This window comes from Mytilus edulis, chromosome 2, assembly GCF_963676685.1.
Source record: "Mytilus edulis chromosome 2, xbMytEdul2.2, whole genome shotgun sequence".
NCBI lineage: Eukaryota > Metazoa > Mollusca > Bivalvia > Mytilida > Mytilidae > Mytilus > Mytilus edulis.
In genome coordinates this window covers 99092388-99164476 of record NC_092345.1, presented here as the reverse complement: position 1 = coordinate 99164476, position 72089 = coordinate 99092388, and the positions used below count along the sequence as shown (strand labels likewise).

General features: G+C 31.2%; 1 protein-coding gene and 1 long non-coding RNA gene across 4 annotated transcripts; one reads left to right on the top strand and one right to left on the bottom strand.

Annotated features, from left to right (window-relative positions):
* Positions 1–6172: 6172 nt before the first annotated feature.
* LOC139513614 (uncharacterized) lies at positions 6173–10156 on the top strand. Of its 2 annotated transcripts, none has more exons than XM_071302274.1 (3): positions 6173–6345; positions 6806–7137; positions 7799–10156. In XM_071302274.1, the coding sequence occupies exon 3, from the start codon at positions 8495–8497 to the stop codon at positions 10139–10141; it is 1647 nt and encodes a 548-aa protein (XP_071158375.1). In that variant the 5' UTR covers positions 6173–6345; positions 6806–7137; positions 7799–8494; the 3' UTR covers positions 10142–10156. The 2 variants fall into 2 exon arrangements, with proteins under 2 accessions (XP_071158375.1, XP_071158376.1); XM_071302275.1 differs by having other exon boundaries at positions 6184–6345.
* Positions 10157–19011: 8855 nt separating this feature from the next.
* Positions 19012–52869, bottom strand: LOC139513613 (uncharacterized). Of its 2 annotated transcripts, none has more exons than XR_011662482.1 (4): positions 52734–52869; positions 29422–29463; positions 27442–27561; positions 19012–19144 (listed from the first exon to the last, which is right to left on the bottom strand). It is a non-coding gene; the product is annotated as an uncharacterized lncRNA (long non-coding RNA). The 2 variants fall into 2 exon arrangements; XR_011662483.1 differs by lacking the exon at positions 52734–52869 and adding an exon at positions 29546–29642.
* Positions 52870–72089: the final 19220 nt, after the last annotated feature.

Genomic DNA, 72089 nt, shown 5'->3' with positions numbered 1-72089 from the left:
TGACTGTTATAGTCTGTACATGTACATTATCTGAAAAGCTTAGTTCTTGTCAACTTCATATTCAAACATTTTAATAGATGCAGGCGCGGATCCAGAGGGGGGGGTTCCGGGGGTTGGAACCCCCTCTTTTTTTTGGACAATCAATGCATATGAATGGGGACATGTAGTTGGAACCCCCCCCCCCCCCCCCCCCCCCCTTTTGTCCTGGGTTAGGACCCCCCCCCCCCTTTTAAAATGGCTGGATCCGTCCCTGAGATGTCTCCCCAATTGATTTGGTGTATTTCTTTTATCTAAAAATTTTAGCATTTTTCAAAGTCATGTTCATTTATTTTTCAACCCAGCCAAGAAATATGCTGTTACCTTTAATATGGCTGATTAAGGGAAAGGTGACCAGCTGGCTCACCTCTAACAAAGGCTATATTTATTGTAAATGCAGACATTTAACCTGTTCAACACCAAATGCTGTCAAGTTTGGGCCCCTGGCCATGGCTCTTTTTTTTTCATTATTCATCTTACATTTACATTTCCTTTGAATTTGTTTGCTTATTTGTTCTATGGTCTATGAATATCTATCTATATGTGTACTACATTTCATGCTCCCACAAAAATATTTAAATATATACATTTTACTTTTTCCTAGCTTCTCTCATGTGATAGCGGTACCTTTTTGGTCACTATTTATGTGTTGCGTTTAAATATGAATTGTAACACTTTATAGTGACTGAACAGGTAAACCAAATACTTCTCAAGAAACAGAAAAAAAAGAAGACTACTTGCATTGGAACAGCACCAGACTATGTATGAACAAAAACTCAGATCGGAATAGCACGGAGGATACCGTATGTCACATCCTTGTGAATAAGCAAGGAAAGCTTTTAATAATAGTGCATTTTTTTTTAAAAATTATTAGGGTTTTCATTCATTTTTTGTTCAAATTTCAACATAATATGTCAAAAAGCTAATCTAACTTTACTGAAACTTTCAGTGGTGGATCCAGAAATTTCATAAGCAGGGGCCCACTGACTGCCTAAGAAGGGACACACTCCAGTCATGCTCCAGTGATTCCCTATATAAACAACCAAATTTCTCTAATAAAAGGGGCAGCCCAGGCCCCCCCTGAAAAACCCTCTAACTCAGCCTCTGACTTTAAAACAATATGACAAGTGTTTCATTCACCAAATTACTGGTGCATTTTTGTGATAAATTTCATGCGCAATTTTATGAATGAAAGGGGAAAGAAGATCCACAATTGCAAACTGACCCATTTTTTTTATCACAACCAATCAAATTATACTGACATTATCAGAGAGTAAACATCAAATGAAAAAAGCACAAATAACTGATAAATATTATCAGCTGTATTACAGAATTAAATATATGTTTTAAATTTATTACAAAAAAATGTTCTCAATCTTGTAGATAGATATAAATGGATCTCATATTAAAGTACCAAAGACAACTGTCTATCCAAGTCACAATTTATAAAAGTAAACCATTATAGGTTGTAGTATGGTCTTCGACGCAAAGCCTGGTTCACACCAAACAGCAATTCTATTTAGTCCATATCAATCACCAGAACTAGATATAGGGGGCCCCCTTTTTCAAGGAATCACTGAAGCGTGACGGGAGCAGGCTCCTCTTAGGCAGTCAACCGGCCCCCACTTATGAAATTTCTGGATCCGCCACTGATCATGACAATAAACATTAACAAGTAAAACTAACTAATATTATTGTATAGCAATATAACATTTCCCACAGAAAGTAACCAAAAGTTAGCGTGCAATAAATTCCACTATTGCACTAGTGCAATAAATCTTTAAAAATCCATGACGTCATCAACGTCAAAATCTAGTTTAAACCAATTTTTACTTTTAAATATTATATTGCTATACAATAAAAGGATTATTGCATGAATATTGGGGAATATTGTCCCTCATAGAAAGATATATTGCACTCGCAAGCTCGTGCAATATAAGATTCTACTCGGGACAATATTCCCCAATATTCATGCAATAACCCTATAATCCTGACTATATGTATAACATGAAATGGTTGCCATCAGAAATGAAAATATAAATATTCAAAGTAACAAAAGCTTGATTACATGTGCAACCAAATATAAAGCACTATAAAAGGCTAATACTAATATGAAGCTCTATCTACAGAAATCAGGGGCGGATCTAGCCATTTTAAAAAGGGGAGGTTCCAACCCAGGACAAAAGGGGGGGGGGGGGTTCCAACTATATGTCCTTATTCAAATGCATTGATCGGCCAAACCCCTCCCCCCCCCTTGAATCTGCCACTGGAACCTTAAAAAAAAATTTCAAGATCACAAACCACAACGTGATATATTAAAAAATATAAGACAGGTGACATCATGTTGAAGAAAATTATTTGCAATTAATATTTCATTTCAAATACCATTACCATAGAACCATCTTTTTCAAGTATTACTACATCTGGAAATTAGTAATAACAACACTTAACTTGTACCGTCAAAACTAATTGCATCTTCAAAGACAAAAGTCAGATATTAAAGATATCAATCACTTCTATACATGTAAGTATAAGATGTATCATTCTCAAATTTGAAAGGCCTTCTGTAGTAGTCCATTTTGTCAAGTAGTAATCCTCAAAAGTACATGTAGGTTATATGCTCTTTTATCAAGTTGATTATAGACACAGTATGCATTTTATTATAAATATCGATCATTCCCCATTTTATAAAGTCTCCTTCCATTAATATAACCCTGGTCCACCAATAATACAACTAAAATAACAAATTAGTAGAAAAAAAGCGCTATGCATTCATATTGCTTGGAGTGCAATATTCCAATAAAAATAACATACTCACAAACCACTGATCTCAATATAATCAGCTAAAATACGGCAAGCTTTTTAGAAAAGCTATTACTTGTTTGTTTACCTTCAAACTTGTTTATGCTTTTCATACATGACTATTGATTAATTAGAACGTGCATGAATGTGTACGGTAACTAAAATGACCTTCAAACTGGACACTGGACGAGTCAATATTATGTTTTATCAATGAAAGTTAAGATATGAAAGGTAAAAATTGCCACTTATTCGATTTTCACAAAATTTTCGTAATATACAGTTGAAAGGTTATTTTTTAAAAGCCTATTGTGAAGAGTAAAGAGAAAGTTTACAAATAATACGTTTTGTTCCATTAAACAGGTCATTTTCGTAAGAGAAATACCGAAATATATTTTACGCACGACTACGGCAGGTAAAATTATTATTTATCATAATAAAAAAAAGCATTTTTCAGTCTCATTGGAATATGTTGATTACAATTAATCCCAAACTTAAGAAGTAAGTAACTAAAGTCAAAATATATCCGATCTGCCTATTTCTGCACATCAAAAGTCAATACGATCGTTTTAAAGTCAATTTCGTCTACCTCACAAAATCTTGTTAGGCACTATAAACGAGAACAAAAACAAATTCACTCTTATGATAGAGCCGAGACAATCAATAATAAAACAAGACACCATCTTGCTATACAGTGTTAAATACCTTTTCAAAATCTACAATTGAAGGCACAATAAAATTTCTGTTTCTAAGATTTCGATATTCATTTTTTAAGGTAAATTAAGGCATGCAACAGCAGTATACCACTGTTCGAAATTCATAAATCGATTGAGAAAAAAAACCCAACAAATCCTGGTTACAAACTAAAACTGAGGGAAACACATCAAATGTAAGAAAGGAACGACACAACAGAAACACAATATTAAAATGTACACACACAGAAACGAACTATGATATAACACTGGCCATTTTCCTGACTTGGTACAGGACATTTTAATGTGTTTTGTCATTTGAATTTTGCCATGATAAGGGACTTTCCGATTTGATTTTCCTCTGTGTTCAGTATTTTTGTGATTTTACTTTAAGAAAAAAATGATGGATTAAACCTGGTTTTGTGGTTAGCCAAACCTCGCACTTTTATGTCAATGTTAGATATAACACTAAAATGACACCATTTCATGACAGGAATATAGTACATTTCGACAACAAAACAACAGAAACACCGAAGTAAACCAAAAAAATAAATAAACGACAACAATATAATCTGTAATAGAATATTATTACCGAAAATCACATTTTCTTGTATGATGTTGAATTATATAACGAAGTTCTACAGTTTATTAGATTGACCAGCAACGATTCTGCAATGAGGAATAACCAAATTGCATCCATGCTTAAATTCTTAATGAAATATAAAAGACATGCAGGAAAAAGTTAAATTATCCAATAAAAACATTCATTTGCAAAGCAAATGCATATGATTAAAAGAATCTGACCAAATTGGAAAGTGAGAAAATATCGTGTTATTGAACACAGGGGTCATTCCCCCCCCCCCCCGGAATTTAATATTCAAATATCTTCAAATAAACTCATCATAGATACCAGGATTAAATTTAGTATATACGCCAGACGCGCGTTTCGTCTATACAAAAGACTCATCAATCACGCTCGAATCCAAAAAAGTTAAAAAGGCCAAATAAAGTACAAAATTGACGAGCATTGAGAACAAAAATTCCTAAACATGTTGCCAAATACAGCTAAGGTAATGTATGCCTGAGGTAGAAAAGCCTTAGTATTTCAAAAAATTTCAAAGGCATTTTAAATTTTAAGCAGTTTAAGTTTTAATTTTTAAGTTCTGATATCGATTTTTTATATTTTGGGTGAATAAAAAACAAAACGACTTTTGAAATAAAAAGAAAATTGCAAAAAAAAATGTGCGCCTCAAATCAACGATTGTGATAGGAAAATATACTCTGCAAATATTAGATCAATTGGTCAATTTTTTACTTTGGTACTGTGTATCGAATTTCAGTATACAGTGTATATGGAAAATACATTGCCTTGTATTGTTTCGTTTTTTGATTAGTATAATTGGGAATCTGAATACATAAGACTGTGAAAACCTGTCGCTTGTGAGTTGAGACACAGCCATATCGTAATGGTCTACACATTCGTTATGGTTAGTATACATAACACTTATGCAGTGACGATTTTTAGTCGTTCTTCCTCATAACTCTACTGAAATAGTTTGTTTTGTATGTAGCATTACCTTATTAATGAAATCCGTATAGTGCTCACATGTATAGGCATAGGATATGTTAATGCTGAGAAATATGAAGTTGACAAACATGTCAGGTGAAATCATTACATTTGCCATATATTCGAGAATGAAGTCGTCCATCTGTGTCAATATAGAGGAAAAGGGTTTTAGGGTAGTATACTCTCTTTGGCAATCAAATCACTACGTAATTTTCATAATTGAAGACGTGCGTCAACGATTGACATTTACACGGATTTATCACAAATTTATGGATTAAGTAGGATTTAAAAAATAAAACTATAATCATATTTGAGTGTGAAGTATTAATTACACGTTAGAATCCAGTAAATATATATTGTAAAATAAGCGTGTTTATTTATCGAATCAAAATGATCTACATGTATATATATTTATTTAGTTGAAACTCACACGATTTTATAATTTGAGAGTCACGAAGAGACTGAAAGTGTGATATTTCTATTACGTCAATAATTCGGAAGCACATTTTGTTTTAATTTTGTATTATTTTAATTTTAATACATATATATAAACATAAATGAAATGTTTTAATTAAAATTAAAGTTGCAATGACCAATTATAACGTTCCGGGCTGCATATGCTGTTCAATCAATCAATCTGATATTCTTCAAAACTTATTCTCATCCCTAGTGGGATACAACTAATTTTTTCCAGATTTCTCATTTGAAAGAGTTACCAAAAGGAATATGCAAACTAGTCGAAAATAAACGGACGAAGTCAAGGCTAAAAACGTAAATAAACGGACGATGTCAAGGCAAAACACGTTTAAGACGTTACGCACAGTATTGGTGAACCCTACTAGTTCCGCGTTTTTTCTTCCTAATTTGAGCATGTCTTTTAGAATAAATGAAAACTGGTATGATATGTAATGTCTAAAAGACTATAGTTTTATAGTAATATCTTTGAAATAGTAAAATTATAACATAAAATTAAATCAAATAACCCTAAAGGGAAAAAAAACGTCAAAAAATATGAGCATAACTTGTAACATGGAAATCGAGTTTTTTTAGTAATTTGTATCAGAAAATCTTAATTTTGCACGCAAATTAGCGGGAAATGCTATGCGAAATTTTAGCACAATTCGCTATGACGTCATCCGACGTTTTGGGCATTTTTTTCAAATATGCGAGTTAGAAGATGCATTGAAATGTTCAAAAGATGATGTAACAAGACATATGAAATAGGGGGAAAAAATTACAATGGATTCTACGGTAGGAAATTTTATAGAATGCAATAATATATAAACGAAAAAAAAAACATATATGCTTAATGTGCTTTTAATACCGTTTACAAATAGTACAAAAATATGGTTTGGAAGTGGAATTTTCTAATCGAATTTTAACTTTTTGCTTGTCTAGTCCATTTTGTTACCGTGTGCTAAATGCACAAATTATGTACGTTTTCGTAAAGATGTTGTACATTCGAATGTAAATATAAATCAATTGTGTATCTTATTCTTTAATTTATGTATTGTTTTCGTAATGTGTTTTTAAAAGTCTTTCTCATATAAAAGGAATTTTGAATAAATAATGAAAGACAAAAAAATAATAAGAAAATCGAAATGTCTAGTCTGATTTGTTACCGTGCAATCTTGTAACGTTTTCCCGTGATTTTCAACGTAACGTTTATTTTGTCATTTTAATTTTTTATGCATAAACTACGTTCTTGTAGGCCAAAACAAATTTAACCACCACTGAAAGAATAAGATTAAATAAAGAAAGAAAGGAAAAAAGAAGAAGAGAACAAAAAGCGAGATGCTACATAAAAAACCGTTACAAAAAAAATAAATTATCAAAGACTAAAGCACTAAGTGAAACAAAGAGCGCAATTAAACAAAGACTTTATAATGAAAGAAGAAAACAGCAAAACCTGCAAAAAGATAACAAGAAGGAGAACAGAAGGAATTACATGAATAATTACAGAAAAAGAATACGTGCTGATTTAACAAGTACACCAAAGAGTGACGAGGGAATCCCATTTTCTAACAGAATGGATAAAGCGAGGTAAAAAAATTGAAAATAAAATAGAATGACATAAAACAAATTGTTAACAATTAAACAATTGAATCTTCAAAATCTTAAGACTCATTCTTTTACCCGTGTACTGTGGGACTTAGACATCTATTACCGCATTTATTTGAATTGGGATTTATGAAATAAAAATAACTACATGTATCAAATAAATGGATGAAATCTATCTTAAACCAAACCCGAACATTAAAGGGGATCTGACAGTATGCCATTTCTTGAAATAAAAAAAAAACAATAAAAATAAAGTAACTTTAAATAGTTTTTTGCATAAAAAATTAGTATATCGAAGATAGAAGCATTAACTAGTCCAAATACACATGAATGTGGATTAAGACAAGGGAAGAAATAGCTCCCCTTTTCATGGGAAGAGTTTTGTTATCAATAGACACAAGGATTCCTTTTTGCAGGTTATATATAAGGATAATCCTGATCACATACAAACCGAGCATTCCTTTTTTGTAACATATTTAAGCGGAAGTAAACTTACGACAGCGGTACAGGCTACATTAATTTAAATCAGAACCCCCCCCCCCTTTATTCTATAATTATAAATACAAAAAAAGCTTCGTAAATGTCTCGTAAAAATCATCATGGGTTTATTCAAATGAAATGACCTGTCTTCTTTTTTTTCCAGGTCAATCAAAAAATTGAAACAAGCACTTCCAATAACTCCAAATAAACGAGCGGCTGTACTTTCTGCATACGTTGACTGTAATCGAATTTTAAAATCACCAGGAGTTAAAAAATTTCATGATTCGTTTGAAGAAAGCGTAGAAAAAATGGCGATTCGTAATATACAAGATGTAATTACGTCGGTAAAACACAAGAGAAATGGAGAAGCTAAAGCTGCATTAAATATTCTAACTTCGTCTGTTAGCGGTGAAAATATATCCGATAGAAAGAGAGCAACGAAAAGTTTGGCAAATATATTAGGCGTAAATAGTAGAACTTTACAGAAAGGGAAAAAAATAGAACCAAAATCTTGCATTCAGAACACTCGTCATTTCTTTACACGACTCGGAAAACCAGATCCGATGCCCTGACAGAACGAACCAAAAGAATTGTTCATGATTTCTGGCTTCAATCAAATCTCAGCAGACCAACAAATAACAAAAATGACATCAAACGAGTAAGAATTAGCCCCAATGTATATTCCTCTCATTCGTGTTATATTTTAGAAAAAACACAGACCGAAGTATTTCTTCAGTTCAAGAATGAATATCCTGATGAAAAGATTGGACAAAGGGCGTTTGAAAAATGCAAGCCGTTTTTTGTAAGAACAGCACAGTTTAAGGACAAAGTTACATGCTGTTGTCGACAGCATGTTGAGATGAGGTCGCTTTTTAAATCATGTATGCAATTTCGTAAAAGATTACTGTCCAGGGAAGGAAGCAGTGAGGTAAAATTGTATGAATCTTTGAGTGAGCTTGTAGATGATACTTTATGTACTCGTTCAGCAAATACACATCAACATAAGATATCGTGCTTAGATAGGCTGTGCTCTGAATGTGGCGTCTGTAAATTTTCAATGTTGCCAGGAGAATTAGATGAAAGTGATGTCCAAATTTCTTGGGAACGATACGAATACAAAAATGTTAAAGTTAAAGGTGATAAAATGATAAGGAAATTGGTTCTTGTGAGAAAAAGTTCTTCCCCTGCTGAAATGTTTCAATACTTAAGAAAACTTTTAGAGACATTTCCTGCACATCAATTCCGTGCATACTGGCAATCTAAGCAAATGAAATCATTGATTGAAAATCTTCCGATAGGTCATTGTGTGACAGTTCACGATTTTTCTGAGAATTATAAGTGTACTGAACAGAATGAAATTCAATCCTCTTATTTTCAGAAATTAGAGGTTTCACTACATGTTACAATATTACATAGACATTCAGTTCTCGAATATGACGGAAAAGATAGCACCGCGGAAGAACCAAATATTGTCACTGAACAGTTTTTTGTGATAAGCCCAGACCAAAAACATGATCATCATTATACACATTGTGTGCAAAACTTGGTCTCGGAATATTTGAAATCTATTAACTGTGAAATATCGGTAATGCATGAGTTTACTGACGGGTGTAGCTCACAATATAAAAGTCGACATTGTATGGGAGATGTAAGTTATTCCTGCTCCGATTTTGGATATGCAACGATTCTTCGAAACTATTTCGAAACATCTCATGCGCGTGGTCCACAAGATGCAGCAGGCGGGTTTATAAAGAAACAAGCTGATCTAGCAGTTATTCGTGGTACACATGTGATACAAAGTTCAAGCGACCTATTTGATTACGCGCAGATTTATTTGTCCACTACGGCAGACTCTTCTAAATGTTCTCGACGAATTTTTCGATATGTAGACTCCGTTAATCGAGATCGGGATCGGAACTTTCTTCCCGTTAAAGAAAACCGAAAAATTCACCAAGTTCGATCATTCGATGATGGAGAGATTTTTGTAAGAAAATTATCTTGTTATTCTTGTCAAAGTTGTATTGTTGGAAATTATAGCACCTGTATGAACGATGCACAATTGGGAACATATAATAAAATAAAAATGGTGAAAGAATCGACACATAATGACTCTGATGCCGATTCCAATAACGACGAAGGGGTTGATGACGAGACTAATATTTGTGACTTTGTTTCAAATGGAACAATTTTTGCAGTTAAGGCTGATGACACTGATTGTCCATATTATATTTTAAGAGCAAGCAAAGACCCAATAATTTTAAGAAAAACAGCTACCGACAAATGGGGTGCCTCGTATCATCAGGGAAATAAAGTTATACATGGTTACTACTTTAACACTATTGATAATAACCCATTCAAATTGAAGTTATTAAAACGAATTCCGGCAATCGTTCCCGCACTTTCAGTTATATACATTTGTTCAGAGGTTGATATTGATGATAATGGTCTAATCAATTTAAATGAGTCTCTGCATGGCCGAATTCTGCGGTGCTTAGACCACGAATAAAATGTATTTATAAATTATGTTTCTTTTTTTGTCGATCGCCATTATGGAAATTATCCTTTCAATCATTCAAATATTTATTAAACTTCAAACCTTCAACAATTAATATACATAAACAATAACACGTACATACAAAATCTATAATTTGTAAACTGCAATTTTTATTGACTCACAGTAGACTCAAAAGAAAAAAAAACTAAAAAAGATTTAGATGCAATCGTTGACACAGGCTTCAATAACGTTTTCTCAACGTTCCGTCGATGAACGTTTTCTGACGTTACAAACGTAGCACCAATACTGTAAACGGACGATGTCAAGGCAATACACGTAAATAAACGGACGATGTCAAGGCAAAACACGTAAATAAACGGACGATGTCAAGGCAAAACACGTAAATAAACGGACGATGTCGAGGCAAAACACGAAAGTAAACGGAAGACGTCAAGGCAAAACACGAAAATAAACGGACGATGTCAAGGCAAAACACGAAAAAGATGGCTAAAAAAGAAACAACAGTACAATGAATCAGACAAACAATAGTACACAAAAGAAAACAAAAGACTGAGAAAATCGAACCCAGGGGTGATTCCAGATGCTCTGGAAGGGTGACCAGATCCTGCTCCACATGTAACACCAGTTGTCTTGCTCATGCAAGAACAAACTTTGTGATAAGTCTAATTAGGTAAGTCACATTCGGGGAAAGGGGACGTGGTTCAGTGTAGTTACGACAATTGGAACAAATTAAATCAGTGAACAGATATTCCATAACGACTAATCAAGATGGTGTCCGTAAACTTTACTTAGGGATGACTTCAACAGTGGAAACTCTTAGTGTAAAAGCTTCATCATGTTCATTGTGAGCAAGACAATCTTGTTGTTAGGAACTACAAGCCCTGGCATATAGTACCAACTGGGAGATATATATTCCGTAAACAATTTCTAGATGTAAGTCAGGATATAAGGCATGCATAGCTGTATCTGTTGTATTATTTTTCTCAGGTTCAATGGGAGAGATGCATTCAACATGTCACCAAATCTGAATTATTTAGTTAGAGAACATCCTCAATAGAGCGGTTAGTGAAGTTAAAGAATAATGATAACTGTTTTTCTTTCTTACTAAGAAGTTCCTCTTATGAAGAAAGGAACAATTCGATAAGAAAAGAACTATAGCAATCCCGATTATTCGCTAAAAACACGCCCCCAATGTAACAATCTGTTGTCAATTTAGAAAACAAGCATCTTATTAATGTCAGTTTCAGAGAATTGTTTGTTTGAATTAGAGTGGTGTTTTTTTTTACAATGTACGATTTATCCCTCCTATAGATAAGATACTTGTATCTACGCTGGTTATTTTATTTTATAAAGCACGATATACTCTTTCAAAGATGTGTCTTATAGTTTGGAATGGGGGATGCTTTTGTAAAGTGTAGAAAAGTCAAATGTTTAAATACAACTACAAGAGGAAAGAGTCTTATATTTTATATTCTCTAAAATGTAAAATCACAAAAATACAGGAAAATTCAAAACGGAAAGTCCCTAATCAAATGGCAAAATCAATAGCTCAAACACATTAAACGAATAAATAACAACTGTCATATTCCTGACTTGGTACAGAAATTTTCCTTATTATCCACATCGGAATCACGGCATCTCTAGAAAAAGGTAGTTTTAACATTAACTTCGAACTCTGAAGGAAGATCCCGTTCGTATCGTTATTTAAACATCTAACCCCCCATTTCATGTATTGCGCTATGATGTTTCTTTTGTAAGTACGGTTGGGTATTGTCTTATGTCTGATCGTTTGTGATTTGAATTCTGTATTTTCGGTTCATTTCACATATGTCTTATTTTTCAGTATAGTGGTGTTATTTTATATTTCCACGAATAATGTATTGTGTCAGTCAAAACAATTATGACGTCTTCACAGTATTAATTTGAAATCATAGCCTTTCAAGACCGTCATAACCATTATAGTTATTTGGACTTTTTTTTTTTTATCTCTTTCCATATAATTGTATAAATTTCAAGATTACCTGTGATGATATATACGGCATAAAACACGTCACTTTTTGTGGAGTTGATTGATTCATTTGATTCACAGTCTGAGGTGTCCTCTGCTGACATGGGGTTCATTCATGGGATATCTCCGTTGTAATTCTGCGGTTTACTTGTTGTAATGCACTATAATATTATTTATGTATTTCACTGTGCCGAGTTTTCTAACATTTGTTTATACTGTATTCCTGTCACATAGTGTTGTCATTTTAGCGGTATGTTTTGATATTGTCAAATAATCGGGAGATTTTGCTAGCAGTAAAACCAGTTTCAACGCACCGTTTTCTCTTAAAATGTCCTGTGTCAAATAGTCCTTTTTTTATGTATGGTGGCGTTTGTTTTCATTGCAGTTCTGTTTTTCTGTTGTTCTGTTGTCTTTTTCTGTTTTAGTTGATGTGTTCCCATCGGTTTTAATTTGTAACCCGGATTTTTTTCTTTCTTAATCAATTTTACTCCTGAACAGCGGTATGTAAATAAAGGCAACAGTAGTATACCGCTGTTCAAAACTCATAAATCCATGGACAAAAAACAAAATCGGGGTAACAAACTAAAACCGAGGGAAACGCATTAAATATAAGAGGAGAACAACGACATAACACCGAAACGTAACACACACAGAAACGGACAAAGCATCATACAAAACACCACGAGAATAACAAATATAACATGAAAACCAAATACATGAATTTGGGATAGACAAGTACCGTGACACGTCTTATCTCAATTTATCAAAAATAAGAGAAAACACAAACGACTCAACGATAAAATGCAACACACACAGAAACGAACAATAATATAACAATGGCCATCTTCCTGACTTGGTACAGGACACTTTTAAAGGGGAATAAAAGTGGAGGGTTGAACCTGGTTTTATGGCATGCCAAACCTCGCACTTTAATGGCAAAGTTAAATATAACATTGATATGACAACATAATATTACAGGACTACAATACAAATTAATAGAACATATTAGACAAAGAAAAACATGATTAATAGATAACAAAAAGCATCAGGTTTAAAATTCAATACGCCAAAAACGCGCCTTGTCCACACAAGACTTACAAGTGACGCCCAGATATAAAAGATCGAAAGTGAAAAAAGTACAAAGTTGTACAACACTGAAGATCAAAAGTTGAAAAGGTTTCGCCAAATACGGCATTGTTTTTATGCCCGGGATAAGAACATTCTTATTATATAGAACAATTCATGCTATTGCAAACAGTAAATTTTATCAAATGAATATGAAAGAGATGTTACTGTTGCCTTTATCTATCACATAAAACCGATATTGCTTTGGACTTTATCTGCGAGGACAACGACATATTTGTCATGGTGGTAGGACAGGTGTGTATTTTTGGTCTTTAAATATTGATGCAATATGGTTATTAACAGACCGAATTAAGGAATTCAATAATTCTGATTTGTATTAAACACATAACATAGATATAAGAAGATATGAGGTATGAGTGCCAATGAGACAACTCTCCATCCAAGTTACAATTTATAAATTTAAACCATTATTGGTCAACGTACGGATCCTTGGCTCACACCAAACAGCAAGCTATAAAGGGCCCCAAAAATTACCAGTGTAATACAATTCAAACGGAAAAACCAACGGTCTAATCTATACAAAAAATCAGAAACCGAGAAAAACTTATAAACAAACTACAACTACCGAACATCAGATTCCTGACATAGGACAAGTGGAAACAATTGCAGCGGGCTTATACGTTTTAATGGTACCAAACCTTCTCTCCTATCTGAAACAACATCAAAAGACACACTTTAAAATGTCAATTGGAATGGCTTAACTCAATAAACAGCCTTAATACTTTCGGAAAGAATATCTACGTCTTCTTTTTCGCGTTTAACTAATTGCCTGGCATAATACTCGACTGAAAACATCTGTATTTTAAACTTGTTTTTCCAATTGATGGCTTAAGGATCACGATATCTCGTGCCCGTCATAACACATTTCGCTGCCAAATGTTATTATCCACTCTGTGTTTTTGTTAGATGTATTTATATTTGTATCCATCTGATGAGTTAAGTCTTTTTCAACTGATTTTTATATTTCGTTGTTATGTTGTACTGTCACACCACTGTCCTAGGTTAGGGGAGGGTTGGGATTTAACCCCGCCACATTTTGTATATATGTGCCTGTTCCAAGTCAGAAATCTGTAATTCAGTAGCTGTCGTTTGTTAATGTGTTACATATTTGTTTTTCGTTCATTTTTTGTACATAAATTAGATCGTTAGTTTTCTCGTTTGAATTGTTTTACATTTGTTATTTTGAGGCCTTTTATAGCTGACAATGCGGTATGGGCTTTTTTCTATATAGAATTTTTATATCAATCCAATTTTCAATAGTCACTTATTTTTTTTTATTATTATTATTATTTTTATTATAAATAGGGTAATAGATTTATCGATATTCATTGGCTTAAGGTCGATTTCTCTCTGTTTTGCATCTACTTGCTGGTATAATTTTGATGATATGAGGCAAACAATATTTAAGAAATTCAAAAAAAATGAAAAATGATAAAAACCGATGAGATGTCTGCCATCTAGGTTTGTAACAAGAATATTTTATCTTAATATTGGCATCTGACTCACACGTTCATATTATATAAATATGGGTGTTTTATTTTCATGTTTGAGGTTTAGACTTGGCATTATGTTTCTAAGTTGGATGTGACGTAAACGCCCACATCGTATGCTGTTTGATGATATTTGAAGGCAACGAGGCCGTAAAAAGATTTTTTTAAAATAAGGGTCTTATTTAGAGTAAACAAATGTATATTGATAATACGCAATGGGTTCTTACGACATTGTCTCTGATCGGAAGATATAGAAGTCAAGGCATATGCTGTTTCCTCAGAGGAGCGTGCTTCTCTAATAAAGTATATGACATCATAATGACAAAATGTATACAACAAAGAAACTTTATTAATCAAACCATGATCTTCATAATAAAAAATACTTTACGAAAGTGGATTTTAAAATCATATCACTCATTCACTTTGTAACGTTTATCATCGTAATAACTTGTTATATTATTCTTTTAATTGTCTTTATAAATATTACTTTTACTGTTTAGTCTTTTTTTGGTGGTATCCATTTGACATGGCTCTGTACTTATACATCCCGTCATTGTGTTATTGTTCTATGAAAATTTTTGTAATCTTGTCTTTAATTTTTGCTAATATGTTTTATACATATGCCTTTTAGTGTTTCCTTGTTAAATATGACGTGGCTCTGCACTTATTCATCCCGTCACTGGTTAATTTTCTATGATAATTTTTGTACTGTTATCTTTCTATTTTGCTAACATGCTTTGTCTATTTGACTTTATGTGTTTCGTTGTAACATATGACGTAGTTCTGTACTTAAACATCCTGATATAGTGCCATGGTACATGTTTGTTTACATATTTGTTTGTTTTTAAAGTGATTAAGATAATAACACAATGTTGACTGCTGTAGTACCCTTATGTTTCACATTTTAACATAATATGTCTGTTTGTTTTGTTCACACATCGTTGTCAATATAATGATATTTTATGCGACTGACATACAAGTGAGAGGGTTAGCTAGCTTTAAAACCAGGTATAATCCACCATTTTCTACATTTCTAAAATGCCTGTACTGTACCAAGTCAGGAATATGTCAGTTGTTGTCCAATTTTAAGGTGTGTTTGAGCTTTTGATTTTGCCATTTGATTAGGGACTTTCCGTTTTGAATTTTCTTAGGAGTTTAGTATTTTACTTTTTACATTAGTATCAATCTGCAGAAAAAAGTCTTTTTTAACTAAGTTAAACGGTTAAATTTTGTCACGTTTTTTTTCACACCATTGACCAAGGTTGAAAATAGAGTAAAATAACAAAAAATACCGAACTCTGAAGTCCGTAATCAAATGGAAAAATAAAAATCCCAAACACATCAAATGAATGGATAACAACTGTTGACATATTCATGAAAAAGGAAGTTAAGGTCAGTGAAACCTAAGTATGTCATAATGTGTTCGTATCAAATCAAAAGCCTATAGTCAAGTAAGGTAATTGTTGTCTTGGTTCTGCTTTGTTCTATTATTTATTGTTTGATGTTTTTATAGTCTAGATAGCTGTCTGTTTTGAATCTTTTCCCTTGAGATCGGAATGTGTTGTTGTTAACAATTTAGGTTTTTGGTCTTCAGTAAATGTTTATCTCATTAACAATCATGCCACATCTGTACTCATAAAAGAAATCAGACGTTGTTCTTCAAGAATGAATTTGTATATAGCCCGTTGTGAGGAATGTATTGACTAATCTATTTCGTTTAAATAATGGCATTTCCATAATACATTGTACCTTTTGATTGGGCTTCTATCGAAAGCAAAATCATATTACCATATTTCTACACAAGTCGTACATTGATAATAAACAGATTACTGTCTTTCAAGATTATTGCGTAATTAGTTTTGATAACCAAAGTTTTGTTGTTAAAACATATATGACAATTAAATTAGCTGCAACTAAACCCAACATTCGTAGTAAACATCTTATAATTAGAAGAAAACAATGAATATTTGCTCTTTATTCAACTGCCATCATCACAATCTGCAAATAAAAAAAAATATGACATATACTCATTTGTATGGTACAGCTGATGTTACATTTATCGATTCTTTTAATTACGTTTAATAAATACATGATATAAAATGTTTCGATTCAAACAAATAACAACTTATTCGGGGTGTTATGTATAGTTATAAACCTCTGTCCTGGTAGAAACCGTGTTTAGTAGTAGACACATATCAATAGACAAAACTGAGCTAAGTTTAAAAAAATAAAAATGGATAAGAATTCGAAATAAGTAAGAAAGTAAAATATCTAAACCAAAAAACCCTCTCAACTAAAGATTTTAGTCATATGAGCTCCACAAAAAACTGGGATGCTATCAAGTACTCCTTTATGACATGCGTCCGACGTTAAATCCAGGGAATAAAATGGCCATTGATCTAAACAAGAATATTTGTTTATTTTCTGAAATTGTGATACTCCTGTATTATGCACGGACAAAAACCAGAAACAACAATATAAAAAGGGACATTATTGCTTTTTCTTTTTCATTTAGCCGTCGAATGGTTGTCTTTTGAATACAAATTAATGTTTTTTTTGTTGTGAAGGTTTAATGCTGTACGTTTGTAACGGTATACGCCCATAACACTATTAAAGCATGTTCCCTATCAATAGACGTAGTTAATACGACATAATATGTCAGTACGTCAACAACGTTACCAATGAACAAACCAATAATCAGTATTCTTTTTATTTGATATAATTTGAAGTACAAAAAACTTGAGTTATTGTAATTGCACTTCCTTAATAGACGAAATATGAAATAAAACAGGAAAAGTATAATAGAAAACTAGTATCCTTGTCATTCAAAACAATATTCTGTAATGACTTCTCACTATTCTTTAGATAGTTGTTCAATATTTCAAAAGTAATTTGCCTTTCAAAATAGAATAACAGATAATTTGTCAAAACATAAACACGTGCGACATAAAACTGAATTTGTCTCGGTAAATTTTCAATTGTCAATTTGTACTGATGAACAGGTTGAATGTTCCGAGACAAGCATTAACCTTCTGATTAAGATCGGATTAACTTTAATTCCAATTTAAGCTAATCCATTGATCATACACACATCATGTTAACTATACTATCTATTGTAAATACCATTTCCAATAGCTATTGCTTATAGCGCGATACAGAATTATAAAACTAAGATCCTAATATCAATTATTTTCAAAGAACAATTGGTTAAGATATTGTATTGTGATGTAAAATGACAAATGATAGTCCGTTATAAAAGAGCAAGAGAACCCAAAATGGTTTTATGTTATTACGTACAAATGAAAGAAAACAATCACATAAATCCTGCTGATCAAAACTTACTATGAACATTACAATAGAATGTCAGTTTTATAAGCCACGTGATAACGTTTATTAAAATATGAGGATTTTGCCTGCCAAAAGTTTCAAAAATTTCATATTATTTTTGATTTATTCTTTGTACACCAAAATTGTAATACTATGATCATAAAAAAACTCTGAAGAGTTCTTTTATTAGAGAGCCAATTACTGAACAAAAGAACATTTTAAGAACCCGCTAATCAGAGAAGCAATATAATGACCAAAAAGAAAATTATAAGAGCTAGATAAAAACTACAAGGCAATACTTTGACCAAAGGAAAACTCAAGGAGTCCTTTAACCATAAAGGTGATACCAAAATCAAAACCAAACTCTAACAGATCGCGAAGCAGAGAAGCAATTCCATGATAGAAAAAAAGGAAGACAATTTCATTGTCGAAAAGACATCTGAAAGAGTAAATTTATCAGAAAAACAATACCATGTGCAACTGAAAGTCATAAGAGCTCTATATCATGACACGCAAAGCAATATACCACAGGATATCTCACTCCCATAGGCAATACAATAAAAAGAGATATTTTTTTTTCCTTAAATCAGAAACTAATCTCATATTATCTGTTAAAGACATAAAAGAAAACACAAAATCAAAGAGACAATACCACACAGTTATGCGCGAGACAACATCAAACTTAAAAACATATTATTAACTATCATTATCAAACTATGCACTATGACAAGGCAATGCTTATCTTTTGCTTGCGGACACATACTGTTTTTTTCCTATTTGCCATACCGCTTTGTTGGCATCAACATAAACTATTTTTCTTATGCCTCAAATATTAATGTACAATCAGGGTCCTTACTAACAATTCAATTTATTTTAGAAGGAAATATTACCTCATCGACCTGCAGAAAACAAATCTGGAAGATTATATAACGTATCTACAGTACCAGCATTCCGTTTATCCAAAAACATCCCATTGTCTGGTAAAGCCATCGCTAACCGCATGATATGAGCTAAGGCAACCATCTGCAAAAATAAAATGTTTGTTTTATAAATAACATAGTCCTAGAAACCAATATGTTCGTTTAGTTAAATCAATAACAAAAATGATAATTCAACCGTGAATATTTGGGGTTAAATAGCCCAGTCATGTGTTAGTTTATTTTTAATTTTTTTATAAGAAGCATTCTCAGTTCATGTGTCGATTTTCATATAATTGAACTTAAAATCAAGATGAAATAAAATTAATCGATTACTTAATTTTAGTTGTTAAAAGGTACACATCGTTTCAATGCTGTTCAGTATACAAGTTTTGAACATTTGAATAATAACGTTTATCGCAATTAGATTTTAAAACAAAAGAGAGTAGAAAAACCTAATTTTCTTATTGAGGTATAAATAAAGGCAACAGTAGTATACCGCTTTTCAAAACTCATAAATCCATGGACAAAAACCAAAATCGGGGTAACAATCTAAAAATAAAAACGGTAGTATTTATAGTAGCTGTACCTATCTAGAATGAAATTTAACATTAAAATTTGGTCGTGGAAAATATATAACGTCGATTTTTGAACTGAAGCACTGTAGAAATATTCATCGGCAATTCGGTTCTGCAAAAATCGGGGTAACAAACTAAAACTAAAAAAGGTAATATTTATAGTAGCTGTACCTATCTAGTATGAAATTTAACATTCAAATTTGGTCGTGGAAAATATATAACGTCGATTTCTGAACTGAAGCACTGTAGAAATATTCATCGGCAATTCTGTTCTGAACATGATCAGCATTGTTTTAAATGAATCAATAGATGTAACATATATCAGAGACAAGGTTGATCAATAAAGTAGAGATGACTGTTGTCTATTTCAACTCCGACTTATCGTCTGACATTAAGTTCATTATTCACCCATCATCAACATATGAAAGTATATAACAATATAGATGCCGTTGATAAATAGCTGGTAGATTTATCAGGTGATTAAAACTAATTCTTATAATCGAATAGTATTAAATATAAAGAGGAACGGGTACTGATGATTCACTTTTTGCTTACTAGTATAATTAGTTACATAGTGTACTAGTGACCTAATATATGGAATTTACTGACCCCATATATACCGTATTAGGTCACTAGCACACTATGTAACGAATTTATCTTACCGAATATCTTTAGTGTGAAATTTAGACTAGTGACCTATCAAAATGAGCAATTCTTCAATACTGTTAGTATTAAGAAACTACTTTCAAGGATCCTACAAAAACAGGTACCAGCAATAACAACTGAATAGGTTTAATAGGTTTAAATGTGATTTATGAATTTATTTCAATCTTAATCATCAATTTATTTGTCTGTTGAAATCTCTAAGATTTTTTCTCAGTACCGTTTAGTTTTTATTAAGGGACGCAACACCACTACTAACCGTGTATGAAATAATCCCCGCCTCCCTTCTTACCTAATATGGAATATAAATGGACGTAACCCCATTACTAACCGCGTATGAAATAAGCCCCGCCTCCCTACTAACCTAATATCAAATATACACCGTCTCCACGTGGATGCTTTTAACCAATCATATTCCTAGAAACGTATAGGAGGTAAGATAAATTGTAATAAATAATTCCAAATCTGTTTTTTTTTACTTTTAAATTAGATTAATAACTTTGGAAATCGTCCGCGAAAAGTATGTAAAAAGTCATTTATTTCTGTGCTGATCAGGTCTTCTGTACTGTACGATGAACAGCATTGTTCTGATGTAACACATATCAGAGAAAAGGTTGCGCATAAAATAGAGATGACTGTTGTCTATTCAACTCCGACTAATCGTCTGACATTAAGTTCATTATGCACCCATCATCAACATATGAAAGTATATAACAATATCGATGCCGTTGATAAATAGCTGGTAGATTTATCAGGTGATTAAAACTAATTTTTATAATCATCGAATACTATTAAATATGAAGAGGAATGGGTACTGATGATTCACGTTTTACTTTTATTGTAATATATTTCCAAATCTTTTTTTGTAGATCAATGGTTTTCGAAATCGTCCACGAATTCGAGAAAAAAAAGTATGTAAGAGGATATGTTTTTCTGTGCTTACCAGATCTTCAGTTCTGTACGAATTTTGATTTCATATTTGAAAACGGAGGAGGTTTATTTTTGTACTCTTGACAAATCTCGCATTTTATCTAAATGCAATTCTTAACTTTTTAGTTTGACATATACAAGAAGGCAAATAAAATAACCAATATGCCAAAAGAATAAAAAGAGGTAGCCCTGCAGTTATCCCTTTAACTGAAGTCTTTCCCTAAGTCTATGGTGTATGGTAAGATTGCCTCAACCGTTTTGTTAAATTTTATGCATAGTGTTTATATCGATTAAATAAACCATTCGAAAAAAACGTTTTAAAATGGCAAAAATTATAAGTAGGACTGGGACCCATCAGTTCTATGAAATACGTGTATTATCTATTTTTATAAATCATCTTTTTGTTCCAATATTTCAACGACAATTGATATTAATATAATTAAAATATGCTACATTAATTCTTGGTGTAATGTATTATTTATCACCCTATATCTTCGAGATTCATATGGCAAGGTTTTTAACGAAATTGAATATTTATGTGTAATATGATATCAAGAATTAATATTATATGTATAACTTATCTGGCAGCTTATTTTTTCATTTGTTTCTGTGTCCTGCTTTTCAAACATGCAAACAAGGATCTTGCTGGCATTTCAAGTTTTTTTTTATCATTATTATTTAAATGCTAAAGTGAAAAAGCCCGAATATCATTTAACCTTTAACACTCACCTTTGGTTGTGCTACTGACATGCTATTCTATTTAATATTTATCGATACCTGCTAAATTTAGAAGTTATCAATCAACTAATTATACGAAAAACTGACAAAGAACCTTTTAAAAACTGTCAATCATTGCACGACAATATCATCATAACAATAATTATTAACAATATCGTTATCAAAATGCACGATATTTTCCGGACGATTTGAAATCCGAACATATTTATCAACCTTTATACTTTAAACATAGAACACAAATAAGTTTGAGGCAAGGCATCACTTATCCATCAATTAAAAAAACATCCTGTATAGGTTTTCCGAAGATAAATTGTACGCCTTGTATATCTAACACCAAGTTATTTAATAGTATTAAATAAAAGATAATTAAATGAAATTGTCTCTTGTGTATTTTCTTCTTGACAGGGACAAAACTAAGAATTAGGCAAAATGACAGAAGAAAGTTCCAAGACAGAAGAGTTACAAATAGTGCATTCTAAAGCAATAATTAGTGGAATTGCCATCCTTCTTTTTTAAAATGAAAGAATTGATGTTCTGTGATAATCAATTTATACCTTTTTTTATTTTTTGTGGAATGTATTCGAATAAAATAATTCAAAGGCGTTGACATTGACTGAGTCGTCGAAAAAGAGAGAAGAAAAATTGTAAAGGGATATTCCAACTCATATGTCGAAGACAATCATAAGATCGTTTTGTTTAATACAATGTATGCTACTTTGTATATGATGTTTTCGGTTATAGGAACTTAGGTCGTTCGTACTTTAACACATACCTTTGAAATGTTAGTATCATATCTTATTTGTTTGTTATCAAATAATCCGTTTCTATGTATGTTGGTGTATGTTTTTGATGTAGTTCATTTTTTCTGTTGTTCCATTGTTTTCCTCTTATAGTTGACATGTTTCCCTCGGTTTTAGATCTTAACCAGAGTTAGTGTTTGCTAAATCTATTGACGAATATTAACAGTGGTACATAACTGTTGACTTTATTTATATTCGCAGTTGCTAAATTGGAAAAATGTTTCTTTAGCACTGTACGATCATAACAGCATTACGTAATTGGTAAGAATACCTCCATAATTTTGGTATATAGCAGAGGAATGTAATATAATAGTAATATATGATTGTACAGGATTTTCCCTATATTTAGTGTTGTTGAAGTATATGAGGGCCTTCAGTTGAACTGAAAACATAGCATTCCCTTATTAAACAGTTTATATAATGTAATTTGCGATTTAAAAGTAAAATCACAAAAGTACTGATCACCGAGGAAAATTCATAACGAAAAGTCCCTTATCAAATGACAAAACCAAAAGCTCAAACACATCAAACAAATGGATAACAACTAAACTATTCTTGACTTGGTACAGACATTTTCTTATGTAGAAAATGGTGGATGGAACCTGGTTTTATAACTAGATAAACCTCTCACATGTATGACAGTAGTATAAAAAAATATATGTAAAAAATATTGCTTGTGAATATTTATGATAAAGGAAAAGGGTGTGTTTAGCATCGTTTCTGTGTTGGCAAATAAATGTAGCAAACGTGTTTTTTATTCTATTAATCGTTTCATTCCTTTTTATAACAAAGACCTTATAGTTTTAATCTTTTCGTTAAGAGTATAATCTTTATTTCACGTTTTAGCAATAACCGAATAATCCATGACTTAATCCACTTAAGGCTTTTTTTTCCTTCAGTTTATGGATTTTGGCTCACGATAATACGACATTTGGGAGGGGTGATTTCTTTGTATTTATTGCCTAGGTTTTATTATAGCTAAAAGTGGAGGTCATGATTAATATTTTACAGACAGGCAAGTATATTTCATAGCACTTTTGGGTTCTGGTTTATTAAGGATGTAAATTGAATGACATTTGCTATTATAAGGAAGTTATAAACGATATATATAGATATAGGAGAACTAGAGACAACTGACCATTAAAGTCACAATTTATAAAAGTAAACCATTATAGTTCAAGGTACGGTCTTCAACACGGAGCCTTGGCTTACACTGAACAGCAAGTTATAAAGGGCCCCAAAATTACGAGTGTAAAACCATTCAAACGGGAAAACCAACGGTCTAATCTATATAAAAAACAGTAGTATAACATAGAAAGACAAACTATAAAATATCTATTGGAATGATTTAACTCAATCAAAAAACGAAGCGACACAGATAAACACACAATGAACGAATAAATTTGATCTGTGATACAATGTAAATAAATAAATCCATAATCAAAATAAGGGATGAATTATTAAAGTAAAAGTATAAAACTGCTGTGAAATGTTAAACAATTTTATAAAACATCAAATTTGAAAAAACAAAAACAAATACGTCAAAGAATACACAGGTAAATGAAAATAATTGTGTTGTTAAGTATACTTCTTGTTCTGTCTATATAATCTACCGTTTAGGAATACCAAGAAATATATATTTATTTTCTAAAGCTTGGTATATGTGGGGTGAATATAAACAATTAATTACAATTGGTGCTCGATAAAACTTGTTTTTTTCTTCATAGTTTGAATAATGAAATACTAATAAGCTAACCATAAAAACCGCGTTTCAAGCTATAACGGCATGTCTTGCGTATATTTTTTTATTTAAATAAACAAGTTTTAAGCTGCATTTTGAGATTTGCTGTAGATTCTAGTTTAGTAAAATCATTCAAGACCCGACAATTAGGATTACGCAGATTATCTCGCCATGTCAAACAAGGTACATGACCATTACCGACAACATTATATATAAAGGGACAATTTTCCTACTTTGAGTTACCATGCATTTAAATATCATTGTCGGAAATCCTCGTCTGATTCTCGGTGAAAACTACAATCTATATGTCTCGTAGTGAGATTTGTTAGATACACCAAGTCACTCGAAGATATCAATTCAGATGGGCAGATATACCTCAATTATATCACAATAAACCGTTTCTCATGATACATTATCTCTAGCAAAGACTGTATAAAATCACTAAACTCGATTAATGACCTGGGAAATTTAAAACCATTAAAACAAAGTTGTATTATATCACATTCGAATTAAACCACAATCTGACATAATCTGGATGCTATTTGAAATACATTAACTGTTTGTATAAATCGTCAAATATTGTACTCTATATAAAACATGCATACTACATTTGCATAGTTACATAAAAAAAAGTACCTAATAATATTGACGACATACAAACAGCTTTATGGTAACTAACCATTTTTGACAAAAAAGAAACAAACAAAAACAAACAAAAACAGAAACTCCAAAGGTCCTTATTTTGGTATGTCGATTTGATTTGATTTAAACTTAAATAGTTTCCCCCGGAACAAAGTTCCTATTTGTTCCTTGTTGTATCAAATAAACAGTTAAAATTATTTTTTAAGCGTTTTTTGATAATACAGATTGAATGATATTGAGGACTTAGTTCATTGACTTTGATTTTCAAAGAATTTTATTTTAAGTTTCAGATTGAAGGTGGTTTTCATACAAAATGTATGCTACAATTATATACATTGTACTTTGCTAGCTGATACCGGAAATTAAACTGAACAGATGATTTGTTGTATTGACGGGATGATGGTTCTATCAAAGGTTAGACAGTGTTCATAACTGTTTTATGAGGGTCTGATTTTGAAATACCAAAGAATTGAAAACAGAAATTCCCTAATCAGACAATAAATCAAAAGCCGAAACACATTAAACGAATTATCATATTCCTGACTCGGAATTTTTCTTTCTTTTTTTTAAATCATAATACAAATATCAAAAAGGAGCAATCAGTCACCCAGTGGTTATGTTGTTTTTTTCAAAATTATATGCATATATTTTATTTAAAGTTTTCATAAATTTGATAGAATACATAAGTTTTATGAACTGAATATTCATTTTATACAGTTACTGGGAATTTGGAAGATGCAGATGCTTTAACATTTGAAACTTGGTTATTTACAATAAGGTATATACCATATGACATAACATGACATTGTTCTTGTGATAACTAAAAAGATTACATGAGATATAAAGTTGAGAATGGAAATATGGACAACAGCCCAAACAAAGAGCAGAAACAGTCGAAGGCCACTTCAATGTATTACGTCTTGCATCTACTGCTGTGCATGCATCACAAACTATTTGAATCTGCACTCAGTGAAAAAATCACAAACGGAAATAAGACACATTCCGTTAAATTAAAGATCAGACGACTATACTCATAAATAAATATCTAAGACAACAAACGCATGTCATCAGTGATATGAAACACTGAAACATCGTATCTTACCGTAATACTGCATGGCGTTTACTTGCAGTTATAAAATCAAAGTGATTTTTCAAAATTGTTGATGCATGAACAAATCCATGCCTAATTATGCTTTAAAGATTGAGAACCTATTGTTTATTTGATTTTGGTGTTTCCGTTGACATGTGTAATGTGAAAAGTAGAAGAAAAGTTGTCGAAACATCTAAAGTGAATGGATGTATTGGGTAAATGGTGGAGATTTCTAAATGTTTCAAGTTTGACAAAACTTCCACCTTCTTCCAATAATTTTTCTAAAGGTGAATTATCTATTAAGCTACCATATTATTGTTCTACATTTCGTTTCACACCTTAACTGATCTTTCTATTGATGAATTCAAAAGTTCGAAATTATCCTGCAGTCAGACGATTATTGTACATATGACAGGTTCACATCTAAAGTTTTTGTATATTATGTATACTGGTACAAATAAAGTCTCCTGTTACCATGCTTTCATGTTGAGAAAAGAGGTCACGTGAAAAATTCGTTTTACGTAACAGTTCATTTTGAAATCCTCTTTCTCAGTCCGCGTTTCAACTATGTCAATTTATTTGAATAATTGAAGACAATTATTTAGATTTAACCAACTAAAGGTTCAAGTGTCGGGTACAAATGGAAGGATGAAAACAATATATGTATTAATTAACACCATCATCAAATATGCGATATTCACATATGAACCTTCCTAAGCGATAATTACATTACATCTAACCTTTTTTAATATTAATCAACAAGAGCAAAAATTGTATTTGACCCAAGTCAACGCATCGCGAACAACTACCGATGATTAACTATACGATTGTATATATGTACATCAATTATCTTATGACGCAAAACACTGAAATAAAAGTATACAAATGTTATTTGAAAATAATTTAATGTTAGTTCAACATATTATAATATATAATATATACACGTAATGATACAAGAAATAAAAATAGAGAAATCACACACATAGAAATGAAACATTTATGGATTTTCTTTACTTTTTATTTTTTGGAGCAAAGCTGGAGACTATCTTGATGATATTGAAATAGTGCAATTAACCAAAAGATGAACGAAATAAATCGACATCAGTTGAAATATACGTCTGCCTAGAGACATGATATTTGAAACAAACTTATCGTATGATATCAACATGGTGTTAGACCATGCGTAGGTGTTAAGACTATTATATCGTTATATTCAGTTACCTTTCTGTCTTCCTGATCCAAAACATCTTGATATGATCTCAGTGGAGAAGACATAATTACATCTAGACATATGACTATTACTATTATGAAACACAGTAAACACTTAGACCAAAACATATCCTGAAAAAAACACACATGCATTAAACTCAAATTGAACCATACACATTTAAATATAGAAATTCCTAACCAACTTTTCGCTTTTATATTAACATTGTTTTCAAGAATTTTGATTTTTTTAGAATGTTATTATAGTATAACTTTAACTGTTCTTATATATCCTTGGCATCTAAATATCCTGCTGTGAGATTCCCTGGCACCCATATATCCAAAATGACGGTTAATCAAGAAATTCGGACGCATGAAATATATAAAGTGTTGTTTTCTGACGTCAGACACTCAAATCAATGAATGTGTTCGTAGATAGTAGATGTTTTTGTGTTCTGTTAAATTGTTCCTTTTAAAATTGTTATACGATGATGACTGATGTACCCATATTTTGACTATTTTATTTATTGTGTCTGTTTATTTAACGCATCAATGTAAATATATCGGAAATTGATGAGACTGTCATGAAAGTGAGAGGGTTAGCGCTATAGAACCAGGTTTAATCCACCATTTTCTACATTTGAAAATGCCTGTACCAAGTCAGGAATATGACAGTTCTTGTCCATTCGTTTTTGATGCGTTTTGTTATTTGATTTTGCCATGTGATTATGGACTTTCCGAATTGATTTTCCTCTAAGTTCAGTATTTTTGTGATTTTACTTTTTCATTTTCACTTGCGAACCCTCCTATATTTTCAAAAATTACTGCCATCAATTAAAACATGATTTGAGCCATCATTTGACTGTACCAAGTTAGAAATATGATAGTTGTTTCCCATTCGTTTGGTCTGTTTGGGCTCTTGAATTTGCAGTTGTAGTTCAATTAAAAAAACACTAAGTGAATGTGTTGCAAGGATTTTCGATAGTTCTAAATATTGATATCTACATAGGACAATGCTTGTAAAAGAATCCCAACATGATAATCACGGTAGGTTTAACGGATGTCAAAGTACTTGCAACCAAATGTAACAAGTCAGGTAGTAACAGTAGTATTGGTGCATATATCATGTCTATATGTAACCGTATTGATTTCTGTATTTAAAAAGTGCGGTTAAGGTAGCTAGGGCGTCTAATTTAAAATTGACAGAATTTATTGATTATTTGTCAAAATGAAGTTTTTATCATGCTTTTTTCAGAAAACATATTAAAAAGTATGGGTCACCAGACTTTTTTCACGCTACAGGTTGTGCAAAATTGTTAAATTTTGTATAGATAATGTAGGGAAAATCACATTTTGTGTGATAAAACGAAAATGTTCTATAAGAACTTTAAGATAAAATATGAGAAGATTGCTTTCATAACATGCTTTCAGATAAGAAAAAGAAAAAAATGGGGTCACAGAACTTGTTTTCTTGCTACAAATCAAAATAGATTAATTCGTAACACTTTCTATTTTAAAACATACTTTATCTGCGTTATCTCCCCTAATTTGGCAAAGTTGAAAAAAATCTAATCAAACACAAACAATGTGTTTTTCAGAATTAACAGCTGTAATTATGATAAAACACACCATCTTCTATATTAATATCAAAAGTCTTTTTCATAAATTTCATACAACTCTCAAAATTTGCACAATTATCAAATATCTAGACCAAAGATATCTGCTTCTTTAAAATCCAAAATAAGGAAGACACCAGAGCCTCCTTAAAGGATATTTATGAAAAATCCATGGGAACAGTTGTTTTAACTTTCTATATTCGTCAGTTGTATTTTATTGCGTGTAAACACCACTATTATTCTATCAAAGATTGTTAAACATGTACAAATTCTTAAATGCATTTTATTCATCGGGTACGAAAAAAACTGAAATGTGTTTACTTGTGTATTCTTTTCAGAATCTTATAATATAAGTACAAACAAAAAGAGTTTGACTTACCAGTATGAAAGAAGTGGTTGGAGGATCCGATTGTGAAATATTCTGAAATTAGAGAATGCGTTGTTTCAGCTTCAACATATTATCAAGTAAACATATTTCACACACATTAGTCTAATATACTTACAGTAACCTGTCAATCACATGTTTTTTTTTACTATATAACCTATCATCTCATACACCAAGTGATTAACACATCCTTTTACGTAAACTGTTGATCAACGCAAGGTATAAAATAAGTGATAACATTTCTGCATGAATCTATTTTGATTGTAAATAATTTTTACTGTTAAAACATTGCTAGTTGTCGTCGTTCAAACATTTTGAAATGAGATTATATTGTCATTATAACTAAGCGATCTCATTTGAAACTTTATAACCACTTTGAAATTCTTTTTTTTCGATATATCCCACTTACCTTTAAATAATTGAAAGAAAGCGTTTTTGTTATATGCAAAAATACTAATTAAGTTTTAAATAATCTCAATTGGTCTTTAGATTTTAATCTATATATGTTTATTGTTAAAATCTCGTATTATTTGCTGTCTGACAATCACACTTTCACACTTCCATTTATTCAAATAACTAATTATGTACCTGTAACTAGTAAAGAACTTCCTATTAGCTTTTTATCGAAACTTATTTCAACACCTTCTTTGAAAGTAAGCACCCTTAAAAATTTTCAGACAGTCATTTAACTAAAACAACAACAAAAATACCACAGGCTTATTTTCAGAAAAATAGCTTATACATTAACAGGTACTTAAAATGTCAATATCTATATTAACCAAACTGATTGCTTGCAAACCCAGGATGTCCGAACAATGATCCGGCAAATCCAGTAAGACAAATAGTCACGTAGAGTTCGATACCCAGTAAAACTGCCTATATGTGAAAATCCAGTAAGACAAATAGTTACATAGAGTTCGAGACCAAGCCAGACTGCCTATATGTGAACGTTTAAAATCAAGTATATTATAGTTTATTGTTTCCGATGATTTATCATTCGATATTATACTGTAGTAATCGTACTGTTAATTGTCTCATCAAAGAAATTAGTATTGTCTAACTGATAATTTTCAGGTGAAAATTAAGTAGAAATTAGTCCTTCCCCAGAATGATTGCGTACGATTTCACGTGGCAATGACATGTTGACTTGTTAAGTGGGAACATATTTATCGTGCTTTACTCACATGTTCATTTTAACACCATGCATAAATTGAATTGACTTCGTGTATGATGAAAAAAGTGCGTCGGTATTGACATAATTTGTAACATACCTTTCTGAAATTATTTGTTGAAGAATTAAGGAATTATAAAGAAAGTTAAGTTATTACTCCCTTCTACAATCAGAAGTTGACCATCAGATGAACCGTTTGAATTAAAAACGTTTCAATTTTAATACAACATCCACTGGAACTCAGGTCTTATAGTTATAAAAATATTTAAGAAAGATTTACCTATTAAAATAAAATCACTATTTGAAATAAGACCCATGTTTATATAAATCACTATCATCACTCAACTGACGCACTTGTTTAACTTCGTTCTTTATTTGGCCTTTTTAACATTTTTGATTAGAGCGTCGCTGTTGAGTATTTTGTAGATGAAGGGCGTGTCTGGCACAAATACAAAATATTAATCCTGGTATCTATGATGACTTTATTTATAATTCAGAAATATACAGCTAGGTACTCTTAATTTTTTATATATGAATTGACATCGTTTTATGCACATATATTTCATCCTTATATTTACATATGGTTGTCGAACTTTCAAATGTATTGATTTAAATTGATAGCTGGCCAGTAATAATGTAAAAAGTAAAATCTTAAAAAAAACTCCGGGGAAAATTCAAAAAGGAAAGTCCCTAATCAAATGGCGAAATCAAAAGCCCAAACACATCAAACTAATGGATAACAACTATCATACTCCTGACTTGGTATAGGCATTTTCTTATGTAGAAAAAGGTGTATTAAAGCTAGTAAAACCTGGTTTTATAGCTAGCCAAACCTTTCGCATAAAATTCTCACTAACATAGTTATATATGATATGTAGATCGTACTCCATATCAATATACAGTTATATAGTATCAAACGTAAATGCAATTTAATATAGGATGTCATTAAAATGACGGTTATAAAAAATATGGTATAATCTTGCAATTTGTGGTCCATATTTTGAGCATATCACCGTAAACCCAATTACAGGAAGTAACCCCAATCTCCATTGTGAGCTCCTTATGTATTTAAGTATCTATAAAGGTTCGAGTAAATTACAATATAGAGCCTTGAATACACAAAAAAATATAAAGTGTTATTTTAATTTAAAGGTAAGCAACCAGCAATCATATATTATAAAAATCATTTAATAGACAGACATAATAACAATAACAATAACATAACAGAGAGACATACAAAGTTCCAGCTAACAGACACGCCAACAGTCAGTAAATAACAAGCAGATATTATAATTACCAGCTAACAGACAGACAAAGTAACAATCATCTAACAGACAGACATTATAATAATCAGCTAACTGACAGAGATAATAACAACCAGTTAACAGACAGACACAACAATAATTAGCTAACACAAAAACACAATAACAGCCATTTAAAGGACAGATACCACTAACAGACAGACACTTTAACAATCAGCTAACAGACAGACAAAATAACAACCAGCTGACATACAGACATAATAACAATCAGCTAACAGACTTTATAAAAACCAGCTGACAGACACAATATCAATTAGATAACAGACAGAAATAATAACAACCATTAAACAGAAAAACAAAACAACAATCAGATAACAGAAAGACAAGATAACAACAAGCTTACAGACAGACATAACACAATCAACTTACACAGACATACATTATAACACTCAGCTAACATATCAAAGAAATAACACTCAGCTAACAGACAAAATTAATCATAACCAGCTAACAGACAGACATTATAACAACCAGAATCATCTAACAGGCAGACATTATAAAAACCAGCAACCAGACAGACATAACATCTACCTGCTAACATACAGAAATTATTAACAATCAGATAACAGGCATAAATAATAACAAACAGCTAACAGACAAAACATTATCACAACCAGCTAACAAACAGACATCATAACAACCAGAATCAGCTAACAGACAGACATTGTAAAAACCAGCAAACAACTACCTGCTAACATACAGACATTATAAACAATGAAATAACAGACAGACAGACATAATAGTAATTAGTTAACAAGCGTTACTCAATGTTGAAGGCCGTACGGTGACCTATAGTTGTTAATGTCTGTGTCATTTTGGTTTCTTGCGGACAGTTGTCTCATTGGCAATCATACCACATCTTCTTTTTTATAAAGTATCGATCAGATGATAAACATATAAAAACGAAATTCATATGTACATAAAACATTTATCTAACGTATTTGAAGTCATATGCTTTAGTTACTGCGAGAAGTCTTGTTTATCATTATACAATTATGGCCCGTTGAAAAGATGAATATCCAAAATTGTCAACACGAGAAGGTTATTTCACTGAGGGCGCAGCCCGAAGTTAATTAACTTTTAAGGGTTGACAATTTTGGATATTCATCGATTATAAGGGGCCACAAATGTTTTATTATACCGAACTAACAGCGGAAGGCCATTTAAACACTTATGATATGTTTAGTAACAAACACAAGCTAACGTTTCAAGTCGTTTAAAAATACATTTTCGATTTTGTGTTCAAGACATTTTCTCGAATGTACAACAAAGGTAGAATCTTTTTGTTATGTATGTACGGCCCTGAGAAGGACCGTTTATAAGAAATATCATCCGCTGCTGCAGTGCTGGCAATACATTCATGGTTAAGGTTTATGTACCCTTCTGTAGCCATTTTTGTACGAATTTTTTAAACATCAATTGTATCAAAACTACAGATATAATGAATAATAGAGACAGGCCTTTTTGAACATATACTAGGGGGAAACTTGATACAAAGCATTATTATTTACTGTTGCATTGCATTTAATAGAAAAAGAGTACTTTGTGGCAAATAAACCAAGATTATTATAGAAAATCCACAGCCTTTAATAAAGAGATTTTTGTTATAAAAATTGAAACATAGATTACTCACTTGCTTTTCTATGATGTGCTAGTGTTTATTTTTTACAAAAAGTTCTAACCAACCTGTAAATTCCAAAATACCTCGTGCAGAAAAACTAAAGTCGAGCGCACCCTAAAAGGTGTACTTGATTTGGTCCATATTTTTATTTGTTCTAACTAATAACTACATTAATAAACTTGTTTTAAGGAAATCAATGCTAGCACTGCATGCATTAATCATATATCTATCAGTCATCAAATTGCCAAATATGATAGAACAAGGATGAAGACTTTGGATTTTCTATAAAATTTCCATATGTTTAGCATTGCAATTAACATTAGCAATACAAGGGTACATAATCCTTAAAGCCTTATTTTCTCGTCTCTCGATGGGCTCCAAGTGTAACGTGAACGCTGCCATTTTGTTTATTTACGTCTGTGACGTAATTTTCATGGGAGGTAACTCGAGTACAAATAAAAAAATTCGAAAGGTAATTCGCCGGTTTAAATTTTAAGGGTTATTCGTCCTTCCTTGCGATTGAATAAAATTATCTGAATTATTCCATGTCACGTGATATAATTGTTTATAATATATGTAAGGTACATTGTATAATAATATTATTTTTCCATTTGACACTTGAGTATATTTGTTGTTATTTGATTACCTATTTCATATGAATACTGACACTTGCGTCAGTTTTCACAATATCGCCAAAGAGGTTGTAATTGACATTTAAAACTCTCCCATATTTCATTGCAGACGATAATAGACAAACGATATAACATTTGTATTGCGCTTGTAATCTAAATAAAGTTTATTAGACAAAAATACTCTACCAAACAGATTGTAAAAACATCTAGTTTGTAATAGATTTATGAAATTTGAGCATCGGTAACATACCGTCGACTTAATTTTTGCACAATGATTTAACTATTTTAAACAACGAAAATTAATGTAAAATGACACTAACTTTGTCCTTTTCCTAAGAGTCAAACTACAACACTTTCAATAAAACACTTTTAATACCGATTAAAAACTTTATCCTGAAAATGACACTTAATGTTTTTTTAGATTTTGTAGCAATTACAAAATACTAAGAGTATAGCAAAAAAAGTAAGATCTGTTCGAGAAACAATTAGAACAGTTGGTATCCGAAGGAATGGATTGGTATATTGGTATATGATCTTAGCCAGCCTATGACAAAAATGCAAATTTGAGCCATCTTTTAAGGTTTAAAATGTACAGTTATACAACATAATGCTCAAATCTTAAGGGTTCGAACAATTACAACTTTAAACAGTTCAATCAAAATAGTAAAACTATACTTTCTATGTCAACTCTGCCTGAAAGATTTACAATCTTGATTTTGCAACAATTATGTAATTGATGAACAAGTTGTTTACAGACGATTATTATTTTACCGGTCCTAAAGCATTGACTGGTAGGCAAATGGTTACCTCTTTAACTGACAGTCAATTGACAATAGAATTCATATTTAAAAACATATCAGACCAATTTTATCGACCAATGGTGTTAATAAGATACACTTGAAGTCAAACGTTGGATCGCCATATAAATTACATATTTGAGGAGTGAATTGTCCGAACAATCGAAATAATTTAGAGCACAAGTGTAAACTAGAAATACGTCACGTCACAGCCTCAAAGCTACATAAATCACATTAGGTAACAGCAGATTCTAAATGTCTTTGCAATATATCAAGCCATTCATTGAAATGGTTTTCACACCACATATGATTCGATTATCCGCTAAATAAAAGCCACTAGTATACCGCTGTTCGAAAGTCACAAATCGGTTGAGAGAAAAGAAACATTGTTATTTATAAATATTTTATGTAAGAGAGAGTATTAACAGACATAGCGAATTCCGAAATAAATTAAAAAATTAGGAACTCCATTAAATCTGATTTTTCGATAAAAATGGTGGGTCAAAAGTGTCCTTGTAGCTAGTTAAAAAGTAACGTATGTACTAGATATAACTTTATTTATACTTCTTTTTCATGTTTTTCTCTGAGCTCTGGTTTAACAATCTATATTATTTTGTAAATTCATTTTTCTCAACCAATCTTTTAATTGTCGCCACTTTAGTATTTATACCTTAGTAGCAATATACCAACACCTGCATAAGCGGTATATATTTCCCAACTTATTCGATGTTAAAGAGCTTGCAGCTCCTACTCAGACTTTGTAAAACGTCATTAGTGTCTGAGAAGAAAGTTGATGAACCAGGGGTATGTCAAAGAACGTCTCGTCCTTTTTCTAAAAAAATCATCGGAAGGTACCAAGACCTTGTTGATAAATATTCCGTATCAACTTCACACTGACGTCAGCGAATCAATGAATGTGTTTGTAGATGATGACTGCTGTACCCATATTTTGACTATTTTATTTATTATGTTTGTTTAGTTCACGCATCATTGTAAATATAATGGAAATTGATGAGACTGTCAACAAAGTGAGAGGTTTAGCGCTATAAAACCAGGTTTAATCCACCATTTTCTACATTTGAAAATGTCTGTACCAAGTCAGGTTTATGACAGTTCTTGTTCGTTCTTGTCCATTCGTTTTTGATGTGTTTTGTCATTTGATTTTGCCATGTGATTATGGACTTTCCGATCAGATTTCCTCTGAGTTCAGTATATTTGTGATTTTACTTTTCGCTTTATTTCCTCAACTATGCCAATGACGGACAAAATGAAGATAGAATATCGAAAACATACAAGGTGTTTTACATTGCCAGTAAAGATAAAAACACCAAAAAAAAATCAAAAGCAATGACACAAATGGCTGTAATATGTATTCATTTATTTTCTATTTTTCATTATTGTTTTTTCATAAAAGCGACTGAGATCTTGTTACCTGCTAATTGGTAGTATATTTTCAAGGTTTATTTTATTTATTGCCTGTCATTGAATTTTCTCGAAAGGTGTTTTAGCTCTCCTGCGTTTGTAAACAATTTTAGATCTTCATATATTTTTTACTTGAGAATTTCTGAGACGAGACATACATTATCAAAAATGTATATTTAGTGAATAGAAGTATATATCAGAAATCAGAAGAGATGTGTAATAAAAAGAAACCCGTCCTTTTTATAAGAAATTGAATTGAAACAGGACATTTGCTTAAGAAGATTTTTTCAAAATTCTTGTCCTTTTCTATTTCATTTAACAAACAGTTGTATGACATATCTCCCAATTATATAGTACTAAGAAAATATCCATTTGATGAAGCAATGACTTATTTCTGTTTAGAAATCCCGAAAAATTAACTGATTAATATACCAAACTTGTGTATATGGTTGCAGTATATTTTGCCCTTTTAAGATTTTCATAGAGCACACATATTTTCAAAGAAACTACTCAATCAGTGTTTCATGCAACAGTGTTTGTTACAAACAGCTGAGAGGTGTTATGGCCGCCATGACACATTGATAGATCGTTACTTAGGTAATATATTAAACTAGATGTTTCACGTCGTTTTAACCAACGCGAATATATCGGGCATTGCTTGATAAACAGATATTTCATAAGCAGCTGAATGTTACTCATTCTTTTAACATGTTTAGAATAATATTCAATAAAAAAAAATGTTTATGATGATTTTTTTATGGTTTAAATGACTTATGTTGTCACTTGTTTCATATTTATTGTATTACTGTAGGATTAAACGCTTTCAAAATATAAACTTACAATGTTAATTTAAAATAATTCGCGGAAAGTTGTGTCCGCTCCCTGGTTGAACTGAATATTTAGTTTTCCTCATGAATTCAGGACATGATTTTGGATGTTTAGGTGGTGTTTATAGGTGGCACGGTAGTATTTGCATTCCAGAATTTAGGTTGCTCTTTTGTGTACCCTACTTAGGTTAATGTATCTAAACAGTGTGATTGGACAAAAAATACAGTATCAACTGAACATACTTTCCCAAACTAAGGGATGAATCAGGTGTAGAAAAATATGAAATAATTTTACATACAGATGAAAATGAATTTTTGAGAATTTTTTTAAATTTTGTATTCACTGCACCATAAAAGACCTAAAAGTACTAGTGGCCTTAGGTTTTTAAAAATAGCAAAACAAAGTAAACGGTCATGATACATATTCAAATTCATTTCTGAATAATAAAATGAAAGTACTTCAGTTAACTGTGAATGTAGAATTTTTTGCAGTGTTAGAAAGTGGTGAAAATAAAAAGGCTATCATTATCCCTTATAGGCCAGGAAATACTACCGTGCCACCTATACCAGTTTGATTTCTTGGGGGATCTTAAAGGGGCACTAGCTACGAGATATATACAAAATATAAAGTATGATTTTTTTCGTTCAATCATTAATGAAAGTGAAATAGTAAAATAATTATTCACTTTTAGCAGCCAGTATGGTTCATTTTGTCAAAATAAGCTAAGAAACATTGATGATGACCTCATTAAATCCGTATTCATGTGAACTTTAATTTAATCCCTTAGCTAGAAATAGATAGCACATGAATTGTCCGTGTAAAGCTATTAAATAAAAAAGAATGTCAACATTGAAAGTGAAACAAAGGTAAATACTTTAATTGGCTGATTCGATACACCAAAACCATTTTTATTAAGGTAAAACGATGATATATATACATTTTAAATTTATAATATGAAATTAAAGAGACCTTGACAAGTCTAATTGCATATGTAATCTATTTATATTCATATTTATGTTTATATCGCTTATATGGTCATCAGAGGTGTTCAGGGGTCAACTCGATAGTTAATTAGATGGCTTCTAGACTAAAATACACACAAAACGAAGATCCATATAATCGAGCTCTTAACCTGTAAACTGTTCATTTAAGAATTTCAATAGTTTGGATAAATGTTTTACATTGTTATAAATGAAATATGAGAATTAGAGTCAAATCGGTGAACATGAATTTGACAGCTAGTACCCCTTTAACATAAGTTACCACTGGTTACAGTCGACATTCTTATTTTAACCGAATTGGAGTTTTAGACATTGAACCGATTGTTATGGCCTAAGCGACTGTATTTTGAAATGAAGACATGTCTTGAAATGTCCTATGAACTTAGACAAAACAGCAATTAAAGAATTGCGCATGAATTGATTTTATGTCAATTGGTTTTTTTTTAACATTTTTCGTGGTTATATCCACTATTGTGAAACTTTGGACCATTTACTATGTTCATAATTTATGACTTGCATGTGCGAACATATACCTCAACGAATGTTTTGAATCTTGTAATAACGTTCTAACAATAGTTCTAAATGCGATATTTGATTATCATGCATATAAGATAGGAATTTATCTTTGCTTGCTTAGTTTCGAATTGAAAAAAACCTTTTTTAACGGGATGAAAGGCTTTTCTAGGTACCGAAAATGCCTTTTATATATCTGGTTTTTTTTATACTGATTTATGTTCTTATTTACGTATTTCATTTCACACAAAAAGTAAAGACATTGTTTGAATAGAAGTATTTTTTTTTAAAGTTTGTGTTGCTAGTTTGGTATGTACCACATGCAAACTATATGCTGAAAACACACATTTTACACTCTCAGTGAAATATGATAGATAGGTGTATAAATAAATATTCTACCACTGCATCGAGTGTGATGCGATATTTATTGACTCGAGACAGTTAAATTTTCAAATTAAAAACGCGGGACTCGCCGACCGTTTTGAATATTTTAAATTAACTGTCGAGAGTGAATAAATATCGTGTTGCACAAGATTTGGTGGTGCAATCTGTTTCTATAATAATTTTTAAACGATATGCAGACAAATGCAATCCTTCATTTTCAATGATCTGCAAAACGATACGTTCTTTTTATGTGACGTCATCAGGCAAAGTTGCCTTTTACATGACGCCACAATAGGTAAATAGTTATCAAAAGTACCAGGATTATTATTTAGTACGCCAGACGAGCGTTTCGTCTACATAAGACTCATCAGTTACAAAATAGGTAATTCAGAAGAAAGCAAGAATATTTGACTTCACAATCGAATAACAGAGATCAAACGAACCACACATTGATAAAATTTAAATAATCAACAGGTCAGGAAAAGGAAAAATCGTTTAACATGTTTAAGATTTAGAGAAACAAAAACATACTTTTTCACATTTTTCGATACATTTTGTGTTGTTTTGACACCTATGTACTGAACCTTTTATAAAAGAATCTTTGATGGAAACCAACCCTTTTATAACATTACAAACGTTTATTCTGGAAAAAAATTATGATTTATTTTCAACTTAAAAATTGGATGAGAAAAGATATACAAGTTTACAATTATTCTATTGCAAAATGGATACTAGTACATACATAAATATGAAATAATCAGTGATTTTTTTTGTACAAAATGGTAGATGACCTTTGATCTCGATTTTTGAAAAACTGCACTATATTTTCTTTTGAAGATCACATTACTTTTTAAGTACATACATACATCTTCGAATTAAATGATATATGATATAGCAGTGTGGTAGTTAATATCGTGTGAGTTCCATACATCCATATCGAATATCAAGCAAAAAATATGTTTGTGAAAATAAAATGAAATTTTGGATTACTTTAAAGGTCTTTCAATGATAATTTTTACACAATTGATGCTTAAATACCAGTTAAAATGTCTGCATGTTAAAATTGATAGTTATCTGTCTGAATGTCAACATACTTCTGGTTTTTCCAAATAATATGAATACTGATTAATATTATTTTTTTAGATCCCAGAATCCTTCTTTTATATTTTATTACACTGTAAAGATCGAAATATGAACTGTTTTAAGTGGGAGTTATATACACTGCAAGAAAGTTCTCAATTCAAACATTCAATTATCGCCTTGTTGATTTTAAATAGATTTAAATACAACGTGACAATGCATGTCATATTCTAATATTTTTAGCTGTCAAATATTTTATTGCAAATATTTTTTTATATTGACAATACTAAATAATTACGAGGATGATTTTCAGCCTTATTTCAAGATATGACAAAAGAGACATTTAAATATTTGCAGCTGTTATGTTTCTCTTCTCACAAATATCATCAGCTATGGTCCACTATCTGTACATAATTATTAAACCAATAGTTTGTCATTAATGTTTGTTTTAGGAAAAGGATAGAGATGTATGGCCGTTGTAGGAACTAAAGACAATCAAAATAATGCGAATATTTTATACATCAAAGACGCTTGTATTTATATTTCATAACTGAAGGACTACACAGCTAGCAGAAAACACAACAAAATAAAGGGTCGTCAAATTGGTTTCTTAAGCCCCAGTCCCACTAGACCACGATCGCACTACGCTCATCGCGATCTAAAATAAATTCAGATCGTGGTGAGGTCGCGGTATGAGCGGCATGAAAATGTAAATTTTTATTGCTTTCACGATGCTATTACGTCCTCATTGCGCTTCTACAACGATCCCGCTACGATTATACCACGTTCTCACCGCGCTTATTCTGCGACCTCACTACGCTTATCAAGATCTGTCTACGCTCATCACGTTCTCACTACGACCATATCTCAAGTTATCCGATTGCAACACGATCTTATCACGCTTTTACTGCGATTATAGTACTTTCTTTCCACGATTATGCTACGTTCATACCGCGATCTTACTACGTTATCAGTAATAACGTGTCAACATCGTGTTCCATATCAATACAATTCCATTCCTTCTATTTCTGATTAATACATAGATTTCTCGGAAACAATACAATCATGCCACCAAACCTTCTAGATTACATGGGCGTGGTGGTAGGGTTTGATGTAGAAGCAAAGAGAGCTTTGATAGTAACGAATCCTGATCAAGAAGAGATTTCGGACCAACCAATCCAACATAAATTACAACCTTTTGGTACATAAAGCTCAAATAACGATATTTTAGTGAACGATAGCAGAGATGACACAGGCAGATGTGTCAATAGATATAGGAAGATGTGGTATGAGCGCCAATGAGACAACTCTCCATCCAAGTAATAATTTATAAAAGTATACCATTTTAGGCAAAGGTACGGCCTTCAACACGGAGCCTTGGCTCACATCGAACAACAAGATATACAGGGTCCCAAAAATTACTAGTGTCAAACCATTCAAACGGGAAAACCAACGCTCTAATCTATATAAACGAGAAGCATGGTTGAGCCGTTAGAGAAAATGGACAAGAACTACACACAGACAAACAAAACCTGAATATTTATTATATATTTTATGTGGAAATGACAATGAGAATGATGGTCGTATTATGAACGTAGTCAGATCGTAAGAAGAGCGTGATGAGGACAGCAAGGGCATGCTAGAATCGTATTATGGTCTTGAACAGCGTGGCGTAAACGTTGTATAGTCGTAGTGGAAGCGTAGTTGGGTATCGGTGAGAACGTGATGGTCGTAGTGAGGTCGTAATAACGTCGCTGTGAGATCGTAGTGCAGTCTCTCCGAATAGAATCACACTTCCTCTACGCTCTCGCTACGATGATACAGCGACCTTTGCGATCTTACTACGACCTTAGTGCGCTCTCACTACGCTTCTACTACGATCTGATTTCGCCACGACCGCACCACGATTGTTTTAAACATGTTCAAAGTTGGCCACGCTCATCACGATCTTGAAGACCTCACAACGACCGTGATACGACCTTACTGTGATCAACACGATCGTACTACGATTATCAACATTTGCATTTTTTCACAGATCGTATTGCGATCGTGGCCTAGTTGGACTAGGGTATTATTTCTTATTCTTTATTTCAATACTTATACTATTTATTTACTGTACTGTATTTCTGTCACGCAATGTTGTCATTTTAGCCATGTTTTTTTTCACATTTCCATATAAGCGGGAAGTTTGGATAGTCATAAAACCAGGTTCAACCCCCAACTGTTTTTAAAGGGGCACTAGCTACGAGATATTTAAAAAATGCTAATATAATTTATGTTTTGCTCAATCATTAATGAAATTCAAATAGTGAAATAATAATTCGCTTTTAGAAGCCAGTATGGTTCAAATTGGTCAAAATTAGCTAAAAAAACATTGATTATGAATTATTTACTTGCAAGTGAATAATTCGACCTCATTGGATCCGTATTCATGTGAATTTCAATTTAACCCCTTAACTTGAGATGGATAACACGTGAAATGTATGTGTAATATAAAAAAGAAGATGTGGTATAATTGCCAATGAGACAACTATCCACAAAAGACCAAAATGACACAGACATTAACAACTATAGGTCAACGTACGGCCTTCAACAATGAGCAAAGCCCATACCGCATAGTCAGCTATAAAAGGCCCGATAAGACAATGTAAAACAATTTAAACGAGAAAACTAACAGTCTTATTTATGTAAAAAAAAGAACGAAAAACAAATATGTAAAACATAAACAAACGACCACCACTGAATTACAGGCTCCTGACTTGGGACAGGCACATACATAAATAATGTGGCGGGGTTAAACATGTTAGCGGGATCCCAACCCTCCCCCTAACCTGGGACAGTGGTATAATAGTACAACATAAGAACGAACTATAAAAATCAATTGAAAATGGCTTTACTCATCAGATGGACAAATATACAAGTGGACGTGGCTCGGTACGACACAAAAAGACGCAATGAACAGATCTGAGAGTACTCGCAGTTATCTGACAGCTAGTTCAAAGCCACTAACAACTAATAATAAAATCATGGAACTAAGACTAAACTATCAATCCGTTCACATCCAACATCCCATGGATTTAGTGTAAAAAAGTCATCGATAGCCAGAGAAATACATGACCTTGTGTAATGTCAAGTTACAGGTATCGACAGATTGTGGATCCATGAATATGTATATGCATATAACATACTAGTAATATTTAGTTAGCTTTTAATTTACTGATAACACAACCAATAAAACAATATTCAATGATCTAATTACAGTGTTGAATAGGTAACCTTTTAGTATAAGTTTATTTAAAGGAGCGACAAGTTTACATGGATCATTTCTAAATTTCCGGGCACGGTTAACAACATTTCCGTAAAAATGAGAATGTGCTATCCCGTTTGAAATAAGTTTTCTACAGGTACAACCAAACTTCAAAACCAAATCTTTATATCTATGGAAAAATTGAGTAAAGGTTTTAAGTAATTTATGGTAACGATATCCCTGGTTTAATAATTTACCAGTAATACATAGGTTGCATTCGTTAAAATCAAAAACGTCACAACAGACACGGGCATAGCGAACAAGTTGTGAAATATAAACACCGTAAGATGGTGTCAAAGGAACATCACCATCTAAAAATGGAAAATTGACAATAGGGAACGAAAAATCGTCTCTTTTGTCGTAAAATTTAGTGTGGAGTTTCCCGTTTAAAACCGAAATATCTAAATCCAGGAAAGGACAGTTATTACCGAATAAATTTTATTTATTTAAAGTAAGTTCCATGGGGTAAATTTCCGCAGTATATTGAGAAAATTCTTGATTATTTAACGAAAAAATATCATCAAGATAACGGTAAGTGTTATTGAATTTATCAATTAAATGCAATTTGGACGGGTCTTTACTGAGTTTAGTCATGAACTGTCGTTCGTAACAGTACAAAAACAAGTCTGCTATTAAAGGGGCACAATTAGTGCCCATGGGGATACCTACAACCTCTCGACAAACTTTGTTGCCGAAACGTACATAAATATTATCAAGGAGAAAATTAACAGCTTCAATCATCTCATCACACCTCCAGTAAGTATATCTAGCACATTTATCTTTCTCATTAGGGAAAAAGGCTTTACATGAGTTGCAGCAAATATATCTACATTCAGCTTTACCAAACGACCATTTAATTAAATAGGAAAACTTTTGTTTAATAAGATAGTGTGGAAGTGTAGTGTAAAGTTATTTAAAGGAAAAGAATGTCAACACTGAAAGTGAAACAAAGGTAAATCATTTTATTGACTGATTCGATCTACAAACATCATTCTTATACACGTATGCACGATGATAAACATTTAATTTTCATCTATAATATGAAATTAAATAGACCTAGAACGGCACGATTTTGCTTAAATTATTTATATTTATATTAATGTTTACATCGCTGATATGGTCATCTGATGTCTTTAGAGGTCAACTCGATAATTACATAGATGGCGTATAGACTAAAATACACACAAAAAGAAGCAAAGTATTTTCATGCCCGTGTCTACTTAATTGTTTATTTCAGACTTTTATTTGTTTGGATAAATGTTTTACATTGTTACTAATCAAATATGAGAATTTGATTAAAATAGATGAACATGAATTTGATAGCTAGTGCCCCTATAAATGTCACGTACTAAGTCAGGAATATGGCAGCTTTTTTTTTTATCAAATAGTCCGTTTATATGTATGTTGGTGGTTTTTTATGCTAGCAGTTCAGTGTTTCTCTTGTTCAGGATTTTTCTTCGTATAGTTTATGAGTTTCCTTCAGTTTTTGTGTGTGTCACGGGTTTGTTTCAGTTAAATCGATTCATTACCATTGAAAAGTGGTATACTACTGTTGCATTTATTTATTCGTTTTTTATTCCTTATTCCTTATACGTCACTTGCTCGTTATATATTCCTTATTCGTTACCTATTGTTATATATTCCTTATTTGTTTCTATTAAGCTTTTCAATATCTTGTCATATTTTAATACTTTGCTCTTTTTTTATAACTAATATAAAAGATATTGGGATGCGTGTCAGTGCGACTAATAGGGTCATTTCCAATTAATAATTCCACAGCTAACACCAGAGAAACGAAAAAGAAAAGTATTAAAAAGCCGTAACGTATAAAAAGTTAGTAAGGAACAAATACTAGTAATAGCAAAAAAAATGACAGAGTATCAGTCGACCGCTGAAACAAGGGCATACGGGCTAACTAACAGGGTTATTTCAATTTTAAGAACCCTTATTTAACATTGGAATAGTAGAAACGATTTGTTTTAAAGGTGCATTGCATAAAAAAACGTTAAACAAACTAATAAGGAACGACTTAGTAGCAGATATCAGTCAAACGCTTTAACGTGTACATATGCACTAATAGGGTAATGTTTCATTAATTAACTCAGATCTAACATCCGAGGAAAGAAAAGAAAGTATACACTGGGGACGGATAAGGAAGAAGGAATAAGTAAGAAATAAGGAATAAGTAACCAATTTGACGACCCTTCAAAAGGGAACAACAGCATGTATTAGTAGGCAAAGTTTAAAACAAGATACAAGAAGAAACAAACACATACATCATACATCTGGAAAAAAATGCTAGAATAGTTGAAAATATATTTGGTTTTCTACACCAAGAACACATACTTTCTGTCCCATATCCAGCGTACAAGAGAGACGGATACCATAATGTCATAAATCTAGCAGACAGGTCAGACGGATATAGTTAAAGTCAGATGGCCAAAGTAAATGTCATACATCAAGCGGAAGAGTATAGTTAATGTCACGTTTCGAGCGAACAATTCCCCTCTTAATGTTTTAACGTCTTATTATTAAGACATTAGGAGGGGAATTCTCTGCTAGATATATGACATTAACTATATCCGTCGGACTTGTCCGCTGGATATATCATGGGACACAGGGACATATCTAAATCTTCCTCTTTTGACAGCATAGATAGTGTTTTTAAAAGACTACGTGACAAACGTATCATTCGAAATCAACGAATTAAACATCGTTTAAATTGCACACTTGATAATCTCTTATCTATATTTAAAACAATGGACGACATCAATCATTATGCTTGGTCAAACACCTATTAGTAAATTGCACGATATTTTAAAGGAGTGTGATATAATTTGGGTGTAAGCTCACTCTATTGATGTACGTGTATAATTACCGCTATCTGTCATGAAAGCCTTTTCTGCGTATCGATAAGCGTGAAAACTCTAAACATTACTTTCATTAGATTAAAAATATAAATGAATCTATTGATTTTGATAACATATCCAGTATATTTAATGACTGTACTATTCAAAACTTTGTATTTCCAATCTTTTATAACAGAAAACAACCTTGTATTCCGTCTATATACAAAACAGCCAGTAGAAAATATATGAGACGTCGTACAAAAAGTATTAAGCTTCTTAAACATGATACTGTAAAAATTCTACTTTCAGTTCCTTAGGCCATGTGTTTGTAGAACGTTGTGTAAACCGGAGAATTTTTTTAAACAAATGTATTAATATTATGAATAATTGAAAATAAAATTTTGAAAATAATTTTAAAATAGATAACAGTGAAACTTATATGCTCGTTTCCAGATTAAGAAACGCTTCTATATAATGTATGTCTTTAAAGAATAAAGTAATAATAAATCAGCAAACAGAGAGGCACAACTTGATTCCATAAAAATTCAGGTTGTATGTTGAAAAACAAATATGCTTTAACAAGGATGCCAACGAGTACCAAGACGATACTTGACTTATCGGTTTTCTGTTAAAATATTGCTGTCGTTCTTATATAAAATTAATCTTCCTGAGAACCCCTTTGGGAAAATTGAATATGCATAAAATTGAGAATGGAAATGGGGAATGTGTCAAAAAGACAACAACCCGATCATACAGCAGACAATTGATATGCAATGCATAGGGGTTTAGTATTATACCATCAAAAAATATAAGAGAAGAATATAACCCGTGTCATCCCTGATTAATCATACAAGTAAATAAAATATCTTTTGTTTGTTATACTTGTGCTAAATTGTGACAGTCATTTAAAATTCCTCCGAAAATACATGGATTTAATCTAGTAGGCTACTGGCTAGGCTAGCACTCTAAACTAAACATGTCTTTATAACTATTCTGTCACATCGAAACTATCACAGGAAATATTTTCGTCTGCATGATTGTAATTTTCAAAGTTGCAAATCCAACTGTCCCCAATGATAGTTTACAAGACATGTTTCCAAATAAGATTGATTCATCACTTTTCTTGTGATCCTCAGTCATTAGTTAAACTTCTAATCCTAAAGCCTTTGTTAACATTTAACTTTTTTTTCTTAACAATTACCAAATACTCTTGTTTTGATATACATGGTTGAGTTTTAAATGTTAGCCTAGCCGGTAGGTTTTTCCTTCTTGTAATTTTCTGATCGGTAAACACTAAATTATATTGATAAGATTATCGTTTTTCTTCTTAATTAGTACTTGTAGATAAGGAGTTATTAATTACGGTGTGTAATTCCTCGTCCATACTACTGAAGGATATGTTCTTTTTGTTCGTTGACAACGAACCACAGATTTAAAAAAAAACCTTGTTTTTGTGATTCCGTGTTGTAGATATATTCTCGAGCGAGTATCTCTCGATAAAACCAACGAATACTAGATTAGTAATTGTTCATCGAGTTGATAACCCTAGATGTAACTCAAACGATATCCAGCATTTTAATTATATCAATTTTCAAACTGGAGACATACTTATTCTTTTTAACAAATGTATTAATATTATGAATTTTAGAACGTATATAACATTTTGAATAATTAGAAATTAAAGAGGCATCGTGTATGCCCATTTCTAGAATAAAAAACACATCTGTATGGAGTATTTCACAAAGAAAAATGCAATGGTAAACTAGCAAGCAGAGAGGCACAATTGGTTTCTATAAGAATGCCTACAGGTTGAATGTTAAAGATAAAGAAAGGCAACAGTAGTATACTGCTGTTCAAAACTCATAAATCCATGGACAAAAAACTAAATCGGGGTAACAAACTAAAACTGAGGGAAACGTATTAAATATAAGAGGAGAACAACGACACAACATTAAAATGTAACACACTCAGAAACGGACTAAGCATTAGACAAAAACTTATGAGAATAACAAATATAACATCAAAACCAAGTACATGAATTTGTTGTAGATAAGTACCGTGACACGTCTTATAGTAATGTGAATTCACACTCAAAAATAAGAGAAAACAAACGACACAACGGAAACACAACGTTAAAATGTAACACACACAGAAACGAACTATAATATAACAATGGCCATATTTCTGACTTGGTACAGGACATTTTTAAAGAAAAAATGGTGGGTTGAACCTGGTTTTGTGGCATGTCAAACCTCCCTCTTTTATGGCCATGTGAAATATAACATTAAAATGACAACACAACATTACAGGACTACAATATAAATAAACAGACCTTACTGACGTAACGAGTTTGTTGTAACTCAACGAAATTTAGTTTGTTAATGATGTCAATTACAGTCGGAAACCCAGTTGAAATAGAACAAGATAATCGACGCTCTTTGTTAGAGAAGGCTATAGATGTTTAATACTGTAATGTTTACTATAGTAACAATAATTTAAAAGTTGATAGAAACAAACAAAATGACAATTTTCTTCTGAATTACGAAGTGTTTTATTTTAAAAACACCATTTGCATAAGTTTTCAATTTATCTATTACATAGTTAAGCACAACAATTAGATAGCAAGTCAACGACATGGGTATCTATCAAGTTGGATGACGAAAATGCATAACCTCCGATTTAAAAAATAAATTTCCACGGACGGAGAACATATCAATCGTTTAGTTCAGTAATTTTCGTGTCTGCCCTTCTATTATGTGACTCAAGAAAAAATTCTAAAAAAATGGGTAACAATTATATTGAAAAGTGAAAATCGAGTGCACCTTTTTATGTTAGGGTGTGTTTGAGTTGAATATTTTATCTTACAAATCTTACAAAGCAGGAATATTTGATTCATTAGCTCGCTTCAGATTGATTCTATCATTTTCATATATCAAAGCTACAGGTTGACTTTATAACATAAAAAAATCACAGTACTAGACGATGAAATATATGGGTCAAGTGAAATACCTATCTAATGAATCACAAACACAGAGTAGGTGTGTTCGAATAGCTATTTTTTACTAAAAGTACTTGACGACAGTCTTTCAAGTTGGATGATTAAAATGCATATCTTCGAGAAAAAAATTTTTTTTGAGTGTGATAACTAGGGTTTATAATCTTCAACTACTAAAAAAATCTAGTCTGCCCTTCCACGAAATAATTAATTAGAATTTTTTTAAATGTTTATGAATTTTCGAAAATTCCACCTGACAACCGATCAGACAACAGTTTTAAGTCGAACCAATGCAGACAAGATCATTAACTGATGCTCATTAGCTAGTAGATACATTTGTCTTTTAAAATACAACTGACATTTAAGGATCGTAATGGTGCTATGTGGATAAATTTATCGGTTTTCAAGAGCAAAATTGGCAGCGCGTCATCCCTACAATGGCTTCCATTTTTGCGATTGTGAAAATAAATTGGCGTAATGGGGAGATAATTTTGACGAAGTAGAATCCTGACTGATTATAAATAAACTGTATGCTAGAATCAAAGTGATATATGTTGTTTTTGTTTTTGATTTTTTTTCTCCATGATATACAATTCAACATGTGTTTATTTGTTGGTTATTCTAGTTATTAAAATAAGCTGTAATAATTAATTCAATCTGTGTCTTTTCGTTTAAAGAAAGAATTACTTGTGTAAAGAGTAGAGAAGTCAAAAGTCAAAAGTCAAATGGTTTTACTTATTGCATTACTTGAGGTATTTTGATTCTAAGAAACCTTCAAATCTTATGATATCTAAGTATCCACGTCTGATTCACTCATTCCTTATGGCAGTTTCACAGAGACAAAGAATCCTCGTTTCATTTGATATAGTATAACATAAACGATACCAATGTTACTGAATCAAATGTGCATTTTGACAGTTTGATGTCTCTTTAGTGATGCACGAGTATGAAATATTTGAAAATCCAAAGCCTAAAACAAAGTTTGACTTGAATAGAAAACCAAACTATAAATTTGTATTTTGAAATTGGATTTCGTTACAAATTTGTGCAGACCCGGTCAGCATTATTAGGACACGTACTTAATAATAATATTGGATTTGGATTTAAATAAAACTCTAAGGAAAATAAAACCACACTTTTTATTCCTCATGATTTCTTCATTCTGTGTCATTGTAGTATTTATCAAGTTTAAATGCGATTTTTTAATACATTATTTTTTTATCAAGTACTAAAAAGTAGTCAATATAACATGATTTACAAAACAAAGGAATATTTCACACAGAGCAACATTTGGGTCTTTTAACATTGATATAACTCGAGTGTTAGATCACCCCTAAAACATGTAAAACTTAATACTTTAAGTGATCCTGATTTGTATCTATTGAAACTACTTGTCTAACTTTACCGATTGTGTCCTTTACCAGATTGTGACATTTTGACTAAATGTGATGGTTGATGCATACTTATCATTAACATTGGTAATCTACTGTCGCCTTTATTTACTCTGCCGACGATTACGGTCTACCTCCTTTTAGAGTTCATTCCATTTCCTTATGTTTTGTTTGCTATCCTGATTCATGTTCTTAATCGATTTATGGGATCTGAACGTCAGTTTACATTGTTGCCCTAATTGCACTTACGTACTCACAGCCTGTACTGCTAGGAAAGGTATATATGTCTATGTCACATTTTTGCTATTGTCGGGCATAATCTAGACTGCCTTCATAAATTTTGTTTCCAATTTATGGAGTTTTGCCGAAGGTATTTCGACTGTTTGGCTAACTACTTTCGTAGAAAAGTTGTACTGACAATGTTAAGGTCATGATTTATAACGTAGCCAGTCGTAATGAATAAAAATAAAAACTTGTACAGGTTCAATCAAGTTCTTGAAATTATCAATATTAAGATTCTAAATATGTAATATTTATGTTGCCATTGCCATTTACTAATGCTATGAAGGCGTTCTCTAAGTCATTTTATGAGGTGTACAAATACAGAAATAATTATTTGACCATTTGACCAATTGAGAAAAGCTTACAGAATAACGGTTGGCCAGTGTAAAAAAGTAACGATAAAGAGGTTAACCCATGGATTGTCTCTAACTTGTGTCACTCACAGATTAAAATGCAGAAAGATTGTGAATCCTTGATGAACTTAAATAAAAGAGAGCCTAGTGTGCTTAACACTTTCCATATATCCGTAAAAATAAACCTTTTATTATGATCTAATAATTGCTGATGAGGACATTTTTGATAGATTATCGCAAATTTAACACCAATATTGCGTATTTGAAAAACAGAACAATAAAACTTTGGTTTCAGTTCATTTACTTCTTTGATTTCTTCCATGAGATACAAAAAGAGATAAAACGAGCAACATATAGTCCAGATCTTTTGATTTGTTCTATTTAAAACAAAATAATGTCACAAATTATATAAACACTATAGACATATGCTGTTACCACATATCAGATATGTATTTGATTTTAATGAACCAAAGAGCTTAAAGGGTAAAATATGTAGTTTTCTAAATATTTTGATATGAGAGGTATATGATGTACAGAATCAACATATAATAAATTAACTATTTTATAGCCACTAAATAGTATTGGTTTTGGTAATTGTTGAAAGTTATACAATGCCTTATAGTTGCTTTCATCATCGCCCTGTTGTCTCTATAATGAATATAAGTTTGTCTCATTGACAATTATACCACATCTCTCATATTTATCTAAATACAAGTCATATAAAATTCTGGAGTCACTGAATGTTGAAATAGAACAATTACAGCAAGCTATTTATAATGTAAATATATACTAAATACAATTAACTCATTAATCCTATTAATTATGTTTGAGTATTAATTATGTCATTAGTTAGGTTAATACACACATTTCAATTTCCAAAAATGTCAGATAGACCCAAAGTATTTTGTATTCTGCCTGTATTGTCACCCATACATTTTACATAAGAGTTCGTTATTTTTGAGTCCGTATCTTTTTCGTATCCCTCTTTTATTTGTATAGCTTAAGAAAGTATATAAAATTGAAAATATAATGATATAATAATGGGAAAAAAGCATTTAATATTGTTATATTCATTAAGCCTTATAACTCTTTCCAAAATAATGAATTGTTTACAACATAAGACCGTACAAAAAAAATCTGAAACCATTAAAAAAAAGGATTTTTAATGAAACAAATAAAATGAAATTAAATATTTTGTAAAATTGAATTCTTGACAATATGATATTACCTATCTACATTTAGCATTTGTCAATATTTATTTAGCAAAGTTATTTTCTCAATATGAATTTAATTTTTAAAAACATCTTTATTATTTTTTAATATCTATAAATTATTATATACGAATATTCGGGACTTACCTTATCGTTTTATTAAGCCTTATCCAGTGTGTTATCTTTTGTTATATCTTTATCTTATACCTCACCCCACACCTTCAACAAATAGGTTCTCATCAAAAAGCAATGAGATACTAGGAAATGAGCATCAAGTTCAAATCCTACGGCTTTAATTACATCAGAATAACTTTCTTCCTATTATCAATATACGTTAATAAATACTGAAATTGACTGCCAACAAAAAACGTAATGAATGTCATTTGACGCCGGTCATTACAAACATTTGTTTTCGCGATTTGCACTCTTTTTATGTGTATACGACAGAGAAATTAGCATCTTAAAATTGTCTCTGTAAATTGGCAAGTTGATGCGTTTGCTCTGATATGTATACCTGATGTGAAGATGATATTGGAAATTGATTTGGTGTCTTGATATATTTAGAAACATATTCGTTATTTAACCTGCTAGCAGCAATACACATGTATTTCTCAACTTGTCAAAATTTCCAAAGCAACAAAATCCTGTTAAAGAAAAAATATTTTTATACAAACCTACAATTTCATATATCTCTAGTGAAGTGATATAAACTAAAGACGAATTAAGACAAAAAATAAATATCTTTTTTGAAAGAAATGCTTTTAGTATTAATGTTACGATTAAGTTTGAATTTAATTTCTCACAATGAGTTTGTTTTAAAAAAAATTATATATAATTTTACAAAATTCTATCAATCATACTTCTTCCTAAAAATTATAGTATACCTAGGGGAAGTCGTATTTGAAAACTTACATAAATAACTAATAAAAAACCTTAGAAATAGCAACACTGGTGTATTTATAAATGCAACAGAGGTTTACAAGTTCTCTAAAAGTGATAAATCAGAAATAAAATAAGAATGTGAAAATCATCATATACAAAGCTAACATTCTATTAAGACAGTAATATCACGAAGATAATTATTTTGTTCAACAAATATCAAAATGCAAGCTGAAGATAGCTTTTCAATCAGATAGGTGTTGACCGTCGGTCGTTGACAATGAACTAGCTAACGGCTAATATATATATATATAGTATATCAGTAGATTGTGTAACTTCAATTATTTTCATAAATGAAAAGATCGAGACTTGATCAACTGCTGTTGTACTACGGAAACCAAATAAGATTCATGTTCCCTTTATTTCAACGTATGTTCTTGGGGAACTATTTGGTCTGCATCAGAAAAAATCTTTGCTCTTCTGTTATTTGTTTCATTATTTTAGAATGTTTGGAACGGAGAAGACAAAACTGTTATTTTGTTTGGCCAAATAAGTCCCTCTCAATTCTTCTCATTTCTTTACCTATCTGCCTAACATATTTATTTTGTTAATCAATGTTAAACGCACAGGTTAACGCTTTGTATGGAGCACATTTCTGAATGTTTCAGGAGTTTTCATAACTAAAGTTAAAGAAAAAAGTGAGCCGTTTAATATTAGATCCGATTTCATCGTACCGGTTTCAGGAATAAACGAGTTGAGGAAACAACAGATAAATAATGGGGAGAAAATCATTTCTGTTTTCATCCCAAAGTACGAAAAAGAATATCCAGAAAACACTTATGTGAATGAAACAAACAATTAATCTTCTCTATTCGACAATTGACTTCAATACAATTCTATTTTAAATCATACTGTCTATAGGACTCATTTCATGCCTCGATACAATTACAGGGTCTAAATACTTAAACAAAAGACATTAACTAAGAAACTGATACAAAACAGAATGCCACATATCTTTAAATAAGAGCAATTATCGAAAAAAAACCATGACAACATGTCCCCTTCATTCAAATCTTATTCGGTTATTGTTTAAGAAAATGAGAAGGTTCAGGAAAGGTCAAATTCAACATAAAATAACATAATATTTGGACCTTGTTGACCTAAGTCAGTTTTCTGCTCTTTAGTTTGGTACTGTTTTCATTCCAAGTCGTGTAGTTGTTGCTACTGACAACGTTGACCACAGTTAAGGACAAAATATAATATGTTAAAATGAGTACAAAAATGTATATCTCAAATATATATCTTTCCTAAAAGGTATGCCAGAGATGTAAAGGCGTACTGGTGATTAATTAACTGTAACTAATATAGTGGACATGTGCAGAAAAATGAAAAGAAAATAAATAAGATTGCTACAAACCAAGTGTCAAAAGCTAATTAATATGTATATAATACAAATTAAAATGTAAATTAAGTTTTATACATAATATGTATTATATTGGGGGAAATCGAATTTATTTGTACGAGCTTTAGATACAAAAGAAAAAGGCTGACTCGTTGAGTTTTGCTGCCGTTTCGTAGTGAGTAAACTAATGCATTTAATGATTATGACATGCTCTTTCCTTGGTCTTATCCTGCAATTTTTTATACGCGATTAAAAGGTCATTTTAAGAAATTCTAGCCTTCGATTGTTTTTTTCATTAAAATCTACATGACTTGGATGGCGACCGCAAATTGGTCAGCGAGATATGAAGAAAACAGTGTTCTAATTAGTTATCAAAGGTACCAGGATTATAATTTAATACGCCAGACGCGCGTTTCGTCTACATAAGACTCATCAGTGACGCTCAGATCGTAATAGTTTAAAGGCCAAACAAGTACCTACTTGAAGAGCAATGAGGATCCAAAATTATTCCAAAATGTTGTGCCAAATACGGCTAAGGTAATCTATTCCTGGGATAAGAAATTCCTTAGTTTTTCGAAAATTCAAAGTTTTGTAACAGGAAATTTATAAAAATGACATAAATCTTACCATTCACGTTAACAAAATTATTGGTATGATTGGTTATAAGTCCTGTACCAATTCAAGAATATTGCCATTGTTATATTATAGTTCGTTTCTGAGTGTGTTACATGTTAATGTTGTTTTTCTGTTTTGTCGTAGTTCTCGTCTTATAATTTCCCTCAGGTTTAGTTTGTAACCCGGATTTTTTTTTTCTAAATCGATTTATGAGTTTCGAACAGTGGTATACTGCTGTTGCCCTTATTGCCATTGAAACAACTATTTTTTAATCTAATACTTATTACGTCTGTTTGTTTTGTTCAAGCATTGTTGTCAATATAATTGAATTTGATGCGACTGTTATACAAGTGAATGGTTAAGCTATAAACCAGTATCAATCCACCATTTTCTGCATACGAAAATGCCTGTACCAGGGCAGGAATATGACATTTGTTATCCTTTCGTTTCATGTGTTTGAGCGCTTGATTTTGCCATTTGATTAGGGTATTTCCTTTTTTAATTGTCCTCGGAGTTCATTATTTTTGTGATTTTACCTTTTTTTAACACCAAACAATTGTCCATCCGATTTAATGTTTATGGTTTATAGTTGACACCAGTATCAGGATGATAACCATAAATGTAAAGTTTAGCAGAGTCGTCAAATGTAAGAATCCGCTATGTAAATGACGACAGAAATTTAAATCGTCTTTAGTCTTCATTGAAATGTTCAAATTCTATACCTATATTTGTTTATATCCATATATCATTTATTTTTAATGACCCTAAGGTTAAAAAAAAGATGCAGGACACAAAAGTTTCTCATGCATATAAAATAATATGACAATGTTAATATTTTCTATTTCCGAATGAAGATTTTCCCTTTTTTATACATCATCCTATTTTTTATAAGCATGAGTTTGTATTGTCTTTGTCTTCCGTAGCCAATGATGCTGTCTGTTCTTATATGTACATTGTTCTTTTGTTGTTGTTTTTTATGATTTCAAATTGTCGTGCATCATCATTAATCTTGCATTATCTGCGAAATCTATTAATAAATCAAACGCATTGTGATGATTTATTCAAGACGTTTCAATCAATTGTTTGACATAACTTGACCACTTATTTGACGAAGATAGACCTGCGGCATTCAATCGTTTGAATGATTTACATGTAAAATTTTCAGATATTTTAATTTGTTTATTTCTTTTTCTATTTTCGGATGTCTATGATAAGTACCATACTATTGCAAGCAAAGATAACAGTTTTATTTTAGAATAAGGGAAGGTAACATAGTGCTTTACGTTATTGATGAAAGGTTCGTCTTTGGAATTAGAATGGCAATTCTTTTTCTGTCACGAGTTTGTTTAATTAGGTATCAACAATCTGTCACTTTATAAAATCATTTGAAAAATAAACAAATTGAGAAAAATACAGTTGTCTGAAGACAATGATATAAAATGATTCTGCAAGAGTATAACTTGAATCGGTCCAAAAATATCTTTAACGTATACTTTTATCTCCGAAGATATGGCTGTTAAGTCACATAATAACGAGCAAAACTAGTAACAAGTGCATGGTCGTTTGTTAGAATATAGCAAAAACATAAAATGATATTCAATTCTAGGTATTGTTGTAACAGTGACAAACCCGATGACGCGAGAACAATAGAAAAGAAATTCTTTTTTTGAAACACATAACGAAATTCATAGTAAAAAAATACCGGTGACACTACTGATTTAAATTTAATTCTAAACAACAATCGTACATGTAAAAGACATTGTTTGTGAAACGGTGTTTTTAGAAAAATATTCATAACGTTCAGTTTCATTGTTTAGACCAATCTTGTAAAATTAAATTGAAAACAAATTTTAATCTTTGCTGCATATTGATAAAATACAATTGGCAACACATATATACAAATAAAAAATACTTTAAGTCACCAATTTTCGTTGTGGTACGCATAGTTCTCTGCATATGATAAGTTCTCATGATATACGTTTTCCTCAGTTCTCGAGTACATCTGTCTGTTCTTGTCACATGATCTTTTAATACAGAAATATTCTCTTTTCGTTATGTCTGTGTGGGTTAAAAAAAGATAAATATTTTATAAAGTAAGTTTTAAGTAAAAAGATGTGTAAATCTTTTTCAATTCTTTTTTTTAAATTTAAAGAATATGTTGGATGTTACAAATGTACATGTATTTGCGGTCTGTTTGAATATGCTTAGTAACTTAAATTGCAAAAGTGTTGTCAAGGAATTTTAGGAATAGTTGTACACATTTTGTTTTACTTCCATTATTGAATTGTAAGCGTTTCTAACGAAAGTAAATTATGAATGTTTGAGTTGCTAAATAAGGCAACAGTAGTTTACCGCTGTTCGACATTCAGATTTCAATATAATAATAAAAGAGCATTCGGCGAGTTTATTATAACTATTTAGATTAAATAAAAATAATGAAAGTTGATATCAAGCGATATACAATGATCACAAGTTGTTAAACCTATTAGTTTATATAGTCAACACTTTCAATGTGTTGAATCACAAATTCCAGGAATCGTTGTTCTAGTCTTTTGTTCATTCAATTATGACGTCATTTGGCCTTTCCCGGTGTCAAACGTTACATCAGACATTTTGAGACTGATTGTACGCTTCAGAATATAATTAAATTTGACAAAAAGAGGATTGTCAGGTGAATAGTGTGAATGCTTTATATATTATTGAAGAAATCACATATGTCCATTGCAATGGACGAAATGTAATTGTCGAAACCTTTCAAATGCACCAATGACCTAAGGAATAGCCAATGGAAATGCCGTAATATCGTCTTATGATGGTGGTTAACCCAATCAGATAAACGCAGATTTCCACATCACGTTTTCGTATCAAACTACGTGCCGTGTGATACGAGAAATATCTATTTATGCAAGAAATGGTTAACAGGTCACAACCATAAGAGAATTTAAATAAACGCTGTGACGACGTCATTATAATTTTGATTAACAATACGTTATCCACGGAAAATAGAAGTTAACTCAACTAAATTGACAAATAAGACATACGCCTTAGAATTTGGTAATTGCTATTCTTACCCTTATCCTTATTCTTATCCTTACAAACTTAAACTGATAAAGGCAGCATACGACTTCAATTGAGTTTAAATTGGCGATGCAACTAGTAATATGATACACTTTTTTGTCGAATTAATCTATTATGTGTATACGTTTTTATGTCAGGAGTAACCTTAATGTCAAATTAGTTTTGCTAGAATAATGCTTTACATTTATATGAAAATTAACGATAAATCTACACTTTATTCGTTAATTGTGTTTTCTTAATAAATTGTCAATCAGACATCGGAGCTAAGTTGTCAATGAAATAGACACCAAATGTCAGTTTCATTGTTCTAAGCAATGCGAATGGAAATCGAAAAGAAAGCTTGTAATCTAAGTAAGATAGTTTGGCAATGAAAGTTAACTGTGAATGTATCAGCAGTTCATTCTAGCAAGTTATATTTCCCAACATATTTATTTATTTCAATGTTAACTAGAGTCTAATGAATTGTCTACAAAGTATCTGCTTTTAATGCATTTTTAATTAATTAACCTTTGATGACGTCAGTATTTATTCAAATTGTTGTCGTCATAAGATATATATGTTAAACGTCTTCAAGGGAAGTTTATATTACTGAATATGCAAGTCAAATCAATTTTATTATCTTGTGTAATGTAATATCAAAATATTGTGGACGTTTGTTATATCCCATTGGTACATTAATGGCTATATTATATGTTTACACTGTTAAGTGCAGGAGACCATTTATTGTTACGATTACCAATTATGTCTATTTATCTGTTTGGTCCAAATTAGAGAACTACCAACTGTCATATAAGTGAGAGGTTTGGTTAGATATAAATAAAGGTAACAGTAGTATACCGCTGTTCGAAACTCACAAATCGATAGAAGAAAAAAAAATCCGGGTAACAAACTAAAACTGAGGGAAACGCATTAAATATAAGAGGAGAACAACGACACAATATTAAAATGTAACACACACAGAAACGAACTAAGTATTAGACAAAATCCGTTTTAACCCATCATTTACCTCGGAAAATGTATATACAAAGACAAAAATATGACAGTTGTTTTCCATTCTTTTCTTTGGGGATATAATCGAGTGTTTGTTTTTGTAATGTTACATGGACTTTCCCTCTGAGGTTACCTTGGAATTCGGTATTTGTGTTAATACTTTTTATTAACGAAGGTTTAAACTCGTTAAAGCAAAAATATGTTATATACTCCAGGAGATAATCAATGGATTTCCGAATTAAATTATGTGTCAGAATGGAATCTTACTATAAACTGGTAATCTATAAAATAATAAGCTGTAAACAAATATTTGTTTACACATAAGAAAGTATTTTTGTGTTATCAGTAATGAACTTCATGTCGAAATTATAAAGGATAGACAGCAATAATAATGGTTCAATAGTAGTACAAACCATGTGTGTCTTATGGAATGACTTCGTTTTTTGAATCATCTATTCATCAAATGCCAACAAAATATATTGAATATATGTTGTTTTGGTAAATCAGTGTTGTTGTAGAACCAAATGGATTATTAGAAAAGGGTAGTTTAATTTGAAATACATTTTGCACCTTAAGGTTCATCATAACAAATGGACAAATATGGCCATAATTTAAACTAAAAAATTACTCTGTGTGCAGACTTACCTGTGCAGTTTGGAAAGTGTTAATGCCTAGCATCCACTAGATATATAAAAGTTATGTATTTTGCATATCAGAAAGGTGAAATCTTTTTTTGGATTTTACTGGGCATTTTTTTCCTTCCTGTAGATTGTGTAAAAATAAACTAAGTTGAGATATAACTTTGAGATGCTCCCTCTCAGATAAGAACCGGTTTGTCTAGTATTGAATGTCCTTGATTGGCATGGACAATAGATATCTACACATTTATAGGTGACTTTAAATAGTTTATCTGAGTGGACAGTATCAAAGTAATTTAGGTGTTTGGTTTTTTTTTACATCTTTTGCAGGAAGGAAAAAAATGCCCATCAAAATCCAAAAACGATTTTATCTTGACATATCTAGTGGATGCCAGGCCTTAAAACTTTCCAAAATTCACAGGTAAGTCTGTACACTGAGTAGTTTTAGAGGTGAAAATACGGCCATACTTGTCCATTTGTTATGATGAACCTTAAATGGGCACTAGCTGTCAAATCCATCTAATTATTTATCGAGTTGACCTCTAAAATTATCCGATGACCATATAACACTGGGGTAAAGCTGATGACCGTAACTGCATTCACGGTCATCCCAAGATGTCGGATGAAAAATTAGGTCAGTTTCTGTATTGTCTGTTTAAGTGTTTCTATATCATTTTCTTTACAAATCATACATCGAAACGATGTAAATTTATAAAAGAATCACTCGAAAATCACTAATTACTTCCGAGAAATGTGCATGAAACGGGAAATTCGATTTGAAAAAATCGTTAAGATGACCGTAAATCATAATCAAAATATTTTCAAGATGACCGTAACATAAAACAAGGATGACCGTGATTGGTAAAAAGATGACCGTAACTTGTAAAGGATGACCTTAATTTGTAAAGACTGACTGTAATTTATATAGGACGATCATAACTTTTATAGGATGACCATCAATTCTAAGAAATATCCGTATTGTATTCAAAGCTTTTTTGTTGAGTTTGTCGATCTCAATAGGGGCTCGGTTAGCGGATATAAATATGTTTCATAAATTTCATTTTTTAAACTATAATATAATTGGCCATATTTAGGATTTATAACAATGATAGTAAATTGCATATTTCTCGTAAACAATGAAATATTGATTGACATCGACGTTAAAATTTTAACACAAATTGACAGCGATACGACGAAAATTTGAAGAAACATGAATGTGTCCCTAGTACACGGATGCCTCATCTACACTATCATTTGCTATGTTTAGTGGACTATGAAAATGGGATAAAACTGTAATTTGGCATTAGAATTAAAAAGATCATACTATAGGGAAAATGTGTACTAAGTTTCAATTTTATTTAACTTGAAGCTGGACAAACAAACAGACGAACGGACGAACGCACGCACAGACCAGAAAAACATAATGCCAATAAATGGAGCATTAAAACATTAATAATACATACGAATATTTGGTAATCGAGCCCATGTGTATGGTTCCAGAGGAAGCAGATTAAAATCTTAATTTGTCTTGGTATATGCAGGCGGAGACACTTTTGAAATAGAACAAAATAATCGAAGCTCTGTGTGTATCGAGAAAGCGATAAATGTTAACTGTAATGTTTGATATAGTAACAAAATTTTAAAAAGTTAATAGAGACAAATAAAACGACAATTTTCTTATTTTAAAAACACTATTTGCATAAGTTTTCAATGTATCTATTACATAGTAATGCAAAACAATAAGATATCAAGTCGACGACATGGTTCTTATCGGGGCCTTTTATAGCTGACTATGCGGTATGGGCTTTGCTCATTGTTGAAGGCCTTACGGTTACCTATAATTGTTAATGTTTGTGTCATTTTGGTCTTTTCTGGATAGTTGTCTCATTTGCAATCATACCACATCTTCTTTTTTTATATATAGTATCTATAAGTTGGATGTAGAAAATGCATAACCTCCGAATTTTTTTTATCACGGACGGAGAACATATCAATCTTATAGTTCAGAAATTTTCGTGTCTGCCCTTCCATTATGTGAATCAAGAAAAAATTCCCCAAAACAGGTAACGATTGTATCTAAAAGAGAAAAATCGAGTGCACCTTTTTATGTTAGGGCATGTTTGGGTGTATATTTTGTCTTTAAAACGTACAAAGCAAGAGTATTTTATATAGCATCTCGCTTCAGATTCTATCATTATTATATATCAAAGCTACAGGTTGACTTTATAACGTAAAAAAATGACAGTACGAAAAGATGAAATATATGGGTCAAGTGAGATACCTATCTAATGAATCACAAAAACAGAGTAGGTGTGTTCGAATAGCTATTTTTTTTCTAAAAGTACTTGACGACAGTCTTTTAATTTGGATGATGAAAATGGATATCTTCGAAAAAATATGTTTTTCTTGTGTGTGATAACTAGGGTTGATAATCATCAACCACTAAAATTGTTTAGTCTGCCCTTCCACGAAATATTTAATTAGAATTTTTTTAAATGCTTAAGAATGTTCAAAAATTCCATCTGATATCCGAACAGACAATATTTTTAAGTTGAATCAATGCAGACAAGATCATTAACTAATGCTCATTAGCTAGTAGATACATTTGTCTTTTAAAATATAACTGACATATAACGATCGATCGTAATGGTGCTATGTGGATAAATTTATCAGTTTTCAAGAGCAAAATTGGCAGAGCGTCATCCCTACAATGGCTTCCATTTCTACGATTGTGAGCATGAACTGGCGTAATGGGGAGATAATTTTGAAAAAGTAGAATCCTGACTGTATGAATAACATTTCTGTATACATTGTATATACAAATTGACAACGTTCCGCCTTGTGATACGCTTTTCGTACAATACTATTTTAAGGATCTACTTTGCTGGAGCTCACCTTCACTAGTTTATTCGAATGCTATTTTCAAAATATTTCTGTTATTTTATTTGCACGACAAAATGAAAGACAATATAATATCAATGGGTGTACATGCAATTTTTTGGCATTTTTAAAAATGTGTATTTATTATATGTCATTAAAAGGAATCCCAGAAACAAACAAAAAATCTTATGTCGAGCAGTTGAACTGTGCACCGCATTTTTTTCATTATGCTTGTAAGGTGTCATTTTATCGCGCTTTTGTAGCATGTTTTCCCTTCCTGTTCATTTGCATGTCTTTTGACAAATTCATTTTAAAAATTAAACCCTCTACTGTAAAAAAGATACATATGGTAATCTTTGCATTTGAAGCACGTCTTATTCTCTTCTACCTATAGGATAAAACTCTCATATTAATATGTGTATACCAACACGATTAATCATTTGATACAAAAAGATAGTTATATAAATACGGATATTTCTTAGAATTGAGGGTCATCCTTTAAAAGTTACGGTCATCATTTACAAATTACGGCCATCTTAAAAGCAGTTACGGTCAGCCTTGTTATGAATCGCTGATTCTGTTACGGTCATCTTGATTGTGATTTACGGTCATCTTGGCGATTTTTCAAATCGAATTTCCCGTTTCATGCACATTTCTCAGAAGTAATTAGTGATTTCCGAGTGATTCTTTTATAAATTTACATCGTTTCAATGTATGATTTGTAAAGAAAATGATATAGAAACACTTTAACAGACAATACAGAAACTGACCTAATTTTTCATCCGACATCTTGGGATGACCGTGAATGCAGTTACGGTCATCAGCTTTACCCCAGTGATATAAGCGATGTAAACATAAATAAAAAAATAAATAGATTAAGCAAACTCGTGCTGTTGGAATATTCTAGGTCCTTTAATTTCATATTCTAGATAAAAACAAATGTTTATCATCGTTTGTACCTGTGTAAGAATGATATATTGAGGATCGAATCGGTCAATCAAATGATTTACTTCTGTTTCACTTTTAATGTTGACAGTCTGTTCCTTTAAGGATTATGTACCCTTGTGTTGATTTAATGATAAACATATGGAAATTTTATAGAAAATCCACAGCCTTTGTCCTTATACTCCCATATTTAGCAATTTGATGACTGATAGATATAGAATTATTGCATGCAGTGCTAGCATTGATTTCCTAAAAACAAGTTTATCATTGTAGTTATTGGTAAAAAACAAATAAAAATATGGACCAAATCAAGTAATTTAGGGTGCGCTCGACTTTAGTGACTCAGCACGAAGTATTTTGGAATTTACAGGTTGGTTAGAACATTGTGTAGAAAATGAACACTAGCACATCATAGAAAAGCAAGTGAGTAATCTATGTTTCAAATTTTATAACGAAAATCTCTGTATTAAAGGCTGTGGATTTTCTATAAAAATCTTGGTTTATTTGCCACAAAGTACTCTTTTTCTAGTAAATGCAAGGAAACAGTAAATAATTATGCTTTCCATCAAGTTTCCCCTTGGTATATGTACTAAATGGCCTATCTCTATTATTCGTTATATCTGTAGTTTTGATACAATTGAAGTTTGAAAAATTCGTACAAAAATAGCCACAGAAACCTTTATTAACTTTACACATACAATTCACGTGATATTCATCTCAAGATAAAGGGTTAAATTAAAGTTCACATGAATACAAATTCATGGAGGTCGAATCATTCACTTGCAAGTGAATTATTGATTATCAATGTTTTTTAGCATATTTTGTCAAAATTGAACCATACTGGCTGCTAAAAGCGAATTATTTTTTCACTATCTGCATTTCATTAATCATTGAGCAAATCAAATAATATATCTAATTTTTTTAAATATCTCGTAACTAGTGCCCCTTAAGAAGATTCATTTTTTTCAAAGAGAAATTAAATTGAAATGGAACGGAATAATGCTACATTGGAAAGAAATAAACTAAAACGAATGAATGAAAATATTTGCATATAAAGATTGCGCTAATTCTTAAATGATATCTTCTTCTAATAGAAATATATAGTACATAAGTGTTCTTACAAACAACGTTATATTGCTGGGTATTCAAAGTGAGTCACGATATTCTTTCTTCATCATTAACATCAATTTTATCAGCAATCAAAGCTTTTTTTTAATTTATCGACAATAAATCCTTTTTTGTATGTATGTATGTATGTATGTATGTATGTATGGATGTTTATTTGTATGTTTGTTAGACTCATCTGTATGTATGTATGTATGTATGTATGGATGTTTATTTGTATGTTTGTTAGACTCATCTGTATGTATGTATGTTTATTTGTATGTTTGTTAGACTCATCTGTATGTATATATGTTTATTTGTATGTTTGTTAGACTCATCTGTATGTATGTATGTTTATTTGTATGTTTGTTAGACTCATCTGTATGTATGTATGTTTATTTGTATGTTTGTTAGACTCATCTGTATGTATGTATGTATGTTTATTTGTATGTATGTTAGACTCATCTGTATGTATGTATGTTTATTTGTATGTTTGTTATACTCATCTGTATGTATGTATGTTTATTTGTATGTTTGTTTGTATTTTTTTGTCAGTTGTGGTGTATGTCTGTGATGAATGTTTACACAGTTCTGGCGGCTAGGTCCCCATTATTATTACATTATCTTTTTATATCTGTTTGGATTCCTAACCCAATTTTGTCCATATAACGGAACTAAAAACAACTGTCTTCTTAGTTGGAGGTTTAACTAACTCAAAAAATAAGTTCAACCAACTCTTTTCTTTGAAAAATGTCTGTATCAGGTCAGGAATCTGGCAGGTTTTTTTTCCACTTCTTCCCTTGATTGAAAGCGTTTTATTTTTTTTATTTTTATGTGGACCTTACAGTTCGGTATTTAAGTTCTATTTTATCCAATGTCATTATCTTCAATACTACAACCTCTTCTATTTCAATATTCAACCTTCTTTTAATAAAAACAACTGCACTGCTCATCTGTATTTTAAAAACTTGCACTTAAATCTTTTGTTTTACAACATGTACACCACTTTACAAATATCAAATCTTATGAATGCAACATTTATAAAGTACAATCAGTTCCGATGAAAAATATTTTCAAGAATTGATTTATATGTACTAAAGTAGTACTCTATCTTTGTCTTTTTTATTGATTAATTTATAAAGATGTCCGTTTCAATTATAACTAATTTGTACATAATGGAAGTGTATTGACATTAATACATGTCCCCTCTAAATCAACCGTTACAGATGAAAGAGTGCGTAGATCTTACAGAATTGTCGAGCTGTTAAGACAGCAAAAAAAACTATTATTTCAATCATGAAGTTTGATAATTATAACAAATAGATATAATAATTGTTAGAAAACAGCGATTTTACATGTGTTCCTCGGTCTCTCGTCGGGTTTTCAAAGAATACACTTTATATAGGCTTTAAATAAAAGCAACAATAGTATATCGAGGTTCAGAAGTCGTATATCGATTGAGAGGGAAAAAATCCTGATTAAAAACTCAAATCGAGGGAAACACATCAACAATTGACGAAAACAACGGACCAACAGAAATACTGAAGTGCAAGAAAAACAAGCGCCAAAAAAAATAGAAACGAACTGTTTCATAACAACTGACATACTCCTGACTTGGTATAGGACATTTTAAGAGCAAAACTGGATTGGTTGAACCTGATTTTATGGCTAGCCAAACCTCTTGCGCTTATATGGCAATCAAAACAAACGCAAGAATACTCAGTACAGAAAAACGCACAAATAAATAATATAGTAGTCGTTACAACATGTAAACTGTGGAAAAACAACGTGTTTCTTCATTTTTGACAGCACAGTACAAATCAAACAATGACGTACTTTTGTGACTAATATATAATCTTGAAATTCATACAATATATATCACCTCAGTAAGAGAACTTTAGTTATAAAGCATTTTATGAATCTAGAGGATAATCAGAGCTTTCTTTTCATGCTTCTTGAGAAGCTTCTTTATGAATTTCTGCATCATTTGACCAAAGGATAAAGTTTAAATAAAATTAGCACAGTTTGTGTAATAGGAATGACTGTTTGTCGAAAATTACAATCAACAATCGTAATAAATTAATCTAATTTGAAGACTTTTATAATAAAAGTTGATGTGTTATAGTGTACCACTTGTAACGGTGTGAAGCACTTTTGTTCTGATTTATCCTATAGTGTATTTGTCTTATTCGGTTCAGCTTAAGATAAATGATAAAATTAATTTCTGTAAAGAACGAATGCCGTAAATTTTCAAAACAAATGGCCTTTTGTGATGTTGCCTTGAAGACATTTTCATTTTCGGACTGATTTTGTAGCTAATAATACAAATTTTAGAATAACTTTTTATGAAGTTGATTTTCTCAAATTAAAGAAAACATAAATTCATGGATCATAAGCTTATATCACTAATTCAAGTAGAATAACATTTGACAGGTGAATGGAAAAGTTCTAGATATTTATTCAATATAATATTTGTAATCTTAAAACAAAGTACACATGACAACTATCATGGTTAAATTATATGTAACATTTTGAGTGAACTTTTTCCATTTGTTTTATACATTTCTTTTCACTTAAATGTATGGATTTTATATAATTATACTATTCATATAAAATTTATACTGGTTGAAACAGTGGTAAAACGGGTTCTCGTTATTGCTTAAAATATATATACATGAGAAATGCTTGACGGTTTAAAAAGAGAAGTTTCGTCATAATATATAAATTAAAAAAAAGGTGATCTGTCAGTTCATTGAAGGTGGTTACAGTAACTTAAGCATGCAGTTTGCAATATATGAATACAAATAAATTTGAAAACATAGGCACATCAGTGCATGTCCTTCTGCTGTTTTCTGTTCTTTGGTTGGGTCACTGTCTCTTCGACACATTCCCTTTTTCCGACCTCAATTTATGAACATTGGGCCCTAACTAGGGTATAGAAAATATGTCAGTTCATTAATGAGATATTATTTTTAAATGCGTAGTGTAATTCCCTGGGTAAAGACAATGATCTGGATAGTAATACGGTTAAGCTTCATACTAGTTCTTTTGATTAATCTATTTTTACCAATGTAACATTTCAGTTACTCTCAGACTCAATTATATTTTTCCTCGCCATATTTTCCTAATTAAGTCATATCTGTCTTCAGAATAAAACTCCTATACAAAACAACTTAACACAATTCATCAGGTTCGGTGCAAGATTTATCACTTAGGTTTTCATTTATAGTTTTGTAATATTTCGTTTTGACGAGTTAGTCTCATTGATTCTATAACAATATGAATAATTTTTCAAAACATTATCTTTAAAATACTTTGTCTATCTATAGTATCAAAAGAGGGACGAAAGATACCAAAGGGACAGTCAAACTCATAAATCTAAAACAAACTGACAACGCCATGGCTAAAAATGAAAAAGACAAACAGAAAAACAATAGTACACATGACACAACATAGAAAACTAAAGAATAAACAACACGAACCCCACCAAAAACTAGTGATAAATTTAATATGTGCAAGGCAATTTATATGTAAATCATAAATTACAATTACAGATTACCGTACCTTTTTAAAAAAGCAACCGAGAACAAAAGCTGTTGTTTTGCTGGGTCGTGTTGTTCAGTCTAACGCTTTCTACGCAGTGTTTTGGGCACTGCTATTTGATAATTCTTTTCGTATTTTGCAATGGTATGATGTATTGTCTGGTTTTGTTCGACTTATGATTTATGATTTTTTTTCATTGGATAAGTCTGTCTCTTCTTCAAACGTATCGGGCAGATTTGAATAAAATAATGATTGACCAACAACCTCCAATAAACTGAACTAAAATTAAATGCATTATAAAAATATTTTCATCCGGACCAACTTGACTTAAAAATCAAATGCGTGTGAAAAAGCTGATTCAGAAGTTCAGTGAAGAAGCGAAAAGGGACTTTATAACTAATATATAAAAAAGAAGATGTGGTATAATTGTCAATGTGACAACTTTTGGTGTTTATTTTCGGTTCTACGGTTTAATAACCGTATATAAAAAAAAGTTATTGATATTCTTAATAAAAACGGATAACTTCATTATGCATGATTGAAAATAAAAAATACAACTCAATTACTTTTGCTCATTAAAAAGTGGTATAATATAAGATGTAAAACTTCAAATATCTATTTTTCAAGAAGGTTTTCTAAAATACGAAATGAATCACACAATGTCAACCTACAAAGTGCCAGCATGATTCTGGAGGCATAATTAAGTGTGTGTTTCACATCGGTAAACCTTCGAGAATGATCATGTAAATTAATTTGTATGATAAAAGCTGTTGTCGAATTTTTTTTCTTTGTTGAAACTATAATGCCGCAGTGATATCTTATTTTTCACTTCGTTCAAATATTTCAGATGTGAAAGATGCGTAAACATTGTGCATTTCTCTTTCTAAAAGAGTTTTAATCTTGGTATCTATGATGAGTTTATTTACAACTACTGGGTCGATGCCACTGCGTGTAGAGTTTTAATTCCCAGAGGGTATCACCAGCCCAGTAGTCCGCACTTCTGTGCTGACATGAATTATCATTGATATGGTCATATTTATAAATTAGCTATTTACAAAACTTTTTTTTTTAAATACTCAGGCTGTTCTATCTGAAATAGATTACCACAGCTTTATTTGGCAAATCCTTTAGGAATTTTGGTCCTCAATGCTCTTCAACTTTGTACGTTTTTTTGGCCTTTTTTACTTTTTGGAATTCGGTCATCACTGATGAATGTTTTTGTAGACGAAGCGCGCGCCTGGCGTAAATACAAAATTTAATCCTGTTATCTATGATGACTTTATTTCCATCTCTTATTGTGCCGGAAATAAATTAAATATTATAACTAGTGCACATCTTCTTTTTATTCATCTACCAAACTATGTCTACAATTTTCTAATCGTTTAATTTTTACTCAGAACTGAGTACTTGAAATACTTTCTATGATAAGTAGTTCAACTATAAAGTTTGACTTCAATAAAACGATATAAAGAGCAAATAAATACCATTTGACCTGTAGAATATTATAGAAAGACCATATAAAATGTTCTCCCACAAAAATGATTTTGAAATTTTAGATTTTACTGTAGGCCATTTAGTTTATAGATCTTCCAGTAAAAATGATAGGATGAAAAAGATCATGCGATTATTTAATTATTTTTTTTATGATTGGGTATTGTAGTTAACATTATTATTTGCAAAAACCTTTGAAAAGACATTGACAACGTTGTCTCCTTTCAATGTGATAGATATAAAGTTCATCTTAGATGTTTGAGTAAAAGAAGACCATTTTCTATTTCAATTATTTCAAGTTCAACAATCTTAGCTTCCTATTCCTTTATTGCTATAAAATTGATTGCTTAATTATTTATTTTATTATCAAGACTATAAGGACCCCATTGGAAATAAGTTTGTTTGCTTTCATGGGTTATCCTTGGGTTAAGGCATTAGTTGGACCTTTGTTACAACCATTCATTTGCTAAATTTTTAGGTTGTATTATGTATTTGTTTATATTGCCTTGTACGTGAATAAATATTATTATTATTATTATTATTATTATTATTATTATTATTATTATTATTATCATTATCTTATTATTATTATTATTATTATTATTATTATTATTATTATTATTATTATTATTATTATTATTATTATTATTATTATTATTATTATTATTATTATTATCATTATCATTATTATCATTATCATTATCATTATCATTATCATTATTATTATTATTATTATTATTATCATTATTTGTCCCTTTTGTATTGTTCGCCTCTCGTTAACTTCAGTATGATGCTACATAAAGGACGGCTAATTTCACTTCATCGTTTTAATGCAATGTTTGCCTCCTACATATTGTATATAACAGTCTCTCATGTTTCTTTTAAAAATGACGCATGTATTCTAAATTTTATATTGTGTATTTTAAAATGTTATATCGTGTTTATACTTGTATGTATGTGAGACTTTAATAAATCATTGACCTCCTATCAAATCAAATTAACTATCCCTGTTTCACATACAAAGTCGTAGTTTAGTTTATAATTCTTTTCTGTTAATACCGTTTTGCGTTTGATTGAATTTCATAAGAATCGTTTAACTGTAAAAAGGATTTTCCGAAAGATAGAACAACTAATAGTTTTTAAAGCATCCAAAATAAACAATATACTTGTAAATCATGGCTTTTGTGAGATGTGGTATGATTGCCAATGAGACAACAATCCACCAATGATCAAATGGAATAGGTGTAAGCAATTAACCCAAACCGTATGGTCTTCAAAAATGAGAACAAAACCATATCGTATTGGCAGATATAAAAGGTATGCTAAACATTACACATATGTACTTGCTCTGTACTACAATTGGTCGATACCCATACATTGGCATTGCAGAGGGTAAAGTTTTTCTTTTGACTGTTAATGACGTCGTTACACTCAATCCGTTCAATGTAGGGTGTTTACTGATAGATATTTTAGGTTTAGACACATGCTTTTTTTTATTATTTCATTTAACTGTCAGTAACTGCGAGTAATCTCAAATTTAATTTAACTTGGTGTATTTTTAGCTTTTAGCGATGACAGATGGGTATATACCCCGTCACGTCCTGTCCGTGTTTTTGTTTGATGTGTTTTATGTATCGATCTGATGAGTTGTGTGTTCTTATGTTGTGCTGTTACAGCACTGTTTCATATTGCGGAAGGTTTAAGCGCTCACACACATTTAAATCCCGCTATATTCGTTTTGAAGTAAGTCTCAAAGTAAGTCTCAAAGTAAGTAAATCGTAATTTAAAAAATAGAGTAGAAGTAAAATGAAAAACAAGTAAAAACATAAAAGTAATGTATTAACATTATTTACAAGTAAAAACATAAAAGTAATGTATTAACATTATTTACAATTAAAAACATAAAAGTAATGTATTAACATTATTTACAAGTAAAAA

Bases quoted from the DNA above. Each gene is read 5' to 3' on its own strand.
- LOC139513614 (XM_071302274.1), top strand. From the start codon at position 8,495: ATGAGGTCGCTTTTTAAATCATGTATGCAATTTCGTAAAAGATTACTG.